Here is a 72,089-nt window from a genome sequence, read left to right on the forward strand (position 1 = left end):
GCGACCGAGGCTGATATGCGTAGTAGATTTCCAGCTCTTTACACAGTCAGGTACCTTTCCTTTGTTTCATTTCTTGTCCGTTCGAGGACAAACGGTTGTTTAATTGGAACTAATGTAATGACCCATTGCATTTTGACCATTTTACCCAGTCAACCCTATTCCCGAGGTCATCAGTGAGTTTTAGTAAGATTTGAGAGAATTGGAACCTTAAAGTGAAAAACATTTGACTAATGGTTGACTTTTGGGTAAATGGACCTTTTTCAAAATTTCGTCAATTCCTTAAGGTCCAAAGGGTCATTTATGACTTGGTGGGGTATTTGGTTTGGTTCCCGAGGCTTTCAAGGGTGTTTTGTACACTTGGTTGGAAACTTGATTTTAGTTGTTTAGGGGTTGACCTTGTCAAGGTGACCTCCGCTGGGAATTCTGAGGCCACGATTGAGTTCGCAGCATATTTTTACTTGTGTCTGCATATTTGATTTGTATACGGGAGGTCTCGGATGGGTGTCAAGATTTTGGGTTGAACTTGGTAAAATCTGGTTTTCTGATGTTCCGCTTCTGGGGAAGTGGGTTCGCATCTACGGGTCCGTCCATGCAAGACTTGGCCCCGCAGATGCGAGTGTTAATGTGGTTAAGTAGTTCCGCAAAGGCGGAGCATTCTTCGCGGTAGTGATTCCGTATCAGCAGACAGGGTGTCCACGGGTGCGAAAATCGCTAAACAGAAACTTCTCTTTTATTTCCCAACCTCGAATCATTCACTCCATTCTGAAATTCTAAACTTAAAGATTGTTTGTGTAGGCGATTTCTAGAGTTTTTCAGGGCAGAATCCTCCTTAGTAATTTCCTACTCCTTTCTTTGTGATTTTCTTATATTTAGGAATGGAATCCATGGTAGTTAATGAGTTATTTGGGGAAGATGGGTTTAAGAACCTTATGATGTTGACTATAAATCTCTCTTAATCTAATTGGGTTGTATTGATTTATATTTATTTACTAATTTTACTATCTAATCATTGGGTAATGAGCTTCTAGGATTGAATCTTCCTTTATTTCAAGAATCAAAGTTATGAAAATTAGGGTTCCTACCCAAATTTGGGGGTTTTCTTCTATTGATGAAATTAGGGAAATTGGGAATTAATTGGTGTTGATTATGAGTAATTGAACTTATTAAACTTCGAATTGACCTTTTCTAACCTATAATTTCCCATCTTATCTTTTGTAAAGTCGTAGTCACCTTTAGGGCTAATTTGGGGCTTTTTCTAAAATTATGGAAATATTTATATCTTTGGAATCGTAGTCTAATGTAAATCGTTGAAATGTTAGACTTTGAAAGTTCTGAGGTGCTTCAGAAAGGGAAGGCTCAGGTCTGGTTGTTTGTGGCACCCGTTCGGCAGTCAAGGTAGGTTATGGCTTACTTTAGTTAGACTTTGATTAGCGATTCATATATGTTACGTAGTATTGATGGGGAAAGCATGATAGGTCTTCGGACATGGTATGAATCCAATTACGTTGGTATGATTTCTGATTATGTGGGCTTGTCGCCATTATTTATGCATTGATTGACATGTGGTGTATTTGATTACATGATTTGGAGTTGTGGGATGTGATAGACTTATGTGTAGCTGTTGGGACTTAATATTCGATACGTTTCCATGACGATTGATGATTCTTGCAAGAATTGATTGGCTTACGGTGCTTTGTGATATCCATAGCATATTCATTGGCATTCATTGCATTGATTTCTCATTCTTGCATTCATACATACATTCATGATGGAAAATTCTTTGGCAAATAGTTTGATGAAGGAATTGTGGAATAGTTTGATGGAAAAAGGTTATGGAAACGTTTGAAAAGAAAGAAGAGAAACATGAAAGTATATTTTTATTGCTATCGATCTGAGGTATATGCGGACGTATAGTGGCTGGGTCACAGTTAGGCGGTACAGTGACGGCACATTGACACCGCAGGTCCCCCATGGGTCATGTCTATTGAGACGTGGATATTCCGTCCATAGCATGTGTGGACAGGTTTAAGTTATTTGCCATTGTATAGAATTCATCTCATTTGCATTGCATTCTTCATTATCCCATCTCACACTGACTTACTGGACTTGTTATTTGTATTCGTGTTGCGGTTACTTTGAGGAATTATTGAGGACTTGACAGACTTGTGGTGTAGGAGCTTAATCTTAGGCTATGACTCTCTTTGTGATATTCTATAACTTTGATGGTTATTAAATGCCTATCTATTGACTTGTTGATTCTGTGTTTCCATATGCGTGAACTAATCTTAGTCGGCTTATGATGCTTACCGGTATGTGTGAGTACTGATACTACTCTTACTGCACTTTCACTGAGTGCAGAGTTTATGCCAGGATCCTCATCGAGACCACAATTCTAGCCTTGAGACTACTCTATTGCTGAGATTCTAAGGGTGAGCTGCCTGCCTATCTGCAGCCCTGGAATCAATCTTATATTGTCTATTATTCATTCCACTAGACGGTGTTTTTATGTAATCAAACTTAAGCATTACTCTTAGACATCATTTTGGATAGTCGTTCTTGTATTGTGAATTCAGTTCTTGGGTGATGTATTATGACTTAGTATTTTCCGCACTTTGACTATTTATGATATGACTTAATCTTATTAATGATTGTTGATGTGCCGAGAAATTGTGGCACATTTGATACTCTTTTATGAGAAGTTTTACTTGTTTTTAGGCAAGTATGTGCTGTTTTAATGTGTTTTTGACATGTTTCAGGTAAATCGGGAAGTTCGGGTTCAAGGAGTAGAAGTTACAGAAAAGTTGCACTGAAGCTTGATTTTCACGGTCCGTAGAAAGTTGCACGGACCGTATTTCTGGTCGTACAAAAGGTGGCAAGGTAACATAATGTTACAGTGGATAGATACAGAACCACGGACACTTATACGGACAGTACAATATTGTCCGGGCCATATAACTAGATGCGACGATATTAGAATATGCTTCACGAGCAGGATTGTACGAGCTGTATAACATTACACGGACTGTGGAAGGCCAGTTCGTATTAGTCTCTGCAGACACTGGATGAAGGTCGTATAAGTCTTGTACAGTCCGTGGAAAGTTGTACGGACCGTATAAGTACCACCTGGGACTTAGGTGCAAATTCTGTAATTTTACGTTTTTGAAACCTATAAATAGTCCATTGTAGGGTTTTAATAGTTATCAGTTAATATATTTTGACTTTTGGCTTAAAACATTAAATACTCTCTAGTTTTTTAAGGTTCAAAGATCAATTCAAGTATTACCAATTCCTCTTTTCTTCCAAAGTAAGCAATTATGAATTCGTCAATTTCTTATTTCTTGTTCTTTGTCATGAGTAGCTAAATTCTCTTACTAGGGTTGTGAACCCAATGATGGGTGTTGTGTGATTGGGTTGTGATTGATATACACATAATGGATTAGACCTAAGCTTAGCATCCTACGATTTTAGTAACCTTTTCACACCATATACCCTGTGGGATTCGACGCCAACCTTGTTGGGTTACTATATTTGACAATGTCCGCGTTACACCATTAATAGGTGTAATTTGAGCGTATCACATTTTGGCGCTGTTGTCGGGGAATACGGTTTCGAAATTACTAAATAGTGTTTGCTATATTGAATTCTTTTGCTTATTCCATCACACCTTGTTTGCTACTCTGTGTAAACCAGGTGAACATGAATCAGAATCAGCAAAATCAACGTGCTGGTAACCAGGGGAATCGGTTGAACAATCAGGCGAATGAATCAGATGATGAGAATATATTCCCTGATCTTATTGCAGAGGAAGAATATGCATCTGCTATTGTTCAGCCTCGAGTTGCAGTTGCTAGCGTGAAAATTGACTCCTCTCTATACCACTTGTTGAAGCTTGAGGGATACTTTCGGAACTCTACCGAGAATAACCCTTAAAGTCATTTGCAGAATTTTGTGGATGTGTGTGCTAATCACATCCAGAACAACGTTCCACAAGATGTTATTTGGTTGAGGTTATTCAAATATTCCTTAACCGGGGAGGCAAGAACATGGTTTGAGAAGCTGCCCCAAAATTCGATTACTTCATGGGCAGAGATGGTGACTGCTTTCCTCACAAAATGGTACCCCCTAGCAAGAAGGCTGAAATTCGTGACAAGATATATGAATTCAAGCAGCGACCGGGGGAACAACTATATGAAGCCTGGGAGAGATTCAACGAGTATTTACAGAAGAGCCCGAATCATGGTTTTTTGGAACACATATTAATGGAGAAGTTCTACCGAGGGCTAGATCCAGTGACGCAGTCAGTTGCTAATAATGCAGCTGATGGTTGTTTCATGAACAAAACTTATCGACGAGTGACCAACATACTTAACAAGCTGACGACTCATAATCAGGCTTGGCACTCAAACAATGCTGATGTGGTACCGTATGGTAGTGCTATGATCCAAAATATAGTAAAGGAGAATCAAGACACCCAGCAAACATTGGCAGAACTTGCAACAAATATTTCCTTGCTAACGAAGAAGTTTGATGAATCCCAGATCAAGAAGGTAATGTTTGTGAGGATGATACAGTTTTGCCAAAAGGAATGTACCATACTCAAGATGGTCTGTTCCATAATGGCCACCTATGCAGGTTGAAGATGCTAATTATGTTAATAACCCTCAAGGGGGTTACCAAAGACAGAACTACCAAGGTGGTTATCAGAATCAGAATCAATGGAGACCTCAGCAAGGTCAAGGTGCTTGTAACAACTCTGGGAACTACAACAATAATTATGGTGGTGCGAACCAAGGGAGCTACAACAACAGTAACAATTTCGGGAACAAGAGTTCCAATCCTTATATACCACCGAAAGGGCAGTCAACAGAGCAAGGTAGTTCGAAGGTTGAATCAATGCTTGAGAAGATTCTGGCCAATCAATCTAAGTCTGAAAGGACTTTATCTGAGCTGACAGAAACAGTGGGTTCCCATACAGCGGCTATTCAGAAGCTTGAGTCACAGATGAGAGATATTTTTAGAGAGCAGCACCCTCTTAAAAAGGAAGGACTTTCGAGTGACACTATTCCAAATCAAAAGAATGGGGGAGGCGGTGTAGACCGTGTGTTTGCCATCACTACTAGGAGTGGTAAAATACTCCAGGGGGCTGATGAGAAGGTGATTGATCTTAAGCCGATAGATAAAGGGGATGAGGTGCAGTCTGAAGCACCCATTACTGCTGATGAGAATCCTACTGACAAGAAGGTTGCTGATATTCCAGAGATGGTGAAGGAAGCTGATAGCACAAGCAAGCAGGCTGTAAAAGGGACTCTTCGCCCTTTGACGCAGTTTTCAAATCTAAACCTCCATTTCCTCAGAGGTTGGTAAAGAAGAAGGAAGGTGCTAAGTTTGAGAAGTTTTATGATCAGTTGAAGCAGTTATCTCTAAATTTTCCCTTCTTGGAAGCTGTCAAGGAGATGCCCGGTTTTGCTAAATATTTGAAGGATCTGCTGACCAAGAAGAAGACGGTTCAACATGAAACCGTGAGTTTGACTCACACTGTGAGTTCCATCATTTCAACTACAACTGTTTAGAAAAAGGGAGATCCTGAGGCGTTCACCATTCCTTGTTCTGTTGGGCACCATGCTTTTGCTTGTGCTTTGTGTGATAATGGGGCGAGTATTAATTTGATGCCTCTTGCTATATACAAACAATCAGGTTTGGGGATGCCAAGGCCGACTACTATGAGGTTACAAATGGCTGATAGGTCTATAAAAAGACCTGTTGGGGTAGTTGATGATGTACTTGTGCGGGTTGGTGATTTTATGTTGCCCGCTAATTTTATGATTCTTGACTGTGCTATTGATCGGGACATTCCTATTATTCTGGGGAGACCTTTCCTTGCTACAAGGGAGCTCTGATGGATTCGGAGAAAAATGAAATCAAGTTCCGAGTAAATGATGAAAAAGTGACTTTTCAGGCTAGCAAAGGGATGAAGTTACCAAGTTCTTACGAGAGTATTTTGGTAATTGATTTGTTTGATGTTGTTGATGAAGCAGTGGAGTTCAAGATGGAAGAAGAAAGTTTGGGTGAAGCTCTAGCTGGTATTCTTATGAATTTCGATGCTGAAGACATGGAAGGCTATGTGGAGACAGTTAGTTCACTTTTTTGGGTTGGGCTCATATTTATACCACCCAAAGAAGCTAAATCTTGATCTGGAAAATAGAACAACTCCTCCAGCAAAGCCTTCGATCATTGAGCCACCTAAGTTGGAGCTTAAGCAGCTCTCATCACATCTGAAATATGAGTTCTTTGGTCCAGACAATACATTACCGGTGATTGTTTCAGCCCTACTGACTGAGGAGCAGATTCTACAGCTTTTGGATGTGTTGCGGGAGTATAGGCGTGCTATTGGTTGGACCATAACAGACATCCGAGGTATTCCATATGGGATCTGTGCGCACAAAATCCTTGGAGGAGGATAGCAAACCAAGTGTAGAGCATCAGAGGCGACTGAACGAGAATATGCAAGAGGTTGTCAAGAAAGAAATCATCAAATGGTTAGATGCAGGAGTAGTTTACCCAATTGCTGATAGTAAATGGGTGAGCCCGGTCCAATGTGTTCCTAAGAAGGGCGGCATCACTGTTGTGCCAAATGCAAAGAATGAGTTGATCCCAACCAGAACTGTCACCGGATGGAGAGTTTGCATGGACTATCGAAAGCTCAACACAGCCACTTGCAAGGACCATTTCCCTATGCCCTTCATTGATCACATGCTTGATAGGCTAGCGGGGCGTTCTTACTATTTCTTCCTTGATGGTTATTCGGGCTACAATCAGATCAACATTACTTTGGAAGATCAGGAGAAGATCACTTTTACTTGTCCTTATGGGACGTTTGCTTTAGCCGGATGCCTTTTGGTTTGTGTAATGCACCAGCCACTTTTCAGAGGTGCATGATGTCAATCTTCTCTGACATGGTAGAGGATTTCTTAGAAGTGTTCATGGATGACTTTTCTGTTGTGGGTGATTCGTTTGAAGATTGTCTTGGTCATCTGGGTCAAGTGCTATAAAGATGTGAAGAGACAAATCTCGTGCTAAATTGGGAGAAGTGCCATTTAATGGTGAAAAGAGGAATCGTCCTAGGTCACAAAATCTCTGAAAAGGGAATCGAGGTCGATTAAGCGAAGATTGATGTGATTGCAAAACTTCCACCACCTATCTCGGTAAAAGGTGTCCGAAGTTTCTTGGGACATGCTGGGTTCTACAGGTGCTTCATCAAAGATTTCTCCAAGATTGCCAACCCAATGCGCAAGCTTCTTGAAAAAGAGGCGAAGTTTGCGTTTGATGATAAGTGTCGAAAGGCGTTTGAGGAGTTAAAAGAGCGTCTCACTACTGCTCCTATTATTGTTGCTCCTGACTGGTCCTTGCCATTTGAACTGATGTGTGATGCAAGTGGTTTTGCAATAGGTGTTGTGCTTGGGCAGAGGCACAATAAAATTATGCACCCGATCTATTATGCAAGCAGAACACTGAATGCTGCCCAGATGAATTACACAGTGACGAAGCAAGAGCTGCTTGCCATTGTGTTTGCTTTTGAGAAATTTCGAGCCTACTTGTTGGGTCCAAAGTAGTGGTTTACACTGATCATGCAGCCTTGAGATACCTCATGGCAAAGAAGGAAGCAAAGCCGCGACTGATCAGATGGGTGCTATTGCTGCAAGAGTTTGATTTTGAGGTGAAGGACTGCAAGGGCACTAAAAACCAAGTTGCTGACCATCTCTCTCGGCTTGAAGAGGCTGGGAGACCTTCTGATGAGCTTGATATAGATGATGCTTTTCCGGATGAGAAGGTGTTGGCTGTGTCAATGGAGGTGGCACCGTGGTATGCTGACATTGCCAATTATCGCTCAAATTACACCTATTAATGGTATAATGCGGACGTTGTCAAATGTAGTAACCCAATAAGGTTGGGGTCGAATCCCACAGGGAATAAGGTGAGAAAAGGTTACTAAAATCGTAGGATGCTAAGCTTAGGTCTAATGTCTTAATCCGATGGTTTTGGTAATAGTTGGTTTTTCTAAGACTAATTGTTATCTACTTGCTTTGGTGGAAATTTATGGTAAAAGAAACTAAGGTTGTGTCCCCGTTAGATAGAGTGTATGATCATGGGTATTGATCTTGATATACTTCTAATGGATCATTATATGAATGCACTTAATCACTATATGAATCTCTACTATTTCCCAATAAATAAAGATTATCTCTTTCTATGATTTTTCTAAATATAAGAAAGTAACTATGAAGAACGATTAATCATGCCAAGTAAATTCTTCTTATACCTAAGTGAATTTATTAGACAAAGTTTAAAGCTTTGAGTCCTTGTTATTTATTCTTACCAACCCTAATTATTTTCCCAAATAAATCAAGGTTTATGGCTTTAATCAATGTTTGCAACCATTAATTATGAATGAAGAATGAAGAATAAATAAACCCTAATAATCCATTATGTGTATATCAATCACAACCCAATCACACAACACCCGTTATTAGGTTCACAACCCTAGTAAGGGAATTTAGCTACTCATGACAAAGAACAAGAAATAAGAAATTGACGAATTCATAATTGCTTACTTTGGAAGAAAAGAGGAATTGGTAATACTTGAATTGATCTTTGAACCTTCAAAAACTGGAGAGTATTTAATGTTCTAAGCCAAAAGTAAAAATATATTAACTGATAACTATTAAAACCCTACAATGGACTATTTATAGGTTTCAAAAACGTAAAATTACAGAAGTTGCACTTAAGTCCCAGGCGGTACTTATACGGTCCGTACAACTTTCCACAGACCGTACAAGACTTACACGACCTTCATTCAGTGTCTGCAGAGAATAATACGAACTGGCCTTCCACATTCCGTGTAATGTTATACAGCTCGTACAATCCTGCTCGGGAAGCATCTTCCAATCTCGTCACATCTAGTTATACGGCTCGTACAATATTGTACGGTCCATATAAGTGTCCGTGGTTCAGCATCTATCCACTGTGACATTCTGTTACGTTGCCACATTTTGTACGACCAGAAATACGGTCCGTGCAACTTTCTACGGACCGTGAAAATCAAGCTTCAGTGCAACTTTTCTGTAACTTCTCCTCCTTGAACCCGAACTTCCCGATTTACCTGAAACATGTCAAAAACACATCAAAACAGCACATACTTGCTGAAAAACAAGTAAAACTTCTCGTAAAAGAGTATCAAATGTGCCATAATTTCTCGGCACATCAACACCCCCAACTTAAAGTCTTTGCTTGTCCTCAAGCAAGTAGTGGACGCAACTAGGACTCAACTAACATCTAGATATCATAGAGTAGTAACGTCTACATTGGTTTTGACTCTAAACTACTGGCATGCATGTTTTTCTTCCAAGGAGCCCCCTCATTTTTTCGATTGTCAAATGATATACACACTCCAAGAACGCTATGACTAACAATGAAGCTTCAATGCATGACATCACCTTATCGAGCATATTATGATGCACACAAACGCTACTTTAAGCGGTCACTTCAATTCGCTCGAGTTTCATCCTTATGACCTCACATAGACCAAAGAATGTCCCAACACACATATATACAATAAGAATGGGACGAAGACAAACGAGAAAATAAAAACACTCACACTCACAAAGAATTTCATATCTACACATGCAAATACCATAGGCTTGCCCTTATTTTCTATGTTTTCACCCTAGGCTCGTTCGGTTGTGATCACATTAGAACTTGTTTTGGCTTGTAATGTAGGCTTAGGGACGGGTAGGATACTTTTTGGATATTAGTGACTTCCCCCTCATAATTAGCTAGCCAAGAAAAAGGTCAAAAGGCTCAAAAAGGGAAACTAGGGATATTTTCACTTTTTGGTGAGGCTTATTTAGGCAAAGTGACTAGTTATACAAAGAAAGCCTAAGATCATCTCACAACCAAACTAACTCTCGGATTTCAAACACGACCAACCGGGCAAGTTCTAGATTATACATGCATAAACAGAACCAAACTAACAACTCACACACACATTGGCATAAGGACAATTATCTTTACAATTTTGACCTCCTAAGTAGTCATTTATCCCACACAATATCCCAACAATCATAATGTCATATAAAGAATCAATCATGTCAACCACTAATTGTTCTAAGTATGCATTTTTCAAACTTTCGAGGGGTCCAACCTTTTCATCAAACAATCACAACATGCCATCAGTTACAGAACAATACCAACTAAGTTAAAACTACTCTACTTAACCTAAACAACATCCTAAACAAGCCAGTTTCAACAAAATAAAACCCCTCAAGAAAAGAACTCTGGCAAAGAAAAGTCGAGGGGGTTCCTACACAAATATGTACAACAAACAACCTGATCATGTACCCCCACCCCCTAACTGAAGATCATGCAATGTCCCCAATGCATCGACTCCAGGTGTAATATTAAAAATGGTGAGGGATACCTGGGCGCCCTAGGCGCTATGTTCCTCAACTCGGGACTGTGCTGCCTTAGACGCAGCAATATCAGGCGTTGCCTCTCGGGGCTGGCTGCCCGACGCGCCCATTGGATCTGGATAGTTGTCGCACAACGAATTCAAGGCAGCGGCTTGCACCATCTTCTCATACAATTTGTGCAACCTCTGGTTACTCTCATTCACATTCTCAACTACGGCATCTAGTGGTCGTTTTCCCCGCGCCTTATCTCCTTCCTCTCCTTCTTCTCCTTCTTCCTCAGAGTCGAGCAGGTTTTGGACCGGGATATCAGTATCCAAGTTAGTGTGCGGTGCCAAAACAAGGTCCTCTACTCGCTCGCGCGCCTTCAGCTCATCCAATTCAGCCTTAAGCTTCTCCAATTCCGTATGAAATGTAGTTGAACCGCCCCATGATTTTGACTGCTCCAAAGCAAACAACCTCGTCTCAAACCCATCCAATCGTGATTGGAAAACCTCGCGAGACTGAGCATATTCCTCCCGAATTTATCTCTTGGCAATGTTGATTTGCTTAGTTATTTGGGGCTTAAGTTGGAGCATGATTACCTCAATTTGTTTTTCAACCTTTAAAGTCTTGAAGGCTAACTCTCTGTAACTCGCCCTCGAAAATGTAAACAAATCAACCGCTGATTGTGCTGCAAGGGGTGGAGTAGATGAAGTGGTAGGACCCGCAGAAGTGGCGGGTGCAGGGTCGGGAGGTGGTGCCGGATCAGTGGTGGCAGTGGTACCAGCAGCCCCCTCAACCGCCTCAGAACTAGGATCAGTGGCATGGGCCTGAGCTGTAGCATCAGTGCCACCCGCCTCAGGCATCGCAGGATCAATAGCAATAGTATCTCCCATGGCCCCAGACTCTAACTCGGGTGGAGCCCGTATATTTGCCTCAGGTGGGACCACAAATATCTCCGGTGCATCCTCCTTTTACCCTTTCGCCAATCTCCAAATTTCTTGTTTTTGATGCATTGGCCCCGATCTGGAATGCCGACAACCTGAGCTCGTCTGCACAGCTCCGTGACAAGGCACGGGAATGCCAATGAGGTCATAGGCTAGGGTGCTCTCCGTCGAATTTCATTAGCTATCATACGCCCCATGTTCGCGGGATACTGACTCATTATCGCTGCAATGCCTATTTCCTGAGCAATTGTGAGTGTATTGTCATTCTGGGTCACTAACAGTCTGTACCTCATCAGGTGCCACCAGAATCGAGCTTCCATATTGAGTGAACCCTTGACAATCTTCGGGCTCTGTTGAGTCACCCAATCTACCTCCAGGTGGGCAATTACCGTAGCAAGCCATTTGATTACCGATCAATGATTTCGGCGATCCAACTTATCGAAGTACTCTTTCTCATCCTTCGGTGCCTGAAAGTCATCCCCAAAATAAAATCTGTTGATAGCCTCAGCTGAAATGTCAACCTTGACATTCTGCACCGTAATTTCATCAAGCAATGGGAGAGCAGTATTAGTCTGGCTGGGCTTTTCATTTTCAACAACTCAGCCCTGTAGGTGGCATAAAACTCCCGCACAATTTCTGGGCAAAACTCCCCAGCAGATTCAGCAAACACCTCTAACCTGTAGAATCGAAGTGTTTCGGTCGTGTTGGGAAGAGCTTCCAGACCCTCGAACACCAACTGCCTCTCCTCCCATATGCTTTGATTCGGCTCACCCCCACGCTTAATAGCGGATAGACCTTCCTCGTACAGCGCCTTTGACTCCGGAACTCCAAATCGTATATCATCCTCTGGTAGTGTTTTACTTCGCAGAACCAACTGGCGCTTGTCGTCTGCTGATTCTGGCGAAGCATCAGAGTTTGGAGCTCAGGTGTCTATTGGCTCAGATGAGTCACACTTGTTCGAATCCCCCTCATCATCTAAGGAGTCACCTGTCTCCGTGCCGGTATCCCCAGATTTTTCTTCTCCCTCCGAGGTGGAAAGAGTCATGGTTGGGGGTTGAGGATTGCTGGTCCCCCCTAACTTTTTTCACTGGTATGACCTCATCGTCCGACCCCTCATCCCGCAAATGGAAGTCTGTCTCTTGTTGGTCGCGTGCTCGACCTCGGCCCTTAGCAGCTCGGGGCCCCGTACCCCTTCTTACATTGCGTTTTTGGACCATACCTGCGAAAGAACCTATGTTAACGATGGGTCTCAAAATGCACAGCTAAATGAACATTTTGCTCTCTCTTTTTTTTTTCTTTTTTTTTTGTGGTCGTATAAGTCTTACACGGTCCGTATAATATTATACGGGCCATATAAGTCAGGGCATGGGAAACAGAACATTCAAAACCCTATTTGTGAACCACGAACAAGTTTTCACGGACCACATAATATTATACAGTCCGTAGAATAGCCTGACTCGGGGAATTCATAAACAGGGCTTCTGCCAACCCGTCAATCCTATACGACTTATTGATTACATCATATCATCACACACACATTTTTCCATGGTTTCAATTCTTACGGGGGTGGGGCTACTCAGACGTCACCCATTTTTTCTATTGTACAGTTCAGTAGCATTTTTAAGGCACTTTGTATTGGCGGGCATAACAACCTTCGAGCCCAAAAATTTAGAATCTTCAGTTGAAATGCCCTCCGCCTCAATAGAGTGTTGAATCACCCCATAAGTGTATAACAGCCTACTATGCTCCTCCCTTTTTTTTAGAAAATCATTAACCATGGAAAATTGTACCAACATCTGAAATATACTAGTATCCAACACAAGACTTTCACCAAAGAGCCAAATTTCGGATTTGAAACATTAACATACCTGTGCCTTGATGAATTGGAGAAAGGTCCTTGAAGAACACCTTGTGCACAACAATGGCAGATTTAAAAAAAAAACACACAAATTTAACCTTGAACAGAGGATTCTTTGATTGTGGGAATGGATTTTGGTTGGGTGTTGATGGTTTCTTGGACGAATTTATTGGTGTGGGAAAGTGGATTTCGAATGGGTGAAAGTGGATGAGAGTATGGGATCGTGGGGTGGTGATCGTGGGTTTAATGGAGGGAGTATGAATGATGGAAGAAAAACGGGCAGGTGGAAGGTTTAAAAAACCTCTGTTCGAAATTTATATATATATATATATATATTGGAAGTTATACGGGACGTATAGCATTATACGGTCCGTGTAACTTCAAGTTTTCTTCACTAACCTCATTTGAGCACATCCTAATTACACGATCATTTATATGGCCCGTATAATATTATACGGTCCGTTAAAATGATCGTATTTGGAGGAAGTCTTCAAACAGTGTTCTGCCAGATTTCCTTACCTTACATGACTAGATTATACGGGCCGTATAAAATTATACGGTCCGTATAAGTCCAGTTTTGTCCAGGCTTCAGTGGGGTTTTTTTTTTGTTTTTACCTGCACCAAAACAAACGTTACCCTATATTCAAACAGAAACAAGAATGAAAATAAACATCACACTTGGGTTGCCCCCCCCCCCAAGAAGCGCTTGATTTAACGTCGCGGCACGACGGTGGTAGTCATTCACTCTTGATCTGCGTACACCAAATCATTGTTCGTTCCGATGTGCTTCAATCGGCATCGGTCAACAATTCTATCTTCTGAAACCATCCCGTGGTAGTATTTCAATCTCTGCCCATTCACCTTAAATGTCCGAGTTCCATCTCCGGACATTAACTCAATCGCACCATGGGGTGAAACACCTACCACCTCAAACGGACCAGACCACCTCGATTTTAGCTTACCAGGTAGCAACTTCAACCGAGAGTTAAACAGCAATACAGGATCACCCTTGTAGAACTCTCGCTTCAGGATCTTCTTGTCATGGTATTGCTTCATCCTTTCTTTATATAGTGTTGCACTCTCATATGCCTGGTACCGAGCTTGGTTGCTTCCTCCGAATCCATATTCAGTTTCTTCAGCGCCCACATAGCCTTGTGCTCAAGCTCAACCGGCAAGTGACAAGCTTTTCCGAACACAAGCTTGAAGGGTGAAGTCCCAATCGGAGTCTTGAAAGCAGTCTGGTATGCCCATAGAGAATCATCGAGCTTGCAGGCCCAATCAGTTCTATTTGCATTCACTGTTTTTGCTAGAATACTCTTGATCTCCCTATTGGACACTTCAACCTGTCCACTTGTCTGAGGATGATAAGGTGTTTCCACCCTATGTTTTACATCATATTTCTCCATCAATCCGCGAAGGCTCTATTACAAAAGTGGGATCCACCATCGCTGATTATAGCCCTCGGAGTACCAAAACGACTAAATATATTCTTCTTGAGGAACCCCATAACGCTCTTGGCCTCGTTATTAGGTAAAGCCACCGCTTCTACCCATTTTGACACATAGTCCACAGCAACCAAGATGTATTTCATGCCACCCGAACTCACAAAAGGTCCCATAAAGTCAATCCCCCAGACATCGAACACTTCTACCTCCATAACAAAATTCATAGGCATCTCTTGCCTTCTGCCGATATTCCTTTGCCTTTGACATTGATGCCTATGAATTTTGTTATGGAGGTAGAAGTGTTCGATGTCTGGCGGATTGACTTTATGGGACCCTTTGTGAGTTCGGGTGGCATGAAATACATCTTGGTTGTTGTGGACTATGTGTCAAAATGGGTAAAAGCGATGGCTTTACCTAATAATGAGGCCAAGAGTGTTATGGGGTTCCTCAAGAAGAATATATTTACTCGTTTTGGTACTCCGAGGGCTATAATCAGTGATGGTGGATCCCACTTTTATAATAGAGCCTTCGCGGGATTGATGGAGAAATATGGTGTAAAACATAGGGTGGAAACACCTTATCACCCTCAGACAAGTGGACAGGTTGAAGTGTCCAATAGGGAGATCAAGAGTATTCTAGCAAAAACAGTGAATGCAAATAGAACTGATTGGGCCCGCAAGCTCGATGATGCTCTATGGGCATACCGGACTGCTTTCAAGACTCCGATTCGACTTCACCCTTCAAGCTTGTGTTCGGAAAATCTTGTCACTTGCCGGTTGAGCTTGAGCACAAGGCTATGTGGGCGCTGAAGAAACTGAATATGGATTGGGATGAATAAACCAAGCTCAGGTTGTTTCAACTAAATGAGATGGATGAGTTTCGGTACCAGGCATATGAGAGTGCAGCACTTTATAAAGAAAGGATGAAGCAATACCATGACAAAAAGATCCTGAAGCGAGAGTTCTACAAAGGTGACCCTGTATTGCATTTTAACTCTCGGTTGAAGTTGCTGCCTGGTAAGCTTAAATCAAGGTGGTCTGGTCCATTTGAGGTGGTAGGTGTTTCACCCCATGGAGCGATTGAGTTAAAGTCCGGAGATGGAACTCGGACATTTAAAGTGAATGGGCAGATATTGAAGCGCTATCACGGGATGGTTTCGGAGGATAGGATTGTTGACCGATACAGGTTGAAGCACCTCGGAACGAACAATGATCTGGTGTACGCAGATAAGGAGTGAATGGTTACCACCGTCATGCCACGACGTTAAATCAAGCGCTTCTTGGGAGGCAACCCAAGTGTAATGTTTATTTTCATTCTTGTTTCTGTTTGAATATAGGGTAACGTTTGTTTTGGTGCAAGTAAAAACAAAAAAAAAAACCACTGAAGCCTGGACAAAACTGGACTTATAGGGATCGTATAATTTTATACAGCCCGTATAATCCAGTCGTGGAAGGTAAGGAAATCTGGCAGAACATTGTTTTCAGACTTCCTCCAAATACGATCATTTTAACGGACCGTATAATATTATACGGACCGTATAATATTATACGGGCCGTATAAATGATCGTGTAATTAGGATGTGCTCAAACGAGCTTAGTGAAGAAAAATTGAAGTTACACGGACTGTATAATGCTATACGGCCCGTATAACTTCCAAAACATATATATAAATTTCGAACAGAGGGTTTTTAAACCTTCCACATGCCCGTTTTTCTTCCATCATTCATACGCCCTCCATTAAACCCACGACCACCACCCCACGATCCCATACTCTCATCCACTTTCACCCATTCGAATTCCACTTTCCCACACCCATAAATTCGTCCAAGAAACCATCTAACACCCAACCAAAATCCATTCCCGCAGTCAAAGAACCCTCTGTTCAAGATTAAAATTTGTGTTTTCTTTTTTTCTTTTTAAATATCTGCCATTGTTGTGCACAAGGTGTTCTTCAAGGAACCTTCTCCAATTCATGAAGGCACAGGTATGTTAATGTTTCAAATCCAAAATTTTGCTCATTGATAAAAGTCTTGTGTTGGATATTTGTATATTTCAGCTGTTGGCACAATTTTCAATGGTTAATGATTTTCTAAAATAGGGATGAGCATAGTTGGTTGTTATACATTTATGGGGTGATTCAACACTCTATTAAGACGGAGGGAATTTCAAATGAAGATTCTAAATTTTTTTGGACTCGAAGATTGTTATGCCCACCAATACAAAGTGCCTTAAAAATGCTAATGAATTGTACAATAGAAAAAAATGGGTGAAGTCTGAGTAACCCCACCCCCGTAAGAATTGAAACCATGGAATACTGTGTGCGTGAAGATATGATGTAATCAATAATTCGTATAGGATTGACGGGTTAGCAGAAGCCCTGTTTTTTAATTCCCCGAGTCAGGCTATTCCACGGACCGTATAACATTATACGGTCCGTGAAAACTTGTTCGTGGTTCACAAATGGGGTTTTGAATGTTATGTTTCCCATGCCCTGTCTTATATGGCCCGTATAATATTATACGGACCATGTAAGACTTATACGACCAAAAAAAACAAAAAAAGAGAGCAAAATGTTCAATCAGCTGTCCCTTCTGAGACCCATCACTAACATAGGTTCTTTTGTAGGTATGGTCCAAAAACGCAATGTCAGAAGGGGTACGGGACCCCGAGCTGCTAAGGGTCGAGATCGAGCCCGAGACCAACCAGAGACAGACCTCCGTTTGCGGGATGAGGGGTCGGATGATGAGGTCATACCAGTGAAAAACGTTAGGGGGACCAGCAATCCTCAACCCCCGACCATGACTCCTTCCACCTCGGAGGGAGAAGAAAAATCTGGAGATACTGGCACAGAGACAGGTGACTCCTCAGATGATGAGGGGGATTCGAACAAGTGTGGCTCATCTGAGCCGACTGAAACCCGAGCTCCAAACTCTAATGCTTCGCCAGAATCAGCACACGGCAAGCACCGGTTGGTTCTGCGAAGTAAAACACTACCAGAGGATACTTTACGGTTTGGAGTTCCGGGATGAAAGGTGCTGTACGAGGAAGGTCTGTCCACTATTAAGCATAGGGGTGAGCCGAATCGAAGCATATGGGAGGAGAGGCAGTTGGTGTTCGAGGGTCTGGAAGCTCTTCCCAACACGACCGAAACACTCCGATTCTACAGGTTAGAGGTGTTTGCTGAACCTGCTGGGGAGTTTTGCCCAGAAATTGTGCGGGCGTTTTATGCCACCTATGGGGCTGAGTTGTTGAAAATGAAAAAGCCAGTCACACTAATACTGCTCTCCCATTGCTTGATGAAATTACGGTGCGGAATGTCAAGGTTGACATTTCAGCTGAGGCTATCAACAGATTTTATTTTAGGGATGACTTTTAGGCACCGAAGGATGAGAAAGAGTACTTCGATAAGTTGGATCGCCGAAATCATCGATCGGTAATCAAATGGCTTGCTACGGTAATTGCCCACCCGGAGGTAGATTGGGTGACTCAACAGAGCTCGAAGATTGTCAAGGGTTCACTCAATAAGGAAGCTCGATTCTGGTGGCACCTGATGAGGTACAGACTGTTAGTGACCCAGAATGACAATACACTCACAGTTGCTCAGGCAATAGGCATTGCAGCGATAATGAGTCAGTATCCCGTGAACATAGGGCGTATGATAGCTGATGAAATTCGACGGAGAGCACCCCAGCCTATGACCTCATTGGCATTCCCTTGCCTTATCACGGAGCTGTGCAGACGAGCTCAGGTTGTCGGCATTCCAGATTGGGGCCAATGCATCAAAAACAAGAAATTTGGAGATTGGCGAAAGGGTAAAAAGGGGGATGCACCGGAGATATTTGTGGTCCCACCTAAGGCAAATATAGGGGCTCCACCCGAGTCAGAGTCTGGGGCCATGGGAGATACTATTGCTACTGATCCTGCGATGCCTGAGGCGGGTGGCACTGATGCTACAGCTCAGGCCCATGCCACTGATCCTAGTTCTGAGGCGGTTGAGGGGGCTGCTGGTACCACTGCCACCACTGATCCGCCACCACCTCCCGACCCTGCACCCGCCACTTCTGCGGGTCCTACCACTTCATCTACTCCACCCCCTGCAGCACAATCAACGGTTGATTTGTTTACATTTTCGAGGGCGAGTTACCGAGAGTTAGCCTTCAAGACTTTAAAGGCTGAAAAACAAATTGAGGTAATCATGCTCCAACTTAAGCCCCAAATAACTAAGCAAATCAACATTGCCAAGAGAGAAATTCGGGAGGAATATGCTCAGTCTCGCGAGGTTTTTCAATCACGATTGGATGGGTTTGAGAGGAGGTTGTTTGCTTTGGAGCAGTCAAAATCAGGGGGCGGTTCAGCTACATTTCATACGGAATTGGAGAAGCTTAAGGCTGAATTGGATGAGCTGAAGGCGCGCGAGCGAATAGAGGACCTTGTTTTGGCACCGCACACTAACTTAGATATTGATACCCCGGTCCAAAACCTGCTCGACTCTGAGGAAGAAGGAGAAGTAGGAGAGGAAGGAGATAAGGCGCGGGAAAAACGGCCACTAGATGCCGTAGTTGAGAATGTGAATGAGAGTAACAAGAGGCTGCACAAACTGGAGGAGAAGATGGTGCAAGCCGCTGCCTTGAATTCTCTGCGCGACAATTATCCAGATCCAATGGGCGTGTCGGGCAGCCAGCCCCGAGAGGCAACGCCTGATATTGCTGTGTCTAAGGCAGCACAGTCCCGAGTCGAGGAACATAGTGCCAAGGGCGCCCAGGTATCCCTCACCATTTTGCATATAGCACCTAGAGTCGATGCATTGGGGACATTGCATGATCTTCAGTTGGGGGTGGGGGTACATGATCAGGTTGTTTGTTGTACATATTTGTGTAGGAACCCCCTCGGCTTTTCTTTGCCAGAGTTCTTTTCCTGAGGGGTTTTATTTTATTGAAACTGGCATGTTTAGGATGTTGCTTAGGTTGAGTAGAGTAGTTTTGACTTATTTGGTATTGTTCTGTAACTGAAGGCATGTTGTGATCGTTTGATGAAAAGGTTGGACCCATCGAAAATTTGAAAAATGCATACTTAGAACAATTATTGGTTGACATGATTGATTCTTTATATGACATTATGATTGTTGGGGTGTTGTGTGCGATAAATGACTACTTAGGAGGTCACAATTGTAAAGATAATTGTCCTTATGCCAATGTGTGTGTGAGTTGTTAGTTTGGTTCTGTTTATGCATGTATAATCTAGAACTTTCCCGGTTGGTCGTGTTTGAAATCCGAGAGTTAGTTTGGTTGTGAGATGATCTTAGGCTTTCTTTGTATAACTAGTCACTTTGCCTAAATAAGCCTCACCAAAAAGTGAAAATATCCCTAGTTTCCCTTTTTGAGCCTTTTGACATTTTTCTTGGCTAGCTAATTATGAAACCTTACCCTGTGTACAATTAATCCATCTTCGCACCCGTTCCCTCCTTGATGCTACTAGATAGATGAGGCAAAATGCCTAAGATGGGGGTGAATTAAATGAGTAGATGTTAAAAACATAAGTTGGGGGTGGTGGAGTTTGCTAGTGGGAATTCGATGTGGTAGTTGCATATATATATATAAGAATAAAAAGGAAAAAATCAGAAAATTGTAACACAAAAAGATTTGCAAGTTAGATAGGAATAAAACCACATCGAGGTCGAAAACTTGAAAGAAAATAAAGGGGATGGAAAGAAAAGAGGTGAATTAAGGTGAAGAGATGTTGTAGTGTTCAAGAAGGGGGGAGTCACTAATATCCAAAAAGTATCCTACCCGTCCCTAAGCCTACATTACAAGCCAAAACAAGTCCTAATGTGATCACAACCGAACAAGCCTAAGGTGAAAACATAGAAAATAAGGGCAAGCCTATGGTATTTGCATGTGTAGATATGAAATTTTTTGTGAGTGTGAGTGTTTTTCTCTTCTCATTTGTCTTCGTCCCATTCTTATTGTATATATGTGTGTTGGGACATTCTTTGGTCTATGTGAGGGCATAAGGATGAAACTCGAGCAAATTGAAGTGACCGCCTAAAGTAGCGTTTGTGTGCATCATAATATGCTCGATAAGGTGATGTCATGCATTGAAGCTTCATTGTTAGTCATAGCGTTCTTGGGGTGTGTATATCGTTTGACAATCAAAAAAAGGGGGGAGGTGTCGGGGGGCTTCTTGGAAGAAAAACATGCATGCCAGTAGTTCAGAGTCAAAACCAATGTAGACGTTATTACTCTATGATATCTAGATGTTAGTTGATTCCTAGTTGCGTCCACTACTTGCTTGAGGACAAGAAAAGACTTTAAGTTGGGGGTGTTGATGTGTCAGGAGATTATGGCACATTTGATACTCTTTTACGAGAAGTTTTACTTGTTTTTAGGCAAGTATGTGTTGTTTTGATGTGTTTTTGACATGTTTCAGGTAAATCGGGAAGTTCGGGTTCAAGGAGTAGAAGTTACAGAAAAGTTGCACTGATGCTTGATTTTCACGGTCCGTAGAAAGTTGCACGGACCGTATTTCTGGTCGTACAAAAGGTGGCAAGGTAACAGAATGTCACAGTGGATATATGTTGAACCACGGACACTTATACGGACCGTACAATATTGTACGGGCCGTATAAGTAGATGCGACGATGTCAGAAGATGCTTCACGAGCAGGATTGTACGAGCCGTATAACATTATACAAACCGTGGAAGGCCAGTTCGTAGTATTCTCTGCAAATACTAGATGAAGGTCGTATAAGTCTTGTACGGTCCGTGGAAAGTTGTACGGACCGTATAAGTACCGCCTGGGACTTAAGTGCAAATTCTGTAATTTTACGTTTTTGAAACCTATAAATAGTCCATTGTAGGGTTTTTATTATTATCAGTTATTATATTTTGACTTTTGGCTTTGAACATTAAATACTCTCTAGTTTTTGGAGGTTCATACATCAATTCAAGGATTATCAATTCCTCTTTTCTTACAAAGTAAGCAATTATGAATTCTTCAATTTCTTATTTCTTGTTCTTTGTCATGAGTAGCTAAATTCCCTTACTAGGGTTGTGAACCCAATGATGGGTGTTGTGTGATTGGGTTGTGATTGATATACACATAATGGATTATTAGGGTTTATTTATTCTTCATTCTTCATTCATAATTAATGGTTGCAAACATTGATTAAAGCCATAAACCTTGATTTATTTAGGAAAATAATTAGGGTTTGATAAGAATAAATAACAAGGACTCAAAGCTTTACACTTTGTTTAATAAATTCACTTAGGAATAAGAAGAATTTACTTGGCATGATTAATCGTTCTTCATAGTTACTTTCTTATATTTGGGAAAATCATAGAAAGAGATAATCTTTATTTATTGGGAAATAGTAGAGATTCATATAGAGATTAAATGCATTCATATAATGATCCATTAGAAGTATATCAAGATCAATACCCATGATCATACACTCTATCTAACGGGGACACAACCTTAGTTTCTTTTACTATAAATTTCCACCAAAGCAAGTAGATAGCAATTAGTCATAGAAAAACCAATTATTACCAAAACCATCGGATTAAGACATTAGACCTAAGCTTAGCATCCTACGACTTTAGTAACCTTTTCACACCATATTCCCTGTGCGATTCGACCACAACCTTGTTGGGTTACTATATTTGACAACGTTCGCGTTATACCATTAACGTATCGGCAGAAGGCAAGAGATGAATTAACGTATCCGCGTTTGACAACCTTGTTGGGTTACTATATTCTTCTTATTATTTATGTTGATTCGTTAATCGGTTAAGCAAATGAATTAAGGTGATGGTTTGTCCACGGGGGGTTAGTGTGGGTGCCATCACGACTGTGATTTGGGTCGTGACACCGCATAACATTCATTGAAGGAGGAAACGCTCCCTAAATTTGCACGATTTCCCTTCAAAGGCGCTGGTCTTTAATTTTTGTCCCTCAAATTGCTGGTCTTTAATTTTTGGCCTTCACTTAAAAAGGTGGCCGAAATACGCTGAGGTTCTGGGTTCGAACCCCCTCAGTCAAAAAAAAAATCGCAACGCATAAGTTCATATGAAACTATGTCTATTCTCTATGTAGTTACATAGAAACTATGTCGGACACGGCAAGGGTTTCTATGAAACTACATAGAATTTATGCCTATAGGCATAGTTGCGAAATTAAAGCATAGGTTCTATGTACCTTCGCCCGAATGCGAAATTGTTATTATTTTTTACTCTGTTGGGGATCGAACCCAGAATCTGTGGTGCAAAAAGGGTACTTCAGCCCACAAATTTTCATTAATGAGTAGGGCCAAAAATTAAAGACCAGCGAATTGAGGGCAAAAATTAAAGACCAGTCCGTATGAAGGGCAATCCACGCAATATTTTGAAGATTTGTCGTATGATCAACCATTAGAGTTGGACCAACTTTTCCTGAACTGTTTTCTTTTTCCCCTGTGTTTATGATCTTCTGTTGCTGATGGGCTGATTCATTTGGTTTAAACTTTGGCTTTGTCCTATTCTGATTTCTGAAACTGAATTTGGATGCTTTAGCAAATTAAGACTTGTCTGTCTTGCATGATTTTGTAGAAGGGAATAGAGACTCAAGAGAATTTTGTCTTTTTCAGGTGTACAGCAAAAGTGTGGCATTGATGTGTAAACAAATGGTCATGTAACTTGAATTATAATAAGCCAATCAGGAACAATGATTGAATCTTTAGTTGTAGCTCCTTTTGCTTCATTATACTCCCTGCGTCCCATGTTAGTTGTATAAATATTCGTCCCAAAATACTTATTCAATTACAAAATCAAGATAGAATTAATTAAGTTTTTCCTAGTTTGGCCTTAAAACAATTGTTTTTTAAAGTAACCAATTTTTATGAGAGTGCAACTAATTGGAGAGAGATAAGGGTAATGTAGTAAAAATATATTTTTATTTATGAGTTCTTAAAAGGAGTGTAAAGGGGAAAGTGGACAAATAATTTGGGACGGAGGGAGTATTTAGCCACTTCTCCTTCTTAACTATCCAAGTGAAAAAGAACTATTCCTGGAGTAATAGTACAATTCTTTAAGCAGGTAGGGGGAAGACCAAACAGAAACATACAGCTTATATATCTTAAGTACATGAGTATATTTAGAGTTTTACCATGATATGATTGGTTCTCTCGCGTCCAATCCATGAGCCTCTTTGTGTCCCTTTGTAATCATACACGTTTTTAGAGTCAGATAATTCTTAAGTTTCTTTCAAGATCGTGTCATTGTTATAAGCCAAAACAATGTTAGAAGCCAAAACAATGTATGGAAGAATAGAGCTAGAGCAAAACCCCATGGTATTAAAAACTAAACGTTAATTAGACAAAACTTGTACTTTAGAAAGACCCATAACCACTTTACATTTGCTACTCTATATACATTTATCTCACTCTTCATCCTTTACATGAATAATAATAGGTCCTTCAACACAAACTTTTCCCTTCCCATTTCTGCTTGCCAATTCCAAGTCCATCCATGTAAGCTCAGTGCTTTCGGACACCAGATTGGGCTCTTTTCCGACTATCCACTCATCCATTGGGTCAAGAACATCACCTGCAACGTCATTTCTTCCTTCGGGATCAAAAGCTTGTAACTGCAAATTACAGTGGACAAATACCAAGTCCCGCATCCTCTGTTTCTCTATCTGATTCATCCCTTCTGTAAATAATGTCTCGATCAAGCTCCTTTTCAGCCTATAATGTGAAGCACCATTGCATGTCTGACTAAGGATTCGAACAGCAAGCCTTTGCAGTTCGGGACAGTCACCTCCATATTGAGACCACCAAAGTGCTGCAACCATAACTTACAGGTTAACATACAAATTAAAGGGCTTTTTTCATTTTATATGTATATTTATTCATACAAAATATACAAAACCTATTCACTGATTATGTATATTATATGTATATTTATACTTAATGTTCAAACCGATAAATTTGCTGTGTATTATTCTTTGAGTGGTCCAGAAATGTAACCATCCCCAAATCAAATTAAATAGCAAGGTAAAAATAGTAGAAAATGTTTAAAGCATACCACCTGGGGAAATATTTGATAATTTATCTTTAAAACTTCCATAATGAAACGTGCCCTTTCCCAAGCGGTACTCATCAATTTGCGACGTGATCAAATCCTGTATATGACGATCTTCTGCCATGCGAACAACACAAAAACAAAGACCACAAGAAACTTCCACATCAGTGTGGAAATCGCTTGAATAAAAAAGGGTTGGGTTCAAAAAGTAACCCGCAGCATGGAGATGACTATGGAGATATTCGTCCCATATTTTATCTATGGCTTCCCAGAATCTAGCATAACAGGATTTCTTGTCTTTGAATTCCTTTTTGATGGTCTCTTTAGCTTGATCTAATGTATCATATATAAAACCAACTTCTGGCTTATTAGTACCATTTAACAATTTTATAACTTCCACCAGAGGAATGGTTGCCTTCACAGCCATTAAAGCCCCAGTCCAAAAGGTTAGATCTTCAACCATTTTCGACATTCTTTTACCCTCACTCGTAGAAGCCAAGATTGAGGTATGCCAATTAGAAGACTGAAACATCATAACTAAGTGTTCTTTCTGTGATACAATGTTCTCCAGAGTCAAAAAGGGCACAATTGACTTTATCTTTGAAGGTTTCACTAGCTCATCCGGACAAGCATCTCTTAGAAGCTTTAGGACAGTAGCATGGCTGTAAATAAATTGGGTGAGAATCTTTGCCTTGTCCAAAACTTCTTGTATCAGGTCTATCTTCGTGAATTTCTGTAACATAAGTTCAATGCAATGAGAAGCATCGACTGTCCAAAACACTGTCTTACCTTTTTCCATTAATTTCTTGCCTGCTTCCATCATGCATGCAGATGTCGAGTATGCAACTATTTGGACCACATTTTCAACTCCCACTTCCTCTACAACTTCCTCAAAGAATAATAGCATAGCATCAACATTTCCATTGAAAGATGAAATATCTGATGTACGGAGATAAATAGTGCCCCTTGGGCAGTATACTAGGATATTAATCAGTTTTCGACCGTTTGAATCTACCCATCCATCTAGCAAGACGCTACACCCAGTGCTTGCCCATGAATTTTTCACCTCCGTTACACATTGTTGCATCTCTTTCACTGCATCCTGGAGGATCCATCCTTTCAATTCCCAACAACTAGGAAATTTTATTGTCTCCCGCGGCCTAAGGGTGGCTTTTACCATCCTTTGGAAGCTAGGTGATTTGATAGCATCAAAGTCAACTCCTGATTCATAAAAAAATCTCCCAATAGATTTTGAAATCTCTCGTGACGATGAATCTACAACACAACTACCAGCTACTTTTGAATCCACTCTATGATGCTTTTTATTTCCATTTGGTTCACCATCACTTTCTTGGGGGCACCAGTTCCGCTTCAAAGGAAGATTTGGGTGGTGAAGTTGCCCGACTTCCTTTTTAAAATTTCCGTTTTTCTTATCAAGTAGCTCAGCTTTCAGTGCTTCTTTTACAGGTGTCGGAGCCTCCAAGCAAGGAGTTACATCTCCACGAACGCCACCTAAGTGGTATTTCAGCCTGTTAAAACCAGAAACAACTTTACCACAATAGTTGCACTTGACTTTTGACTTCGTCTGATCAACTACCACACCATGTTGACGAACATCTATTTTATCTTGAGTCATTTCCCACGGTTATATTGAGTGTCTTCAACCGCAAAACTACGATCCATGAGTTGTTAGTTTAAAATTTTGAGAAACTGAATAGAACAAATATACAATCAAGATTCTAATGAAAAATGCAAGCGCCAATTTCACCTGAAGCATGGCATCTTTAAAAATTACAACAAAAAGAACTACATGGCAACAACAACAACAACAACCACCCAGTGAAATCCCACGACGTGGGGTCTGGGGAGGGTAGAGTGTACGCAAACCTTACTCCTACCAAGGTAGGACGGCTGTTTCCGAAAGACCCTCGGCTCAATAGAAAGCATAAAAACTAGGTATGTTGTTGTTGTTGTTGTTGTTGTAGTACTACTAAACACACCCTTAATTAGATCAGCAGAACTGAATTATGAGTCAAATGGATTTTTTCACACTTTTAGCTGTAATTCCCTCACACAAGGAGACGACACACAGTCAAATACAAAAACAAACATGAGGTAAGTATGCACAACTTTTAACATACTTGATGTGAGCTATATTGAATATGGGAAAAATATGGATTATATGCACCAAAGTTGTGGTCTAGCGGTCAAATGAAGAGCATGAAAACCATGGAAGACCAGGGTTCAAATCCTAGTAGAGACGTAAAAAAACACTAGGGGTACTTCTCATCTTGATATGGCCCTCTTTATTTGACCACCCCTTTCTACCAATACCAATTTCTTCCCGGTTCAACATAACACAGTTTTATTATCATTATTAATTTTTGGATAAGTAACACAACAATACATTTCTATAACATTTATATATTGAGACATTTCTTGATTTAGATGCTATTAAGAGAGACCACCCAATTCAAGGAGGAAATAATATTATTTTGGACATTATTATTTTCTTTTCGTTTTTCTTGGTTTCCCACCTGGTGTCTGGTACGCGCATTAGGGCCCGACTAAATCCATATTCGAGCCGGAAAGTTTCACATTGCGGGTAAAGCGCTCCCTAACAAAGACGACTCTGAACCCCAGAGACGGACATTAATATTTTCATTCATTTGTCCAAAAATATAGAACGCCAAAAAGGCGAAAAAAGGCCTTGGGGGGTGGGTGGATATATCCTGTTACTTGAGCACGTTCACTGTCGAACCAAATACACACCTGTCTTGTTCTTCTGCTTACTGCAACTAAGAACTCATTCTTAATTTATTTTTATTTTTATTTTATTTTTTATATATAAAAAGGATAGGAACAACAGAAACAGGCAAAAAAAAAGGGTTTTCGACATACAATAATACTAGAAGTTATGGAGAAAAAATTATCTCCTCATGAAAATATATAAACCGTAAAAGAAATAATAAAACTAAAAAGGACCCTTCTCCTTTTTTCTTTAAAAAAGACCCCATTTCTTTCTGAATATTCTACAGTCTCATGAAATGGTTGCAGAAATAAGAAGCACAGGCACAGTACTTCATGAACTTAGTCAACAGAATGAAGTAGAAACAGGGCAAAATCAAAAGCAAATGCATGCAAATACTCACACAAAAGCTAAAAAGATAACAACTTGGTAAATGCTAATCGGCAAAATTAAAAAAGATAAAGAAAAGGGGTACCTTTTAACAAGATCAAGAATGCAGAAATAGAGTTATTTTTGGTCAGTTGATTTCTTACTTCATGCGAGAAGGAAAACCAACAAGTATTAACAAGGAAGCTGAAGAAAGGACTATATGTGAAAAAGGATGTGGAGAAATCAAGAAAATGCAGTACTATGATGGTGCTACTGTCTGTCCACTGCCATGTGTCTCATATTGAGTACAATTTTGTCTCTCTATTTTTTGAAAATGGAATTGGCATTTTCTGATAGGTGGGTTTTCTCAATAATGGAAGAGGAAACGTTTAAAAACGAAAAGATAAAACAGATAGAGAGAGAGGGAAAAAAAAAAAAGCCTATGGTAGAGTTGTAAATGTTAATTCATATAAGGAAAGAGCTTTTCTTCTTTAGCCAAATACTATATAACCCTTTTTAAAATTGAAAAAAATCATTAAGTTTAGGGTGTTAGTTTGAAAGGTATTCTTAGGTCAAAAAAATATGTTGGGAGTATTTTTAGACCAATAATCGAATGAAGGGTATTTGTGAGCCATTTTTTATACGTTAGGGATATTTTTGGCTCTTTTTCATATTAAAAGTAAATGTCTACTTTACTTGTCTAGCTTGATAATCAAGACAGAATTCATCACTTTATTCCTAATTTACCCTTATTATTAATTGACATGGTATTCATTGACCTAGAAAAGACCTACGACAAAGTGCCAAGAGAGGTCCTATGAAGATGCTTGGAGGCTGGGTGTACCTGTGGTGTACATTAGAGTGATAAAGGACATGTATGATGGAGCTACGACCAGGGTAAAGACGGTAGGAGGAGACTCGGAGCACTTCCCTGTTCTGATGGGGTTGCATCAGGGATCAGCTCTTAGCCCGTTTCTATTCGCCTTGGCGATGGATGAATTGATGCGACAAATACAAGGTGAGGTGCCTTGGTGTATGTTGTTCGCGGATGACATAGTCCTGATTGACGAGACTCGTAACGGAGTTAACGATAAGCTGGAGGGCTGGAGACAGACGTTGGAGTCTAAAGGATTTAAATTGAGTAGGACCAGGACAGAATACTTGGAGTGCAGGTTCAGTGGCGTACCACGTGAGGCTGACGAGGAAGTGAGGCTTGGTTCTCAGGCCATTCAAAAGAAAGGAAGTTTCAAGTATCTTAGGTCTATTATACAGGGAGATGGGGATATCGACGACGATGTTTCACATCATATTGGTGCAGGGTGGATGAAATGAAAGCTTGCCTCCGGAGTGCTGTGTGACAAGAAAGTGCCACCAAAACTTAAAGGCAAGTTCTACAAAGTGGTGGTTAGACCGACTTTATTGTACGGGGCGGAGTGTTAGCCAGTCAAGAACTTTCACGTTTAGAAGATGAAAGTCGTGGAAATGCGAATGCTGCGGTGGATGTGTGGGCACACTAGGAGGAATAGAATTAGGAATGAAGATATTCGGGACAAGGTGGGAGTGGCATCGGTGGAGGACAAGATGCGGGAAGCGAGGCTGAGATGGTTTGGGCATGTGAAGAGGAGAGACACAGATGCTCCAATGCGGAGGTGTGAGAGGTTGGCTATGGACGGTTTCAGGAGAGGTAAAGGGAGGCCGAAGAAGTATTGGGGAGAGGTGATTAGACAGGATATGGCACAGTTTCAGCTCACCGAGGACATGACCTTAGATAGGAAGTTGTGGAGGACTCAGATTAGGATAGAAGGCTAGGTGGCTTATCCTTTCACCATAGTAGTTGTAGTTTTGCTCATTCGTTTATTGCCATTTGATTTCTGCATTTGATTGCTGATTATATTTGTTGGACCATTGTACTTTGATTAACTTATTTATCTATAGTAGTTAATGTTCCTTTCTTTCCGAACTGTTCTACCATGACTTTCTCGCTTTTGTTATTCCTTGTTCTCATATTGTTTTCGATATGCTTGACCCTATCTGACCTCTTGTCTTGTTTTCCTCTCTTGAGCCGAGAGTCTTTCGGAAACAGCCGTCCTACCTTTCAAGGTGGGGGTTAGGTCTGCGTACACTCTACCCTCCCCAGACCTCACATGGTGGGATTATACTGGGCTTGTTGTTGTTGTTGTTGTATTAACTACAATCATTTTCCAAAAACCACCAAACAACCCCTATTTTCAACCGGAGCACAAGCCAAGATATCAAAGTTGTCGGATTTCTTTGGTGTTACAGTGGTGGCTGATTGGTGGTTAGATAAAAAAAAAATGTCGTGTAAATGAAGAGAAAAAAAGAGAAATAGTGAAAAAAATATAAATTGATTATATTTCTAACATTTGTGATGATGTAGCACTGACGTGGCATGCGAGTGTGGAACATTTCCTCACCTATACTGGTGTTTTACCTCATTCGGCGATATTAGTTCCACTTTAAATAAAAATAGAGGGGTAATAAGTTGCCCGATTAGTTGGAGCGTAAACTTGACTTTTCGAGATAAATTCAGGTGTAATTGTCTTTTCCCTTGTTTCAACCAAAACATATTCTTGTTTTCTACACCTAATTCACAAATCACCTTCAAATCATTATGCGGGGTCGTATACTTTAGTACCTCAAACAACAAAAACATAATCTCAACTAAAAGGTATTATGAGTTAACAATTAAAGAGATTGGATCAAAACTCTCTTAAGCAATCAGGTCTTCATTAGTTTCATATTTAAACTCTCTTATTTACATTACCCTCCTAAATTATAACGTTCAAGTGCTAATCCCCCTCCACTAAACTATCATGCTTTATTAGCTGTACACTTAAACTACGCCTAGTGTACATTATCCCGCTGAACTATAATTTTCAAGTGATGAAACCCCCTAAATTGCACTACTAAAAAAACAAGTCAAAGCCGAGCAAGAAAACCAACCTTAGGTAAACCGATTGTGGTCGGTAAAATCTTGATCGATTTTGGAAACAAGGTCAGTACTTTTTACTCTTAAACTACACAAAAGGTTCAAATTTACCCTTCATTTAGAAAACCTAATCCTTAACCGTCAGTACATTTTACTCTTAAACTATGCGAAAGGTTCAAATTTACTCTTCATTTAGAAAAGTTAATCCTTAATTGCACGAAAAGTTAATCCTTAATCGCACGACACATGGCATCACCGAGTTCTAAGCTTTCACCATTTAATAAAATGAAAAGTTAATCCTTAATCGCGCGACACCTAGCATCACCAAGTGCTAAGCTTTCACCTTTAAAAATAAGGGTAAATGTTCCATTTCACATAGTTCAAGAGCAAATTTAACCCCAACTAATGACTGCATTAGCATATTTAACCCCAACTATTAACGGAAAGCAAAACTGTTCCATTTTGCATAGTTAAGCAAATTTGACCCTTTTTCCCCTAAAAAATCACTCAAATACATTTCTGAGGAATTATAAACGTTAACATATCCCGAGTGTATTTGAAATGCATTCGCAAATCATAATCCAACTCTGCCTCGTTCCCAAACAATCCCACCCGCTGTTCACCCAAAAGAGAAAGAAAAGAAAGTTGGGCGGAAGCACTATTTCTATTCAGCCAACATGTCAATATGATACAACAGAACCATGCAACATCCAGAATTCATCTTACGATGCATCTGAAGTTTGTTAACCTACGGCACTCATACATATACATAATTCCTTATTCAGATAGCGGAATTGCTTGTGTATTATCCAGATAGTAGATTGCTTTGCGGCTGTGATATATGCTCTAGCTCCAGTTGCTTCCTGAATTACCAGTCTTTATAAATTACTCTTATCCAATGTGCTTTCACGTCATCGAATAATAAGGTCTAGCATTCACCAAACCTTGTTCACCCCTCAGCTTCCGAATTCCAGATATCTCATGGTGGAAGCTTTTCTTGAGTCACTGGATGGCCAACCCTGCAGAAATAAATAAAATAATTGATTAATTTGATACCTTCAAGCTGTGATGATTTGGCGATAAGGACTTCCAATTGTTCCTTACCTCCAGATATTATGAGAATCAATACTCTTGGCCATGATATAATGCATTGGCGATGCAGATCATGGGTCAACAACTGAAGGAAATACAGCCCTGCCCAGATAAACCTGTTGCATCTCCTCCCTCCATATCTAGGAACAATGAAGTCTATAGGTCAAATACAGGATTTGACTCTTTAAAAACAAAAGATTCATCTCAATGGAAAGTATCATGTTAAAAACCAAATATCAAATAAATAGAAACAACCCAGTATGAAAATTTTGTTTCATAATTTTCAACCCAAAAAAAAAAAAAAAAAAAAAAACAAGAACGGAGATCACTACTCCTCCGTCAATACCACAAGATGCAACATTCAAGTCAAAGAGACGATCTTGAAAATGCTGTTATTTTGGAGCACAAATAATCCCACATGCAGAAAAATAATGGAAGTCTGAAAAGGGTCTTTACAGGCAGAATTCCAATGCAATTCTCCACTTCGAGGATCTAAATTGGGAGATCATTATATATTCTAGAAATAAGTACTTACCATATCACGGAACTCGAGCCTGATATGAGGCACATTTGTCCTATGAATGTCATTTCCATCCGGTCCTCTCCTGTAATACTCCTTTCCAATCCAGTGGGACTAAATATTGAAGTGGATTATGTCAGGAAAATACACACAACACAAACATCAAAATTCCCAACCAGGGATTAGCACAGCAGCCATATATAGGTAAGGTACGCAATAGAAGGTGAGCCAGAGAGCTGGATGTCATTGCTGATGCCACTGATCTGGAAAGCAATGCCTCGACAGTGAAATGGAACGCCCCACCCCCAAAACCCAAAAAGGAAACAAGCAAAATTATAACATGATCGCAATTAAACAATTACAAGTTATACCACTGAACCTCCATGTTCCATGTACTCATCCTTAGTGACAAACAGAAAATGGACACAGTTTTTTTTTTTTAATTTCTGTTCACCTAAAATGGACACAGTTACTGTCAAGAATAGAAGGGAACCCCTAATGAAACTCTACTACCAATATGGTCTTGATAAAACGTAGACATACGACATATAGATGTAATTGGATTTACACTTCAATCAGATGCATTGCACTTCAGGCATCCATGGGGATCTACAACCTTCAAACTTTGGATTTGAATTGGTAAATTTGCACTTGACTGGATCTTAGAATATCCCAATTTTCTATTTGTGTTACACAGAGAAGCAAATCAAGCAACTTCACATAAAGCAACTCAGGATTCAAAAGAGGATCAATGCATCTGCTGATCAATGAAAATTGGTGAGAGAGTAGATAGGTGGCAATTGGGAAAAAGCACAAGCTTGATGAATATTTAGAGCTGGAAGCAGATTACCATGCTATTAGCATTTAAATTTTTTAGGAGATACACAAACCTTTAGCGCATGGGAGAAACCAGACTGGTATACTGAATTACGGGCGATCTCACATAAATCACATGCACTCAACTTCCAAACCTGCATGGCGGAAAAATTTAAACCCATTGACAAAGTGACATCAAATATTTCATCCAAGACACAATGAATACTCACTGAAGCAGCTATACTGTATTCTTCAACCAAGGCTTCTTTTGTTAAGTGAATTTGCAAGGGATCATCCGTTGAAAGAGAAACATTCAGACCCCTCAAGAAGAACATGGGTAAAGGATTCCGATGGTAGTCCAAAAATAAAGAGTTGTTACTAAGAGGAGACATTGCCAAACCAATCTGACAAAAACAAGTCATGATTGATCATCAGAAAGCACACATGGCCAGAAAAAAAAAGAGAAAAAAAAAAAGGAATCACTCTAGTATCTGTATTTATTACCTGGGCCAAGTAGTACAAGTATTGAAGAACAGGAGACTTTCTCAAATTAATACCATGAGCAATATTATGGGCTGTTAAAAATGTTGCCGCAAGGTGGTCAATATCTCCAGCCTGTAGACAGTAAAACATCTAATCAGCAAACAAAAGTAAGTCATAAATTAAAGAATTTGGAAATATGCCTGAGTGACTACCTCCCCAGAATGTGGTCGGAATTTGATGGTCGTCATGCCTTTTGACTCACGCAGCTGAGATGTTATTTTGCAAGGGTCAGAACCAACATATCAAAAGTGTTTGAGAAGAAATGTCAACAAGATATTTGAATGGTAGAGAGATCATTTCTCTACAATATTGTGGTAGACAGCCCTACAGCTGTGATCCTGACCTTGCAACACATTCATAGCAAACTAGGACCAAAACTTATCATTTTAGTCTGAAAATGGATTTTACTGATGAGGTAAATATGCAACCACCCTAACTTTCCTTTGACAGCCAATAAAACAGAACTGCAATTATAACCATTGAGTTTTTTCCTGTCCCAACCCAATACACCAAAAAATCAAAGAAAGAACCCACAAAGAAATAGAATGTTATCTCAAAGTATAACATTTCTTTTTTCTTTAATGGTCTTCAAAAAGTTAGTTTTTCGCCATCTTTCTCGAGCAACCAGCAATAGTAGTTAACCACCTCACGATATGATGTACTGACTCTGACCACATTTTATGAGAAATTCTAACATGGTTTGGAATACATTAAGTGATGCCAGACACTGAAAGTGGTACTGTTTAGCCAAAATTGTGGTAGACGGAAGAAAAGGCACAAGGCTTGAAATGTTGATCCACTAGTCACTTGTGTGGGTTGTCTGGAGAGAAAGACATAGCAGAGATTTTAAAGGGATAGAGATGATTTTTTTATGGTTGACTAGCAGGTCATCCATATATTGAGAGTTACCTTCAAATATCACTTTTGTTTCTTTTGGGACTAGAATATCCTTCAACTGTCACTATTTTCCTCATAACATACTAAACACACAAAACCCTTCCTCTCCCAGTTGGCATGCCATGTCACATAAAATTCTAGTTTTTTTAATAATAAATTTATATAACTCATCAAATTCATTTAACTCAACTCAACCCAAACCCATTTAACCACACAATTAATATTTCTTCTTTTTAGTTTGATTCTGTTCGATCTATATATTGATATTTGTTTACTAGTTAGTAATATTATTTTAACATTATAAATATCTGAATTCTCGAATATTTTTTTATTTTAACACATAAAAACAGTGGATGCACCAAAAAAAGAAGATACAAGAACAGTGGACATATATTTATATGAGATATCTCTAATAATATTTTGTGCCAAAATTAAAATAATTTGTTTATTCCTTATAGAAAGAGAAATAGTAATGTTTAATTAGATTAAATAATTGATAAATTATTAAAGAACGAAAACAATGAAGTTACAATTTGCGGGTTACTGCAAGCAACTCCCCCCCCCCCCCCCCCCCCAAGAAATTTCTTTGGTTCTCTCATATTCTTACCATTAAATAGATAACTTAACTTTGATGTTTTCTAAAATATAAAATTTTATGATATTCTTAAAAATTCCTCTGAAAAATAATAAAGCCAAAGAATATCATAAAATTTTATTTTTAAAAAAAAAAAATCTATTAAATAGATAACTTAACTTTGATGTTTTCTTTATGTTTTCTAACCGGTTTAAATGGGTATAAGACATGAGTTGCTTGGTTAAATGAGTTTGGATTGGGTTGAGTTAAATGGATTTGATGAGTTGAATAAATTTATTAAAAGAACAGAATTTTATGTGACATGGCTTGCCAATTAAGAGAGAAGGAGAATTTTGTGTGTTTAGTATATTCTGAGGAAAATTGTGTTGGGTGATATTTTTTTTTTTTGATTAGCACCGGGTGTCCGAGTCTCTTTGAGCCCCGACTAATCCCGGGGGTGCACAGGCCCTCGGCAAGGAGTTTCCCGCAAGTGCACCACGGGTAATTCAGGGTTTCCCCAGTCCGATGGCCCTCAGAAATTGTTTGCACCCAGCGGGTTTCGAACTTGAGACCTTGAAAGGGAGCACCCCAAGGCTCAAGTCAATTGCCACCAGGCCAACCCCTGAGGGCGATATTCTAGTCCTAAAAGAAACAAAAGTGATATTTGAAGGCAATTCTCAATACACGGGTGACCTTCTAGGGAATTTACTCGAGTAACTATGATTATGAGGTCCCTGTAGGTAGAGAAGATAGGGTGTTCTTTTGTATAAAACCATACTTTTTTGTAGGTTTTCACAGTAAACATAGTAGACCAAGAGAGGCGAAGATATAAGACTCAGGAAAGCATAAAAGATAATACAGCCACCAGATAGCAGTGCCTTCTAGGATCATTTTAAAAAAAACAAGATATTGCTTCATACATTCTGGTCCATTCACATTATTTCTCCCACTTTCCCCAAAGTAACCACAAATGCAAGATCATTACGAAAAGGTTTTAGTCCTATCGTCTGTTTTGATCAGAGAAGGAAGTGATGATGACAGGAATAAAAGGGGAAAGAAGGGGAAAGGAAGAAATAGAAATGAAGTAACTTACGAACCTTATTCAAGGTGTAGAGATTTGCATAACAATAGTACACATAGTATGAGTATGCAGGATTGAATACATTAGTCCACTGAGCAGGTGTAGGCATGTGTTTGGTAGGCCTTCTTTCTGGTTTGCTTTCATCATCCACCAAATCCAATCCAACAACCTTTAAGATAACATAACAAGAAGCGAAAGTATGAACAAGAACATATTGTGATTAAAGGATAGAATGAAGTGGATGATTGTTGCAAATAATCCAAAGGCAGCAGATTGTAATTGAAGAAACATGATTCCACAGTTATGCACCATTCTCCTTTTCTCCTTCTCAATAACCTTTTAGGTTAGCTACTTTATTTACTATGTATATGGACTCAACCAAGATCTTTACATTCGCCAAATGTAGATGCATGCCCAAGGGAAAAGTAAATATGAAATACAACATAACTGGATTATATCCAACTAGATCCCAACACGTACTAGCATAGAGCATTCTTAGTACTTCCTAAAATTCCCATCACAAGTCTGGTTCAAACTTGACAACCAAATCTTTAGTCCTCAACCGAACTCGGGCAACGCATTTCACATTAGTAAATAAAAGGAAGATAATTGAAATGTTAGTAAATCATACCTGCTTCAAGAAGATATGCAGGTGGGGATGTGAATCTGGATCGACAGTAACCTCAAACAAAGGCAGAAAGATGTTGTCGAGGATATTTTGAAATGACGTCACAATCCCCATTTCTTTGTATATGTTATATAGTCTCGGAAGCTGGAGACAAAGAAAGCATAGAATAAGAACTAAAACATCAAAAGAAGTACAGAATCTTTCTCATCCCCTGCAGTACACAATTGAAAGCCAAATGGTCACCCATTAAAAGAACCAAAACAAAGCCAAATAAAAGGATTAAGACGATCTGGCATGAGTTAACTAAAGTTCTATTTTGAAGGTAATCTGTCTAATCCAAAGATTCCTAAGATTGAAACTTAGGACTATTTTGTAATGTTAATTTTCAATCTTAGGAATCTTAGTTTAGTCAGGGATTGAAAATTAAGATAATATTAGATGATTTTCATGGTCTTATTGATTTATAACTTATAAGACTATTTAGAGCTGGTTTTTCTTTGAACATCAAGTAACCTATGACCAAAAAACTACTTCAAAGACACTTTAGTCATAAGAGCAAAGTGCAAACTCTGCAAGATTTGATTCTATTCACATCTAGCATCAACATCTAGAGTTTTCGAAGTCAACCCCCAAATTTCAGCGTCTAGTCTATAGTGCCTACTGTAACAGTACCCTCATCAATAGCTTAAGGAAATCACCTCAAACACACACCTTGCTGTTACCTGTACATATGAAGTCCTAAACTAATTGGAAATTGACAAGGAACACACATTCTTTTTCCTTCTCCAAAGAAAGCAAGTCAAGAAGAGTAACGTAACCCACAAGAAATGTGTGCTCTGTTCAAAATCACAACCACTTAAGACAAAACAACCTAAAATGCTTACAATTGACCAGCAATTGCATATATTTCATCATACCTGAATCAACCAGACAACATTCTCACTGTACAGTTCATTGTTCACTATCCAGCTTGCAAGTTGGTCCCACTCGCTCATCTTTCGGCCATACATTGATATCCTGTATTCTGCCATCTACAACAAAATGGACAAAGATTAAGAGCAGCCAAATGCAAATGACAAACAGAACTAGTGTTATTAAAAGATGTAGCTTAGTTGCTTAAAATGATGCGACGCAAGGAGTTATCGCTTCACAAAAGTGTGCACTTCAAACAATAAGGCGCAAAGTCGGTTCTTTAATCTCAACTTTGAGGATTCCAATTAATACAGACCAACATTACTGTATATCAGATTCATATACATCTGATATTTTCTAATATCGCGATTTTTCATCCATTTACTTCAAAGAAGCATGTGCTTCATTTCTCGTTTTTCTCTTCAAACCCCATGGACCTTGTAGCTATTTTCCTCTTTTCACGTATAAGAACACTGGACAGAACAGGACTCGACCATGTGAAATATTTTTTATTTCTTTTCCTTAAACAAATGTACCTTTCTTGTGGGATTACACAAGGTATGTTGTTGTCGTCGTTTTTAAATGAATGTACCTTTAGAAACAACTTCATTCTAGTCATGTTTTAAATTTTAATAACAATAGAGAAGAACATCGTATTGCAAGTACTGTGAACTTATGCAATGCAATTTGGACCGAGGCATAACAATAGTCACCCCCAAGGCCACAGAGCTTTCAGATTGCATTTGGCAGTAATAAAGTTATCAGTGTCACCAGCTTTTTGTGACGATCAGGGGAGTGTATGAAACATGTTAAGACAAAATAGGAAAAGGGAAAAATAGAAGAGGATAACAGTTATTTGTACAAGAATTAACTTACTTGATATTTGCTTGCAGAAAGATCAGAAAATACTTGCTTAGTTAGCTCGGCAAGAAAACGGCCTGCAACAGAAATCATAAAATATGATTATTAAATAACTTCATAAAATTGAAGTCAGTTCAATTAATTTATTGGAATAACACAATTCAAGTTACCCAATATCAAAGAGACGCTTCATTTTCCTCAATTAGTTTATTGGAATAACACAATTCAAGTTACCTAATATCAAAGAGACGCTTCATTTTCCTTAACGTACAATGGGTATGCTATGCATATTTAATGCACATTTTTCAAGAAACACTTGAATTTGCTTAAGTTAAACATGCCCATACCAGAAACTTAGCCATACACACTCAGATACGTACCCGTATCCAAGTACATGTATGATCTGATATTTGCTTGATAACTTTGCAAACACATTACAACTTGTAACTGATTTTACATAAGATAAATACAAAGTGATGATGGAAGAACCAAATAGGAAGACCATTTGAAAGATAAGACAAGAATACCTTGTATAAGATTATCCTGCTTCAGGAAAATCTCCCTCAGCCTACTTTGACCGCAGGGATTGTACTTCAGATTAAATTTGTCAAAACGATGAAAGGTGCTCTTGTCAGCATGAACATCTAATAGGTCAACATTGAGATCATACCTTTTCAAAGAGAGTAAAACGATGAGATCAGATATAATGTTAATGTTAATAGCTAGGTAAAATCACATGCTCTTTCAAACACCAAATATTAGAAACTATTTTCTTACCCAGTCAAATCTAAGCTCTCAAATACTTCCTTTAAGGTCATATATGTTCCGTCACGAAATATCACAACCTGAAGAAGATTAGGGCTTTAGATGTCAAGAGAATCGGAGAACCGGAGCACACATCAGCAAGGAAATGCAAACAAAAAGTTACCTCATCTGGCTCCTTCCTCAACTTTGACTTGATAAATCTCAACAAATGTTTCTGATTCATACATGCTGAGTGATGAACATGTGTATCAACCTTCCTCACATTGTAGAAGTCACGATGAGGTGCACTTTTCTGAGCAAGGAACTCTCGATCCGCATTAAGCATCAAATGTAGATTAAATTTCTGGACAAAACTTAAGCGTCATAAACCAAATTAACATGTCATATAATCAGAAAGAAATGAGAACAGGGAGGTCTATACTTGTTCCAGCAGCAGTAGGCGATGGTGACATAAAGTTCGGATGTTCCCAGCTGCTATTACTTTAAGGATGTGATGGAAGTCAGTGAAAAAGGTTGTAGCATCAGCAACAGGAAAAAGTTTCTCCTTAGCTGGTCCAAATGCAAGGGGTGTGAGGGGTTAGACATTAAGAATAAATAGACGAGGAATCAGATGGGCCTTGTGAACTCAAAAAGGTAAAATGATGAAGTATAAGAGCTTCCTAGCTTACAATCTTTATTTGCATATACATGAACAACTCCATCTTCCATCTGAAAGAAATGCTGTAGCAGTAATCAAGAAGTTAATTAGCAGAAATCATGAGAAATAGAACACTATATCTATTCCAGAAAATAAAATAGCAGTAGTAACATGTACCATAACCATAAATCTAGCATTAATGATAGTGATGGTTGTGTTTCTTGCACGTGTATACTTACATCAGATTTTCCTTCAGGAGTGAATTCAAATGGATTTGGATTTGGCTTTGGGGTGCTTGGATCAGAAATTACTTCTTTTACCCAAGGAGCAACAGCCTCCTTGAATACGTAACTCTGCCTCATTTCAAGACAAACTTGCAAGTTTCGGTAGTCCTCCGCTTCATCGGCAGATGGAGTCTCTAGAAATTGCATTAAAAACTGTTAAAGGATGCTGGAACCTTAAGAAACAGCTATAATACAGAAAGTATATGTCCTCTTCATAGGAAGTTCCTTTTTCTTTTGTGTGTGTGTGGTTGGGTTTTGCGGCGGGGGGGTTGTGTGTGTGTGTGTGTGTGGGGGGGGGGGGGGGGGGGGGGGGTTGGGTGGGTTTACGTACTTGATAACCAGATTCAAAATTTGGAAAATGATACAATGTATTTTCATCAAGACCATAGCCATATAGTACTCCTCATACCAACATAAACACTCCAAATCGGCTAAACCAGTAGATTAAGCTTCAGGTAGCACATTGTACACTAATTCAATGCTCATACCCAATTGGCAACAAATTTATCCAATAAAAAGAACGAAAAAAGAATGACAATGTAGATGAACATTGTGATTTCCCAGTTTCTTCAGATTATTCAAGCACATACAATTTGAACTCGAAGAAAGGAAAATAAACAGCCAATACAAATCAACTATTATATACAGAGGAGACAAGATATTATACAAAGAATCTCCATCTTGCCCTTTGATATTTTGTACTATGATGATGCTTGACAAGGAAGCTTGCTATGTTTTTATAGGGAGGTGGGTCTCATGGGCAACAAGAGTTAGTTCCCCCTCTTTCTGTTTTTCCCACATTCACTTATGATCACTGGTTCACCTGGTACATGCGGATTTGGGCCACAAGTTTCTACAGATCTCATTTCTTTACCTCTCTGATTTATTTATACTCTTATTTCAGGTAACAAAGAGGAAGACAAATAAAACTTCCTTTGAACAACACTTCAAGTAACTATGACATACTTTAGGGTACAGGTGAACAAGTTGAAAATGATGCACATTTAGGTATTAACTCAGTGTTATTTTGCTTTCTCTGAATACGAACTACCTGAGTCTCCGAGATAACGAGATTCAAAAAGCATAGTGTCTTAGGAACATTCAATAGCATGACAAGGACTGGAATACGAAAAGGACAATTACCACCAGGAGTTATCTTCAGTCGTACAAATGTTTCTTGCTCTGGCTCTTTCCGTAGAATATCTGCAGCTATTGGATCAGGTTGAACACCGTGCAAGTCACCAGATATACTGTGTGAACGTATCATACTTGTTGCAGCCACAGCTATTTGTTCCCCAGTGGCATCTGGGCCCTGTTTAACAATTTAGCAAATAGTTAGAAGTTACCAAAATAATGATATGTTCATGAAGAACATGCATGAAACTGTCCTTGCAGTCATTATGAACCCTTAAAATGTATTTTTCTATGATAAGTGCTATACTTGATTCAAAAAGCACAATGTATGTAACCCCCCCCCCCCCCCCCCCCCCCAAAAAAAAAACAAAAAGCCCAGTGGAGTGAAAGGAAAAATGGAGGAATAGGAGGCCGAATATTCTAGTACCGCTTCCCCGTTAGTGTGTAGATATGCCGTGTCAAGTTTGATAGAGTCAGCAATATCGTCTTCCTCATCTGATCCTTCTATACTTTCAAATGCACTTGCACTTGCAACTGGAGACTTGGGAGAAGTAGGTCTCAGAGAATGTGCAGATCTCGATTTCCCTTCAAAAATAAGAAAGAGAACACGAAACTTAGTGGAAAGCTTTATCTTCACGTATAGAGATCAGTTCTCATCAAAGAAGAGAAACAAATAAGCGACAAATCTTGTAAATTTCTGAATCAAAATGTATGAATAGAAACAAAAAAAAATCCACTTTTATAGAACGAGATCTTTCGTGCCTCTTCCGCCTGTCATAGGATAACTATAAAGAATAACAGAGCATCTAAGGAGAAATGTGAAACCAAAACCTGCCAAGGCAAACATGTTTGCAACAGCACTCTATGAAGTTCAATGATGCACACAATTTGATGATAACCAGGGCACAGCACAGTGAGGGCAATTTTCTCCCTTCCTCAGATTCCATCTGACAACTGTTTCTAGTACTGTCAAACTTCAGGTCATGACTGTATGGGAGTTAGGGCAGACTTATAAGGCAGAATAAATTACTTAAAAATTACTTGATCGAATCCAAATCAGGGATTATGAATGGCCTCATTTGTTTTATCACAACTTCCTATTCATGAACCTAGGAAGTAACATAATAGAGTACGCACATGGCAAGACATGATTAGCACTACTGTAGTCACGGTGTTCAAGTACTGGGACATGGAAAAAGTACAGACTACACGATGTACCTGAGTTGGCAACTAACTTTTCACTTGACCATAAGATGTTTGTGCTACTGATCTTCTGTAGTCACAAAGGATAATTGCCTCGTCAGTTGTCATTGCACACTCAATAGATATTGTCACTAGCAACCCGTATGGCTTTACAATCTCTTATTTACCAATGGTTCATGAAAACTCAGCTCGGAAAGGTTGCATTATAACTTTGAAAGTTCATAGCATGCTCTTCTCAAAAATAAGTTGATAGCATGTCAAAAGCCAAATAGCTGCTTAATTCAACCGCATCTCCAAGAAAGATGTTTGAAGAAAATTCCTTTTTTGGGAGAAAAAGTAGAAAGGTGTTTGAAAATCAAGTACTATTCGATAAGCATAATGCCTTCTGGCTATAGAGGGATCATAAAAGGATTATTCAGCTAAATCAAAAGGCAAGTACATTGTTTTAATTTTTTGTCCCTTTTTTGGATTTTGGATAAGGGCCCGTGCATTGATTTTACATTACTTTATAACGATGATGTCTCGGTCAGTTTTTGAGCACCTGGACTAACCCATTTAATACATGTTATCTCTCATAAGCACATGTATGGAGTAACTGAGTCCACCAACACATAGATTGATGGGAAGAAATCACTTAACTCTTTTTGGCTTTGCTAGAGTTTGAACATTGATTTCTCATGGTCCATTTCACCTTTGCTAAAAGCTAAGCCACACCCTTGGATGTCAATGCATCATCTTCACATGACACTTTTTCGATATGTTAGATGTCATTAACCGATCTTAACAACAGGATCATTCCATACCAGTCCCTCTCGAACACCTAGTGTACTTGAGACTTTGCACAATACCCAGGGAACGATTACATGTATACCTCCTATTTTGTCACTTGAACCTTAGGAAGGAAATTGAAAAAAAAAAATTGCAAATCTTTCTATTTAGAAAACTAGAACAAAAGAAATGGGTGTCGGCGCGAGCTGATAGTTTGAGATGGTCAAGAGTCAACAGAGGGCTTTGCATAATGAAGTCAAGATACATAACTCGGGTCCAATAACAACAGGAAGGTTGGCCGTGACAAATGCTATAAAAACCAAGGAGAGTTGAATGCTTTTGGTGAATTACTTCATACGAAGCCTGCTTACACAAGATAGTTTGTAGACAGGCGGATTCATGATCTAGAGTTAATGCTTTAAGCGAAAAAAAAAATGTTGTAAAAAGAACTATTTATCTATGCATTGTCTTGTAGCAACAACCTATGCTTGAAACACTTGAAAATCAAGCAGGTGATAGTGTGATACCTAAGCCCTAATTGTTTGCACTTGATAGAGGTTTGAATCTGAATCATTTAGATGTGGATATTAAGTGCATTTGTTTATTTCTTTCACAACCACTTGTTAGCTCTTAATACTTGATTAAAAATTACTATAACAGTAACATTTGTCGCTACTCTATTAATTACCACCACTAAACAATTACCACCGTTATCAAGACGTTTGATTAATAATTACTATAAAAGTAACATATCTCACTACTCTATTACTTATCACCACTAAACAATCACCACCTCCACCATTAGCCACTTTTACAACTTGCTACCATCAACCACTACTAACCATCTCCACCATAAACCACTACTATCACCAGCTACAACCATCAACAGCCTCCAGTGCCAAAAACCATCACCACCAACCACCTTCACCACTATTCTCTACCACCAACCGCTTCTACTGCCAGCCTCTAACGCACAAGTACCACCACTAGTCACTACTGCCTACTTCTACCACACAACCCACACCTCACCACTAGCCACCATGTTAACCAGCACTATACGTCCATCAACTCTGGCCACCATTACTGTTCAACCACCTCAATACGATCCCCGGCACCACCCCATTACTACTATATCATCGACTACTATCACCGTCCCAACCGCCACTAGTATTTATAATATGAATCATCAAAGATACAAACCGTCCTAATCATACAATGGCCAGATCTTGATATCTTAATATTTAAATGTATACTCAAATTTAAACGTATTAATTACAATAAAATAACTGAAGCCCTAATGCCTTCAGTTTGCAACAGGAAGGGAAGCAGAATTCATATAGCAGGAAAATTTAAAATATTATTGCTTTGTGCATTAAATTGGTCTTCTGTACAGAAAAGAACAATTGCTACTTTGAAGGATGTAATACTTCCGCTATATGGCATAGTTTGACTGATATAGAGTTTTAAAAAAAATAAAAAAAAGGAAGACTTCTGAAACTTGTGATCTTAAAATATGTCATAATATTTGTGTGGTTATTAACATTTTTGAAACTTGTGGTCTTAAACATGTCATAACATTTGTGTGGTTATTAAAGCTTTGTCATTAAGGGTATGGGAAATTCAAGTTAAATTATTTCAAATTTAGGAAAGTGTCATTCTCTTTTTAGGAGATTACTTAGAAAATTGTGTCATTCTCTTGGGAACAGAGGAAGCATGAGATCTTTGCATAGTCTAAAATATGTTTGTATTGATTCTTCACTTTTTGGTTTAAGGCCAAATACATAGACAACCACCTAAAGTTGGCACCACACTCCATTTAGACATCTCAACTGAACCTTTTACCTACTGAACATTTAATGTAGATCCCAAATGTACCTATTAAACACCTCAAAATGGCTCTCTAAATCGTGAAGCTTACACACAACTGATATGATGAAACGCCCCGTTAAAAGACGACACGTGTCCATTCCTTTTAATTTTGTCTCAATTCTTTTTTTCCCATTTTTCTCTTTTCTTCTCCACTGAAACTCTCTTGATTTCACCATTGACAAACCTTCAAATTTCCAGAAACTTAACACAAACTAGCACTTAGTAGAGAACTAAATGGGATCATTCCCCGCCATTATATTCACTGGGCCATGGTTCCTGAAGCTCAGCATTATTTCATTAGAAACTCTTTGGTAGTAAATAAAGAATGGAGTTGTAAAATGGTGTAAATGTCATGGATCTTTTATACAGAGAGTGTATTTGTTAGTGGAGAAGAAAAATGAAGGGAAATACCTAGATCATAGATTTTAGAAAGGAAGAATGCAACCACTAACGGGAAGATTGGAAAACAGAGAAGCAAAGCAGATTTTTTTCCTGATGGTGTAAGGGAAAGAAATTTAAATGAAATGAAAATGATAAGAATGAAGGGACAAAGAAAAGCTCCATTGGTGGTTGCAGATGACGGAAAAGAGAAAAAGGGGAAGGAAGAAAATTAGATGTGAACAGTTGCTTATTTTCCTTTTTTCTTTTCTTTAAATGACACGTGTATTTTTTGGCCAATTCTACATTGTAAAAGTTGTAAGAGTCAAAATTTAAATTATTCACGCACAGAAAAGAAGTGAAATACACGCATTATTACATGTCAGCATAACGTGTTCAATAGGTACATTTCGAATATACATTAAGTGTTCCATAGGCAAAGGGTTCAGTTGAGGTGTTTAAATGGAATTTGGTGCCAACTTTAGGTGGCTGTCCATGTATTTGGCCTTGGTATAAAGTATAAACTAAATGTTGTCCATGACATGGATAATTTCCTTGATTTTGTTTGCTCCTCCACAACTTTTTTAATGATACGGTAACCTAGATCTGCTCCACCCAAATCCTCACATGAGTTAATTGTGTGCTCCATTTTGCCCCCTTGGTGACTCAAACCCGCAACTACATGGTTAGAGGTGGAGGGAGCTCTCCACTTGAGCTACACTCTCTTATCAATGGGGAAGGGATTTTTGTACAGCTCTATACGTAATCAGCACACTCTTGGTGTTAAATGTGACTAAGAGGAAATTTACTATCAGTCAACCAATCACGCTTTACCTTCATGCCAAATCAGTACACGCCAGCTACATCTCTACATCCTTACATCCTATTATATATTATTAAAACAAAATTAAGAAAAAAAAGATTCTTCGCTTTATCCCTGACAGAATTAATGCACCATCATTCTATGCAAATGAAAATAAAGGGTCCAGATTTAATTGAAAATGAAGTATATCAGCAATTCGATAGGAAACAAAAAGAGGCATTATCCTTTTTAAGGAACCAAGTATCATGATATCCAGCACCAAACATCAGGACCCAATAAAAGACACCAACTTGTTAATTCTACCTATTATTTAAAACTCATTAACTTTATAATAGGCTAGTTGGCACTTATTATAACTGCAATAACAAGTCTATCTCAAGCATATACGTCTTTAAATCATGCCTGAGCCTTTTATCAGTATCATTTTTACAGGTAACTAATTCTTCCTCATTTGACTAAATTTTCCTCCATCTGTATCATAATCCAAAATGATTAATTTCCAAAAAAAACACAAGTTACTATACTGGCCTTGAATTACCATAGGAAACATATGCTCCCTATGTTTCAACTTGTTGTCTTACTTTCCAGAAGAATGTCTATTTCCTTTTTTGGCAACTCTTTAATTCCAACTCTCCACATGACATATTTAAGACCACAAGATTAAACGGCATTTTGGTACATTCTACATATCTTTAGTTTAAGACCACGGGATTCAAAAGTCTCCTACTTTCTTAAACTCCCTACCAAACAAACAAATTGAAACGGAGGGAGTATCCTGTACATCAAATAAGTACCCCTCCGTCCCAATTTAAGTGTCTTTCTTTCCTTTTTGGCCTATCCCAAAAAGAGTGTTTCTTTCTATGTTTTTTTAAAAGTAGTGCTTCTTCTATATTTAATAAGTTAGACAATTCAAATGTATGGCAATTCCAAAACCCCAAAAATCAAAAAACATTATAGCACATTATACACATCTTTACTTTAGAACCACAAGATTCAAAAATCTCTTTTTATTCCTTAAACTTGACACTTTTTCTACTTCGATTATCGTATTATTTATCTGTGGCTACTGTTTCCTTTCTTCCAGGATGCTATATAATGCTTTTCCATAGTATTGGTCGTGGCTTCATTACTTTTGTATTTTCTTTTCTAAAATTGTTTTGAATTAATATTCTTGAGCCGATGGTCTATCGCAAACAGCCTCCCTACCTTGTGTGGTAAGGTCTTCGTTCACTCTACCCTCCCCAGACCCCGCTTTGCGCGATTATACTGCGTTTGTTGTTGTTGTTACTACACTGGCCTAGAAACAACATACCAAAAACACATATCCAGCATACATTAAACAAGTAAATAATCTTTAACCACGTACCTTCAGCAAGGGAGCGAAGCCTAGGCAAACCAACAGGAATAGAATCCACAGGTATTCCACCACCACCATTCCTCTTATCATCAACAATCTCACCGGAATTCGCTGACGTCACATCCGGTAACGAACCGGAAGAACGCCGCCGGTAATAACCGTTCCTCCTTCCTCCTTTACTCCGGCTACGGTAGTAACCGCCGCCGCCGACGTCATCTGCCACGTCATGAGGGTTGTCCTTATCTATGGTTTTAGCAAACTCTAATAACTGATTTAGGGTTTTACGGTGCATATAATAAGCTGATACTGCTACTACTGATGCTCCTACTAGTGCCGCCATCGCTAGATGCACCGTATATGCATCCATTTTTTAATTTGTTTTGGTGATTTTTGTGAGCAAAACAACTGGTATGTAAAACTACTGAGAAACCCTACTACTGAACAGTAGAGAGTAGAGACTCAATAAATTTTCAAGAGAGAAAAATGTGATTTTTTGGAAGATTTGAGTGAAGCTTACGGGGATTATTTATAGGGAGAAAGTGAGTTAAGTGGAATGAGATTGAGGGGCGGGGTGGGGTTGGGGAGTTGGAGTGGGTGCGACTGCGGGAGTGGGGACAGCACATTATGAGAGAATTCCTTACCATGTTTTTTTTTTTTTTTTTTGGCTTTCCCTTTCGTGTTTGGTGTATTGATGGGAGTTTCGATTATATCCGAATTCGCGCATGTATTATCTAATTGAGGAAAGCGTTTTCTATTAAGAATTTTTTTATATTCAGGATTCAAACCCGACCTTATGCCATAGCTTAATTGTTTTCTACTCCCTTTGTCCTAATTTAAGCATCTTAGCAGGGGCGAAACTAGGTGGTCGCTCCTTTTGACGAAAAATTATTATGTATATACAAAATTAAAATTATATTTTTTATATATATAGTAAATGTTGAACCGTTTAACTTCTTCGTTTATTTACTCGTGTATATTGTTGACCCCATTTTGTGAAAATCCTAGCTCTGTCATTGCATCTTAGTTTTGACTGGACACAAAGTTTAAAGAATAAAAAAAAGACTTTTAAATTTTATGATTCCAGATTACACGTGTATAATATACTAAAATGTTCTTTGAAACTTGTAGATTTAAACTTGTCATATTAGAATGTTAGAATTGTCAACTTACTAAGGTGCCGTTTGGCCATAAAAATTATTCACTTTTTTCGGGAATTTTTTTCCACTTTTTTCACTTTTGGTCGTTTGGCCATAAAGTTGTTTTTAAAAAAAAAATCACTATTTTCACTTTTTTATAATTACATTTCACCAAAAACTACAATTTCAAAAACTATGATCAAACACAACTCCAACTTCAAAAAATCCAAAAAAAGTGAATTTGTTTTTTGGTATCTATGGCCAAACGCCTACTAAATGTAGAAAAAGACACTTTTATTAGAACATACTAAAAAAAAAAAAAAGTGAGACACTTAAATTAGAGCATAGGGATTATTAAACTACTGAAATGGGAAGGGAAAGTATAGAAAATAAAGTCGAGGAGTTAAAAGTTGAGATTTTTATGAAATGCTGATCATCATAGCAGCATTTGGACAACATTAGGAAAGAGTTCTCTGAACATATATTTCTAGGAAAACAAATTTGTGAAAAATTGAAAATGTGTTTATGATATTAAGATCTTTTGTATACTATTTTTTAGGTAGTATTGTGGTATTTCTAATATACGGTATTATGAGTAATGAGATGTGTATATGTTGTCATTAAGATATGAGATGTATATCATGTTGAGACAAAAGGCACTATAACTTTGAAATTCTGTTGTCTAAATATGTGATTTATGTATATAAAATTTTACTTATTATTATTGAACGTGCATTTGGCGAAACAAATCTGAACTGTAAAATAAATATTGCAGTGTCGTCTGAGATATTGTGATGAGTGTGTCAAATTGTATGTTTCATAAAAAGTAATATATAAAAGATTATATTAAAAAGAGGAAAATGGATTAAATTTCAATTAAAACATTTTTTATCTCGGAGTTAAATGTATTAAATATCTTCCTAATCAAAAAAATATAGTATTAAATACTTCTTTTAAAAGATGAACACTATTTCTAAATTGACCAAAAAAAGTGTTATGGGACATTATCATTTCGGAATGGATGAGTGACGTTAGTGTTAGTTTATATATTTAAAACTTTTCCTTCTAACGAGTGACTATCTTACAATTTAAAAATAATCAATTTAATATTTGAAAAATAATAATTTGAGGAGTGTTTTAACTGAAATAATGATATTCACTTGTAAAATTTGAACTTTTTTCTTCTAATTTATTCAAACACATCTACTTTGAAATAAAAAATTAATTTAACTTTAAATAATTTTTAAATTTTCAATTAAATATTATTCAAATGCCTAACTTTGAGAGCTTGTTGCTGAAATTTTATTTTCAAGGATATGGTTCCCCTTTCAGTAATATTCTTAGCTTTGATTATACTATCACTACCACTGATCTTTCCCTATCACCAGTTCACTATTATTGCTGGCTGCTGCGACGCCTAGTGTTGTGACCGCTGTTTTCCGTGTCACAATTTAATTAAATAACCAATAAAATTGTGGTGCAGTGATAATTATTTCTTCATTTTCAATTAGAGAATTTGGGTTCGAGTTATGTGTACGGAGTCCTTTTTTATAGGAAACTAACTCTTTATTCCTTAATATGGATATTTCGGTGCAAATCCAAATTTAATTAGGTCTCAATATAAATTACATAAAATAAAAAATGTAAAAACAATTAATTAAAATAATCAATATTTTTCCTTTCCTTTGTTATCCAAAATGGTTTTATTTATTTTGAATAAAATAATGTATGTTGTCCTTTTCAAAACAGAGTTTGTCTTGAAATGGAACCACGTGTTTTGGTTAGCTACGCATAACGTTAAAACCTAGGAATCATTCGCATCAATTGTTCACAAAGGAAATTTTGGCGTTTAACAAAGTGATTATTAAGTAGGCGTTTGGCCACATAAACCAAATATTTTTTACTTTTTAAAAAAAAAAAAATTAAAGTTGGAGCTGAAGATTGAATTGTGTTTGATTATAGTTTTTGCAAATAATATTTGGTTGTTTGAATGTACTGAAAGTGAAAACGGGATTTTAGGTGTTTTCCACATTTCAAATACAATTCAAGTAGTATTTAGAATTTTCATGACCAAACGTTGATTTTCAAATAAAGTGAAAAAGTTTCAGAAAGAACTAAGAAGTGAGTAATTCTCATGGCCAAACGGGTCCTTAAATAAAATTCACTTCTTACTTATTGTATGTTTCTTAGGATTGATCATTCAAATTGACAACATTATTTGGTTGGTGTTTTGTAGATTATTATTTTTCAGTTTCTGTGATCTTTTTGTTTCGTAATTATTGGATGGGAAAAAATTTAAACTTATTTGTCTACCGTATAAAGTATCTTAAATTTGTTCTCCATTATACTTTGAGACAGTCATATTCTTGTCATTAGTAAATCGCCTAAATTCAACTTCTAAAACCCGCAAGGTTCGCTACTCAAACGCCAACAATTTTTAGATAAGCAACTAACAAATTAAAAAAAAATATGTCAATTATTATATCAGCAGAAGTCTTGATAAAGGTATAACTTAGTCAAAACAGCAAAGTCGAAGCTTTAACAATAATCCTTCAACTACCCACGGAATGAATGTAAACTATGGAGCTTCTAAGAATAAAGAATGACCGTCTAATCATCGGGACGCAGGCCGGAAAACTAATATAAATAAATGGAATGAATAAATAGAGGATGACCTACGAATGAGCATGTGGGCTCCCCAAATCAACAGCAACAACAAGTTCTCGTAGCGCTTTAGTCTCCACGAACCTGCCCTTCTTTGTTACCTAACATACCATAAAAACAACAATGGTATGCCTGAGTACTTCGTACTCAATGAGTGCCTCGAGGACAATATGACATATAAAAATCAGATACAATAATAAGTAAAGAAATCAGTTCTGGAAACCATGTGAAATCATTGTTAAACAGTTATTCAACTTGGTTCACTATGCTTGTCAACCGAATGAGAACCCCTTTTTATCAAGTTTACAACTTTCGGTTATGTCCTTTCAATTCACCAGATTATCATTAGTAATAGCTATCGTACATGCCAATACAAGCCCAAGAATGAATCACATCGAAAGGATGACCTTTGAGGTTCCCTAAACATAACTGCGCACCACACCGAAATATTAGACTCTCGATGGCTATCCTTCCTCCCGAATAGCTAGGCATAAACCGTACCCGGGTAGCAAACCCGCAAGGCCACTCTTCCTCCCGAATGGCTAGGTATTATCACAGTAGGATCCATAGTGACTACCCTTCCTGTCGAGTAGCTAGGCCAAACACAACAACAAAGTTCATAGCATAGAAGCCGAATCACAATTCATCTTAAGGTAGTCACATCATCAATTAGCATTTAAGTTCATCATGTCATTACAAAGATACATCTTTTCATTGATAATCTTGAAAACGTTTCCACTTCCTTAAATAAGGTTCAATTGTCATAGTTCATCATAAAACACCATTACTAACCCTTAGTAATTATTGATGATCATCTCTTATAGATAAAAAAAACAATTAGAATTACGTATACATGTATAGAGTATAATACAATCAAGGTTTATTATGGGCTTGTCCCCTCACGCACACTTAACTACAATCAAAGCATGAAATAGGGTTTGGAAGTATGAAAAATTCACCTTTTTATTCAATAAAGAACTTTTGAAAAGGAGACATACATCCAAAATAAGGTTTTCAAAAGAGACATACCTCAAATCCCGCTAAAAGCTAGCAAAAAGGAATTCCCAGGGTTCAACAATCAATCTATAATGGATTTAGATGAGAAAGATTAAAGCTTTATTTGTTTCTACGAACTCTCTTTATGTTTCAAAAAACTAGGGCTTTTCTAAGCCTATAAACATGTTCTTGAACACTTCCATGAATCACCAACCGATTCTAACCTTGTAGAACTTTCTACTCTAACCCAAACTTAACAATAAACTCAGGAAACTTAGAAGTCTTACCTTTTAGACGAATTCTACACGGCTCTCTTCTTTCTCTTCTTGAATTTTCGAGAACCTACGGTTTGGAGTGATGATTTATGATAAAAAAGAGATGAAGTTTGGTGTATGATGGATGGAGATTGAGTATAGACTCACCTTAGGGTTAGAGAGACTTCTTCGGTGTTCTTTTCCTCAGAAAAATTGGTTTAAAACGAAGTGAGAATAAATATAACGAAGTTAGGGCTTTAAAACGTCATTTTCGATACGCGGCCGTGCAGCTGATCGCGCAGCGAAGGTAGTAACGCTGCCTCTGGTGCACGATCGCGCACCTAAAGGGCACTTCGTGCAGGCTACGCAATGTCCAGTAAAATGAGCATAGTTTCTACCACAAAGCTCCGTTTGAGCTCCATAATATATGGTTGGAAAGGTATTCCAAAGAACTACAACTTTCAAGTTTTGAGTTTTCTCAAATTCCTAACGCAAATACCCAAAAATTGGCCATAAGTACAAACTGCCTTAGATGAATTTAGAAGGCCTTAAGAACTTCACCTTTTGGTTTGACTTTAAAATGATCGTTTATCACCCAAATTCATCCCGAATGGAATTATATGGCTAAAATATTGACTTAATACTAGTTTTCCATACATTCGCACCTAACTCGGATTTACAGGCTGTTACACTTAGTCTACAGCACAACGATACAAGAGCATGTGGATCATCTCATCGAGGTATTGGATATTCTAAAAAATCAGCAACCGTATGCAAAAAGATCAAAGTGTGTTTTTGGTTAAGACAAGGTGGATTACTTAGGTCATATTATTACTGGCGAAGGGGTCTCTACAGACCCTTCTAAGGTAGAAGCTATGGTGTATTGGACTACTTCTAAGTCCATTAAGGCCTTAAGAGGATTGTTGGGCCTTACTGGCTACTATATAAGGTTCATAAGAAGCTATAGATGGATAAGCAAACCTTTGACAAATTTGTTGAAGAAGAATTCATTTACATGGGGAACTGAAGCAGACACAGCTTTTGAAGAACTCAAGAAAGCTATGTCTTCTGCACCTGTCCTAGCTTTGGCTAATTTCATTAAGCCATTCATAATAGAAACTGATGCATGTGACAAGGGTATTGGGGCAATGCTAATGTAGGAGGGGCAACCTATAGCATTTTTCAGTACAACACTTGCCCCTAGACACTGGGTCTTTCCACCTATGAAAAGGAGTATCTAGCAGTGTTGTCGGCTATGGAAAGGTGGAGACACTATCTTATGGTTGGTCATTTTTCATTAGGTCTAACCATCACAGCTTGAGATATTTATTGGAACAGAAAGTAAGCACAACACTTCAGTAAAGAGGGTTGACTAAGTTACTTGGGCTAGACAACGAGGTGCAGTATAAAATGGGGGCTAAAAATAGGGTAGTTGATGCTCTATCTAGAAGGTACGAAGGGGAATCTACCTTAGCTGCTATCACTAAATCTGATCCAACTTGAATGCAGGAAGTTATATTGAGTTATGAGCATGACTCTGATGCATTACAACTACTTACAGAGTTGATTGCATCCCTTCCTAATCAAGGCAAGCACACCTTACATCAAGGTGTCATCAGGAGGTATCAGAAGTTATACATTAGCAAGGGTACTGATATGAGGAGAAGAGCATGGGAAGCAGTACACCAATCACCACTGGGCGGTCATAGTGGTCGACAAGCTACTTATAGAAGGATTAAAATGGTGTTTTATCGGCCTAACATGAAGAAGGATGCATTTCAGTGGGTGGCTGAATGTGATGTATGCCAAAGAATCAAGACTGAGAACATCCATTCTCCTTGGGCTTCTACATTTCCTACCAATTCTTGAAACACCTTGGCAGGACATTGGCATGAATTTTATAGAAGGATTGCCTTCTTCTTTTCACCAAAATTTAGTCTTTGTGGTGGTGGATAGGTTGACCAAATATGGTCGTTTCATTGCACTTAAGCGTTCTTATTCAGCTCAAAATGTAGCTACGCTATTCTTAAAAGAGATTTAAAAGTTGCATGGGATTCCTAGGTCTATTGTGACTGACACTGATTCCATATTCACTGGCCATGTTTTTCAATAGTAGTTCAAATCATTGGGTACCATACTTAAAATGACCACTGCCTATCACCCGTAATCTGATGGTCATACAAAGAGACTCAATGGATGCCTATCAACCACAAGCTATGGTGTTCACTAATCCTAAGCAATGGGTAAAATGGTTGCATTTGACAGAGTGGTGGTACAACACCACCCACCAAAGTGCCCTAAATAAAGCACCTTTTGAAGCTTTTTATGGGTTTCCACCCCCTCAAGTTCATATGGGGTTACTAGGTAATTCTATGCACACCCAGTTGGTGCTTGCATTGCTTATAGACAACAGTTTCTACATACCTTAAAGGAAAATTTACAGATTGCATAGGAAAGAATGAAGTTTTATGTAGATAAACAATGATCAGAAAGATCTTTATAGGTGGGTGACTTCAATTATTTGAAATTACAACTCTATCGACAATCATCAGTTGAGGTGCACGAAAATCTTAAGCTTAGTGCTAAGTTCTATGGGCCTTATGAAGTATTAGAGAAAGTAGGGTCGGATGCTTATCGCTTGAGGTTACCAGCACGGTCACAAATCCACCTGTATTCTACGTGTCACAGCTGAAACTTTGCATTGGCCCTGCGATTACATCTCAGCAATAGCCACCGGCTTGGGACGTCAACGGTCACATTTTAGTCGAACCACTAGCGATTCTACAATAGTGCATTGTAAAAGTAAATAACGCCGCCACCGTGAAGGTGCTCATACAATGGGCTAACATCGGCCCTGATGAGTTGACTTGGGAGGATTGGAGTTATATACGCAGTTGATTCCCTCAATTTGTTGCTCAACATCGACCTTGAGGTCAAGGTCCGTTTGAAGGGGAAAAGATTGTTATGTCCATAAATGTGTAGAAAATTAGGTGAACTGGGGATTTAAGGTTACAACTAGAACAGACACATGTGCGCATGTGGTGTAAGTGGATTCGCATCAACAAGTGGGATTAAATAAAAATCAAGGGTTGAGATTCATTCCAGCTAAATAAATAGCTCAGCCAGCTGGATGCCAACTGGATTCTAATAAATACTTCAGCCAACTAAATACGGATTCAGTTATCATTTTGTACCGGTATTATCTTCTCATTTCCTCTCTTCACTCTCTCTCTTCTCGATCTCTCTCCTTTCTCTTCTTCTTCCAAAATCCTTCTCTAATTCTCAATTCTTTCCATTTCAGGAAATCTATAATTGGAAGCTTCAATCATAGTTTGGAGAATAGTTTAGTTGCTCAATTCAATATTGCAATTCCATTGTAATTGTGGCGTACGAATTTGAGTACTAAAATTCCTATTTTTGCCCTAAATTCTACTTTTACTTGCAAAGTATATTACATATACTGGGTATGTTGTTATTGTTAAAGCTAGTTAATGATTGAAGCTAGCCAAGTTGGTGTGAATGAGAAATGGAGGGAAAAAGACAATGGAAGGAAAATGAAGTTTAAAGCAAAGTTCCTTTGAAAAGGAGTTTTGTACCACATTGGTGGTAGAAAGTGAAAGTTATGTGCTTATATTAGAAAACACTTCTTTTAGCTCTTAAAGGATTGAGAAGAGGGACTCCCCTAGCTTCATCGTCGTCGCTCGGCTCGGCTTCGAATTTGGATTTGGTCAAATGATCTGATTGATTGATAATCTTAATTAAATTTCGTGGAATAAAAATAAAAAAACTCCTAGCGTTCTTATTTTTTTGGGAAAAGGCAAGGCCTTTCCGAACAGTCACCAACCTGTTCTGAATAGGTATTTTTACGGCTATATAAACTAAGGCAACGTCTCATTTTTAAGCACTGAATTTTTTTTCATTTTGCATTGCTTTCTCAAATAAAAACTATCGAGTCTATGTGTGATTTGTTGCCTTATTTTGAGTTCGACGAAGTCGTAGAAGTTTGAAGTACCGCTACATTTGTCACAAGTATATCCATTTTATCCTGGGAGGAAGTAATCCATAACCTCGGGTACAGTGAGGGGATTAAATTCCTTAAGGACACACAGTCAATTCTGTGGTCTCGGATATTTCTTTGTTTATGCATTTTTTTTCGAGTTTACACAGTTTTTGGTTTTTCTGTTTTCTAGTTTTCAGTTTCTGGTTTCTGTTTCTAACTTTCTGAACACAATGCACTAACAAACTTAAGGAATTTAAATTATTTTTGTGTTCATCTTTTTCTGTTCAGTGATTACAGAAGGTTAAAGAAAGAAGGGAAAAAAGTGTTTTCTAATAAATAAAATGCTTTCCAGAAATTAAAAAAAAAGGAACTTGTATGTTGTTTGGAGACTAAAATCTTCGGATTTTCTACTCCGGTTGAGATTAAAGTTTCATAACTTTCTACTCATTTGGTTACTTGATTTGAACATATAAACACTTCATTAAGTATACAATATACATTCGGTTTGAAGTGTTTTAGTTCTGTTTGTGTAAACTTTATTCGGTTTGAAGAAATAAAATCTTCATCGTTCTGTATTAAATCTGCTTCTGCCAAAACTGATTCGGTTCGAAAATTTAAATACTTCACCGTTTGTTAATTTTTGTTGTTGTTTCGTTTGCGACAGAAACGGGGGACTTAACTCCAAATCTGAATGCTACTGCTACTGCTAATGCCACACCAACCCCCGCGGTTGGCTCTACAAGCAATGTTGCTTCCTCCAGTCGTGCTGCACAAGCACCGGCTCCTGCAGAGAAGCCCAAAAAATTCACCGAGATTGATTTCAAACGATGGAAACAAAAGTGTTCTTCTATTTAAATACTTTGAGCCTTCAAAAGTTTATTAAGGAGGACGTTCCGGTTCTGCCAGAATCAACACCTTAGAATGAACGTTTTGTTGTAACTGAGGCTTGGAAGCACTCAGATTTTTTGTGCAATAATTATATTCTTAGCGGACTGGAGGATGATCTTTACAACGTCTATAGTAATGTGGGAACTTCAAAAGAACTATGGGATGCGTTAGAAAAGAAATATAAAACCAAGGATGCTGGATTGAAGAAGTTTATCACTGCCAAGTTGCTGGACTATAAAATGGTAGATAGCAAGTCTGTTGTTACTTAAGTTCAAGAGTTGCAGGTTATCATCCAGGGTCTCATCGCTGAAGGTATAAGTCTAATTAATACTTTTGTGGAAAGTATTAAGTGTGCCATTACTTACATATTGTTTGTTGTAGGTTTGGTGATAAGTGGCTCGTTTCAAGTTGCGGCAGTAATAGAGAAGTTGTCTCCTTTATGGAAGGACTTTAAAAATTACTTGAAACACAAACGAAAGGAGATGACGCTGGAATATCTTATCGTCCGGTTGAGAATCGAGAAAGATAACAAGGCAGCAGAGAAGAAGGCTAATGGGAGATCAACCATAGGGGGAGCACATATTGTTGAGACTGCTCTAACGAATCTAAAAAGGAGGAAAAAGGTGTCGGGACCAAGGAACTATCCCAACAAGAAGAAATTCAAGGGTAACTGCCACAATTGTGGGAAAATCGGACATAAAGCTGCAGATTGTCGTGCTCCGAAAAAGGAAAAGAAGAAGGATCAGTCTAATATGGTTGAAACAAACGAGGAAGTTGATGACTTGTGCGCTATGTTGTCTGAGTGCAACCTAGTGGGAAATCTGAAAGAGTGGTAGATCGACTCTGGCACCACTAGCAACATTTGTGCTATTAGAGAAGTCTTTGCTTCACATGCTCCAGCCAGGCCTGATTATGGAAAGATACTGCTGAAGATGACCTCTGGCAAAGTGGTGACTCTCAACAAAGTTTGTCATGTTCCTGAAGTTAGAAAAAATTTAGTGTCTACTGGACTTATAGTAAAGAACGGTTTTAAGTGTGTTTATGTTTCAGACAAGGTTGTAATAACTAAGAATGAGATGTACATAGGAAAAGGTTACCTTACAGAGGGCCTTTTCAAACTAAATGTAATGGTCGTTGAAAATAAAAAAGTTTCTACTTCGTCTTACTTTCTTGAGTCAAATGATTTATGGCATTCACATTTAGGACATGTCAAATATAGGACCTTGAGTCAAATGATTTATGGCATTCACATTTAGGACATGTCAAATATAGGACCTTGCGTAAAATGATTAGTTTGGAAGTATTGCCTAAGTTTGAATACAATCAATCAAAATGGAAAATCTGTGTTGAATCTAAGTATGTTAAACATCCTTATAAGTCAGTTGAAAGGAATTCAAGTCCTTTAGACTTAATCCATACAGATATTTGTGACATGAAGTCAATCCCATCTCGCGGTGAAAAGAAATATTACATAAGTTTTATTGACGATAGTATGCGATATTGTTACGTTTATTTACTTAATAGTAAAGATGAAGCAATTGAAGCATTCAGGTAATACAAAAGTGAAGTTGAGACTTAACTTAGCAAAAAGATTAAAATGATAAGGAGTGATAGAGGCGGTGAATATGAATCTCCTCTTGAACAAATATGTTTGGAATATGGCATTATTCATCAAACAACTGCCCCTTACTCGCCACAATCCAACGGAATTGCGGAAAGGAAAAATAGAACACTAAGAGAGATGATGAATGGCCTGTTAATAAGTTTTGGTTTATCTCAGAACTTGTGGGGGGAAGCTATCCTAACAGCTAGCCGAATACTCAATCGGGTGCCCCACAGCAAAACACAATCTATTCCACACGAAAAGTGGAAAAGAAGGAAGCCCAATTTGGAATACTTCAAACTGTGGGGGGTGTTTGGCCAAGGTGCAAGTTCCTAAACCCAAAAGGGTAAAAGTAGGACCTAAAACGTTGATTGTGTTTTCATAGGATATGCCACAAATAGTAAGGCATATCGATTTCTGGTTCACAAATCAGAAAATCCCGACATTCAGGTGAATACGGTAATTGAATCAGATAATGCCGACTTCTTTGAAAACATATATTCGTATAAAAGGGAATGTGAGTCGTCTAGCAAAGGATCTAAACGACCTCGGGAAGAAATAAAGGAAAATGTTCCTGATGAGGAAAATCCAAGACGTAGAAAACGCCAAAGGACGTCTACTTCATTTGGACTAGATTTTCTAACATTTTTGTTGGAAAATGAGCCTTGAACTTTCAACGAAGCTATGTCTTCATTAGAAGCTCAATTTTGAAAAGAGGCAATCAATAGTGAGATAGAATCCATATTGAACAATCATACTTGGGAATCGGTTGATCTTCCTCCAGGGAACAAACCTTTAGGTTGCAAATGGATTTTCAAATGGAAAATGAGAGCTAATGGCACTATTGATAAATATAAGGCAAGACTAGTTGTTAAAGGGTTTAGACAACGAGAAGGTCTTGATTACTTTGATACACACTCGCCAGTAACGAGGATTACATCTATTCGGGTGTTAGTAGCATTAGCCGCCGTGTACGGTCTTGAAATCCATCAAATGGATGTGAAACAGCCTTTTTAAATGGAGATTTGAAGGAAGAAATTTACATGGAACAACCGAAGGGTTTGTAGTTCCCTGGAAAGAGAAGAAGGTTTGTCGACTTGTTAAGTCTCTTTGCGGACTAAAACAAACACCCAAATAGTGGCATGCAAAATTTGACCATACGATGCTGTCAAATGGATTCAAGATAAATGAGTGTGATAAATGTGTTTACATTAAGAACACTCCAAACCACGTTGTCATTTTTTGTTTGTACGTGGATGACATGTTGATAATGAGTAACGACATTGCTAATATAAATGGACACATGTTTGCTAGTAAGTTTGATATGAAAGACTTGGAGTTGCCGATCTAATTTTGGGAATTAAAATCCATAAGACTCCTCAAGGTCTAGCATTGTCTCAATCTCATTCTATTGAAAAGGTACTTGAAAAGTTCAAGTATTTGGACTTTAAAGTTGCAAAGACACCAATTGATGTGAACCTTGCTCTTGCTAAGAATAAAGGTGAAAGTCATTCTCAATTGGATTATGCCAGAGTGTTGGGAAGTTTGATGTATATCATGAACTGTACGCGACCTGATATTGCATGTGCTATAAGTAAACTAAGTCGCTACACTTGTAATCCTGACCAAAATCACTGGCTAGCAATGAAACGAGTTTTGGGGTATTTGAAACATACTCAAAACTTTGCTTTGCATTATAACAGGTATCCTGCAGTTATTGAAGGATACAGTGATACAAATTGGATCACTGGATCAATTGAAACAAAATCCACAAGTGGATACGTGTTTACCATTGGTGGAGGAGCAGTGTCTTGGAAGTCATCCAAACAGACATGTATCGCCCGCTCTACAATGGAGTCTGAGTTCATAGCTTTAGACAAAGCCGGTGAAGAAGCTGAATTTCTTAGAAGACATTCCGTTTTGGCCCAAACCGTTGGCTCCTATATGCGTACATTGCGATAGCTAAGCAGCAATTGGAAAGGCCGGAAACGTTATGTATAATGGAAAGTCTCATCACATACGACGAAGACACAATATCGTTAGATAACTACTCTCTAGTGGAATTATCACAATTGACTACGTAAAGTCAAGAGATAATGTGTCAGATCCACTAACTAAAAGCCTAACTAGAGAGGTGGTTGAAAGATCATCAAGGGGAATGGGACTATGGCCGAGGAGAAGTCATCGTGGCGGTAACTCTACCTAGAAGACTGGAGATCCCAAGAACTAGGTTCAAAGAGATCAAACAAAGTCATTGATGACGGTTCAACATTGTCAAAATAACTTTTTTGGTCCATTCTCGTTATGAGACAATGTTCAATACCAGGATAAAGCATTAAGGCTTTTTAATGGTTTCTAAGTTTGATACGGCGTATATCAAATCGTGTATCTATGGGATAACACATTTAGGAATCACCAATGTAAGTGTGAAGTGTAAGCCGCTTCAAGGGGAATTCTATAAGGCCAATTCTCTATGCATTTATGAACCAGGCAGTGTTCATGGCTGAAACGGACAAAACAATGGGAACCAAAGACGGTTAAAAAGTTAATTGTGTGACATGTGGTTGTCTAGGTATACACCAAAGCTCGACGGTTCAAAGATATCAAATCTACCGATTAATCGAGTATATCAGACATATGTTCACTACGGAAAGTTCAAAGAGAAATCTACTTATCCAGATGCGATTAATCCTTGCTTGCGAATCACACAGTTTTTGTCATGCATGTTTTTCATCATATAACCATTCCCTATTCATGCGGGGGATTGTTAAAGCTAGATAATGATTGAAGCTAGCTAAGTTGGTGTGAATGAGAAATGGAGGGAAAAAGACAATGGAAGGAAAATGAAGTTTAAAGCAAAGTTCCTTTGAAAAAGAGCTTTGTACCACATTGGTGGTAGAAAGGGAACGTTATGTGCTTATATTAGAAAACACTTCTTCTAGTTCTTAAAGCATTGAGAAAAGGGACTCCCCTCGCGCCGTCATCGCGCCATCATCGTCGCTCCGCTCGGCTTCGAATTTGGATTTGGATTTGGTCAAATGATCTGATTGATTGATAATTTTTTTAAACCAAATTTGTTTAAAATCAATTTTCATTTTCTGATATTATTTTTTATTCCCGCTAAAAATATTAATTAAATTTCGCGGAATAAAAATAAAAAAATTCCCAACGTTCTTATTTTTTTGGGAAAAGTCAAGGCCTTTCCGAACAGACACCAACCTATTCAGAACATGTATTTTCACGGCTATATAAACTGAGGCAACGCCTCATTTTTAAGCACTGAAATTTTTTGCATTCTGCATTCCTTTCTAAAATAAAAACTATTGAGTCTGTGTGTGATTTGTTGCTTGATTTTGAGTTCGACGAAGTCGTAGAAGTTTGAGGTACCGCTATATCTGCGACAGGTATATCCGTTTTATCCTGGAAGGAAGTAATAGTAAGGAGATTAAATTTCTTAAGAACACACAGTGAATTCTGTGATCTCGAATATTTCTTTGTTTCTGCATTTTTTTTCCGAGTTTACACAGTTTCTAGTTTTCTATTTTCTGGGTTTCAGTTTTTGATTTCTGTTTCTATCTTTCTGAACACAGTGCACTAACGAAATATCTCAGATCTAAGCTGTTGTTTAATTCACTGATTTTATTCTTTGTACCAACAGGTTGGACAAGAAAAACGAAATAGGAAAAGGTCCTATACAGTTTGATGAAAGTTTAATGGTGGGGGAGAGGTTTGGGCTATTACGGGTGTGGAGTGTGAAGTCCCTTTCGTTATCCATTTGACGAGGCGCGTGTTCAAAATGTTGATATTTGTCTATTCCTCATTTCAGGCTATTTTCTCATTTGTCCAAATCAACTAAAATACTCTCTCTCTCTCTCTCTCTCTCTCTCTCTCTCTTTTTTTTTTTTTCTTTAATGAAGTTGTTTGCCAAGACATGAATGGAAAGAAAAAAAGATATCTAGAACTTGCAGTTTTAAAATGACTCTAGCATTCGTGCGTTCATAAGAGGATGTCGCTAAGTGTAAAATCAAAAATTTAAAGTTTAAAATTTTTCCAAATACAAAATGGTATCATTATTTTTTAGATCGAAGAGAAAAATATCACACATAGGAAGTACTATTTTTGCAATAAAATGATACAATTAATCTAATTGTACTTACAATTTGTTTTAGTGTGAGGCACAATGAAATTCAACATTAGGAAATTTACGATTAAACTAAATTATTCCAATTGGAGAATTTTCCTAATTAGATAATCAGGGGGAAGCCAACCTTTCGGATGTGGGTTCGGCCGAACTCAGTAGCTTTTGTCCGAATCATATATTTGTATTAAATATTTTGTCAAATATGTATAAATTATTAATTGAGAACCCAGTAACTTTAAAGAATTAGAATCTCGAACCCACGAGCTTCGAATTCTGACTCCGCCTCTGAATAATCATTCCATATATTAACCAAGGGGAACATAGTTACGCATTACCGTAAGGTAACACAAATATTAAATACCCTATCCTTCTCTAATAAGGTTATCAGATGAATAGGATTTTGATAAGCTTGACACCTAATCTTACCGCTTTTAACAAATCCTTGTTGACATGTTAAATCGATAGGCTGTGGGGGTCGTCTGATTGGTTGTAGCGGACCAATTATGTTCAATATAAATCCTTATTTTCTCCGTTCCAAAATATGTGTCGTTTTAGGAAAAAAATTATTTCAAAATAAGTGTCACTTTAGGAATTCAAAACAAAACATAGTAATCGTTTCCAATTATATCCTTATATTAAATAACTATTTTTTTTAATAGTGCTCAATTCTTTATAAACATCTAATAAATAGAGTTAACTTGATAAACTGTACCTTTTTTTTAATGAACGTGAAATGAATTAAAACGATACTTATTTTGGGACGGAGGGGTACAGTGTTATGATTGATCGTACGTCAAAAAATAATCACTGTATAACTGTTGTAGCATTGACTTGCATTTAATGCCCATTCCACCCTTAACTCACTATTGAATATCGAGAACTTGCACAAATGATGCAAGAGATAGAGAAAGAAATCCAAAAGAAAAAAAAAATGGAAAGTCATTTGGGAAGAAGATCGAAGAATTGTAAACTTTTGCTAATCTTCCCCATTAAGCTTTCTCCTTAACTGTAATTGCTCCCAAGAATATACTCTTGAAAGAGCAAAACATAAATGCAGAGTTATCCTTATCATTCTTGTTCATTCAAAAGTTCCGAAGCTTATCTCATAAAATGAATAGTCTATGGGACATTTTTGTCATGGTATTTACTACATGTATTATTAATACTTAGGAGTCGTTTGGTAGAATGTATTAGAAAAAATAATGCATGTATAGCTTCGTGTATTATTAAACCCTTGTTTGGTACATTTTGTCAATCTATCTTGTATTAATTATACACCTTATTTGGTATTATTCTACGTATAAGTAATACATAACAAACCATGGTATTAGCAATACCAAGTTTATTAATTAATACATGCATAAGCTTGGTTAAAGATAAAATTTCCCTTGAAGTCCTTCAAAGCTAAAGAATGTTGACAGGGCAGATTTAGAGGGTGTTCACCCGAACATACTCAACAAATAATTACAGTGTATATATAGGGTAGATTTTCTGTATTTATGTACGTATATGTAATAATGCATGCTATTTTTAATACACCACATCAAATAATTGATAAAAAATAATCTCAGGATTTCTAATCTCAGCATAATCTATCTCTGCATTACTAATCCTTACACTACTAGTACACCTTATTCAGTACTATAACTATAAACCCTATCAAACGACCCCTTACATTCTTATTTCACATTTTATTATGCATAAAATAACGCATCAATTCATGTATAACTAATAACTTATTCATGTGTTATTTATTTCAAAAAGATATAGAACTAAATAAGGTATTATTAATGCTGACTGATCTTTATACAGGGATTGATTTATCTTATGCGTCGTACGAAACGGTCCTAAGGTGATCAACGTTCATAATAGATTATCAAATATATTTCATTGTAATGGATTGAGAAAAAACTTTGATTTTCTTCCACAATTCCTTAAAGTTAATGGCAAAGTTTAAATGTTGAAAGATGGCATATATGTAATAGATACTTTTGAATCAACTGTCCGATTCAACTCCGGAAAAGATGAAGAAGCTAAGTCCAAAGATTAATGTTCTAAAATGTATATAAATTTCTACGGAGTACAATAAATTTACTCTAATTGGTCTAATTGACTCTGTTGAAATAATAAATCACAGTTCAATCGTAAAAGATAATATAGTATTTTGTTGGCCACATAAAAATAGAATAATCACCCCACCACCAATACAATATGTCGTTGGCAAAACTAAACAATATCCGTATTAAATTATGCCAGATTTAATTTATTACTTTGTGCGGAAAAAGATGTGGAATGATAATATACTAGTATGCGTTATCAATATGTGAATTAATTATTTAAACAACAGTATCCTTTTAAACCACCAAAACTACCTTTAAATTGAGCAAAAATCTGTATAATTCATATATAACAATTTTTTTACATTTTAACTCTTTCAATTCATTTTTTTGTTTTAATTTATTTTCAACTAGTAAATGACCAAATTTACTGAATGTTGATGTGATAGAATCCCAGTTAACCAATAATACCATATATTAAACGGAAAAGGGTCAAATATACCCCTGTACTATCAGAAAATGGTTAAATATACCCCTTCGTTATATTTTTGGTCCAAATATACTCTCTCGTTATACTTTGGGTTCAAATATACCATCTGTTAGACTTTGGATCCAAATATACTCCTCCGTTAAAATTGTACATGGTGGACATGAGATATGATATGACACGGACAACTCGGTGAGGTGGACACCACATGACATGCCACCTCACCACCTCAACCCATTTACCCCTCTCCCCTTCTTCTTCCACCACTACCATCTCCTCGCCTCCACAACCTTTGCCACAATTTTACCAAAAATAACTCCTTATTTTAGTTTCAACTTTGGGGACCTTGTTTTTTAAGTGTTTAATGCAAGTTTTAACTACTATACTTACAAATCTTTTATAACCTTTTTCCAAGGGGAGATTAATAATGATCCAGTAGAATTCTAGACCACAATTTTATGATACCCCATTGATAATGCATATGTTATTTGGGCAAATAGCATTGGAATTCTTCTTTATACTTCTCTTGTTTCTTTTATTTTTATTTTACTGGCAAGTGAATTTGAAGTTTTGGACTGATCCTTTTTTATTTCTTTTCTTATCTTTTGTAAAGCTCTCTGTCACCAAAGCAAAATACAAAAAGATTGTGAACGGAATTGGCATCTGCAGTTCAAGTGATATGATAAAGTTTGCCTCACAAACCCAATGGTGCTAATGGTGGAAAACATGTAGAGGGGAGGAGATGTAGTGGAAGAAGAAGGGGGAAGAGAGGGGTAAATGGGTAGGGGTGGTGAGGTGGCATGCCATGTGGTGTCCACCTCACCGAGTTGTCTGTATACGGTAAAAAACGGATGCGAGGCAAACCGGTGGAGCGAGGGGGCCGACTGATCTGCCTTCTTTGTCATTGGAACGACCAAGCCCGGTGACCCGAGCATTCGTGACCGTTGGTCCGAATTGATCGTGGTCGTTGGTCCGTTTGACCGGGGCCGTTGGTCCGAATTGGTCGTGGCCGCTGGTCCATTTGATCATAGCCGTTGGTCCGGGTGGCCGTTGCACGCGGGTCACGCGCCAGTAACGTCCTGTCTTGGTCAACTACCCACTATGCGTGTGTCAGACGACGCCGTCAGTCTAATCCCACCAAATCCGTGCAGAGCTGTCCTTGTTGCTATTATTTTATTAGTTCACATCATATGAGACCCATGGAGGTCACACTATAAATAGGGCACATCCCCCTCCTTTGGGAGGGTTGGCTTCTTCATCCTCCAAGAACACTTGTAATAGAAAAATATATATGCAATCTCTCTCTCAATATTCGATCCGGCCAAGGCCGTTTATTTCCATTTACGTTGTGTTTCTTCCATTAAGTATTCAACATGGCTTCTAAACGTTCATGTCCGTAGCAAATTAAGCAAATCACCGTTACTAGCCGTTTTATCGCCAAATACTCACACGCTTGTTTTCCGCTATCAAATATACATCAAGATCCAAGCACATATCCTATACCCGCGTACAAATTCAATTGGTTTCCCAATTTCGGGGTAAACAGTTTGGCGCCCACCGTGGGGCTAAGATAATAGTGGTCTTTGATCTTGATCTCTATCTTACCCATCAAAATCAGAAACATCTGCTGTCCGTCTCTGAAAAAACGGACCAAATGGCTAACAGTGGGCAATCTGGTCACGTCAACAACAACGAGATCGTGGCCGAAAATGAAGGCAGCGGGCCACGAGGATTGCCAAACCCCACTGACCCTTTAAATACTAACAATTCAATTACTTTGTCTGAGACATAAGTCCGGAAAGAACCGGATACCCCGAATGATAATATTGACTGTTTCTTGTACGTGAAACAGTCAATATTAAACCGGATGCCACGTCATATCTCATGTCCATCATGGAAATTTTAATGGAGGAGGCGTAAATTTGGACCCGAAATATAACAAAGGGGTATATTTGAACTCAAAATATAACGAGAAGGGTATATTTGAACTCAAAATATAACGAGAGACATATTTAACCCTTTTCTGATAGTACAGCAATATATTTGACCCTTTTCCGTATATTAAAAGTTGAATCGTTGTTTGTTATCGTCAAGGCATCAAGGCCAAAATGAAACTTATCCTTAACGTACGTAAGAAGGTTCCCATAAGCAATTACGGATGACTCATTTTAAGAAGTAAATAGAGAATAACCATTTACCAAAAATTGTCTATCACACAATCCTACTGTCCAATGGAACTAAAATTTGCTGGTAAAACTCTTTTTCTGCTAGGCTGTTATCCATTTACATAGTGGAAGACAGCTTTTTTCTCGGACAAGGACCTTTTGTGTTGTTTATTATCGTAAAGACACGCAGATTATGTCAAGCAAACGTGTTATCTTGTATGAAATGTTTATTCCTATCTAAATATTTATATTTATTTATATCCAAATAATAGATGTGTGATGTGGTTTGAACTTAGACTCGATTATTTAATCATGATTTCTCTGCAAGTTAATTTGTTATAGCCTGAGAATTATTACATAGATCAAGCGTTCGAACGTTTCACTACTTCTTCCTCTCATTGCTCTTCCTAGAATTGACAGTTGAATCAGACGGTTGTGTTTATATTTAGGAGATGAGAGAAGATCTAATCATGTATTTATAGGCATCAAGCTTTGACTTAACATGTATCTCCATAACAGACTTATTAGATTTTCAACGGCGTTACACTACCGCCAGCGCATACCTATACATGATTCGGGCCCAATAATGAATCCAACATATAATTGGTCCAAGTCATGTCCATCAACTATATCTGTTTAGCCCATTCGGTAAACCATGCACAATAATCAAATTAATGTTAGTTCACATATAGTAAATGCTCAACAATATGTGTGGCCTGAAGCCAAATTCACATAAGAGGCTTAAATTTTATTTTATCTTTAAAAAATTATGAGTATATATTTTTGTTTGGAGTCTATCTATTAGCTTTCCCATATGGAAATGTTGATAATTTGCTGGCAAAACAGCTTCTCGTGTTCCCCCCCCCCCCCCCCCCCCCCCTCTTGCTTCAAATGCTGCAATACTTAAAGTTAATATAAAAATTGCATTTTGCTTTATTTGTTTTTTCAGTTCATGATTCATGTTTTTGACAAAGGGAGTGAAAAAATCAAGTGGCTCTTGTCTATATTGTTTTTGACTGTAAATGAGTAAAAATGTGTGATACATGTTTTACTGTGATAAGCAAATTAAGTAAAAACGTGGGTAACTTGTCAAAATACCACAAATAAAAATTCACTTTCACAAAAGACCTCCAAAAACTGTTTCTTGTACCTGAAAGAAATGTTTTTTTCTTTTTCCATTTTATAAAAATATTATACTTTTCCATTTAAAATGCTCAATTATTTCTCAAAAAATTTGTTCATTGCTCCTCAAAAGGGGGAAAATGGGGCCTTGGGGCCTAAGGCAAAGGCCTTAGTTGCCTAAGGCTGGAGCCCGCACTGTCCAACACTCTCACCTAGGGTTGTTCATGGTTAGGTTTGGATCGATTATTGATTAAAATCATAACCAAATCAATTTAGTCAGTTTTTAAATGTCTAAAACCATAACCAAACCAAATAAAATAATAACCACTGGTTTGGTTATTGTCGGTTTGTTCGGTTTGGTTCGATTTTTCGGTTTATGACTAACAGCCATGAGACTCATCAGTAAAACATTAAAAAGTTGAAAAAGACATGTCTTTTTTTGGTTCAAACGATAACTTTTATTTATAGTTTAAGGTGGAATATACATCACAAAAACATTTTCACTATTAGTGATAGTGTAGTACTCAAGTTACCCAAAGTTGCTAAACTATTCCATATAGAGCTAAAAATTAACTTAGTAGTGGCTGCACCATTTTTATCATCTTAATACACATAACTGGAAATAAAGTAGAGCATAGGAGCTTTTAGTTGTTGCTACAAACATACATATTAATTAAACATAAAGACTACCTAAAATTAAAGTAAAATATATGAAATAAAAAAACTTTGTGTAATGATCCCAAACTTTAGGGCAGTACTTGCATTTTGCCCTTAGTTCTCTTATTTTATTAAAAAAAAATTGTGTAATGATCCCAAACTTCAGATGTTTTTCTATCGTTATCCCCAAGGCTAGGGTCTCGACTACAAGGAGTTGTTCTTTTCTGTTTTTAGGAGGATTACCCACGGAAGAAGTATTAGGGCATTACCATGTGCTTGAGTTGCAGCAAATGCTGATGTTACTGAAGTATATTCTATAGGAACCTCCAAATCTACAACCTCTGTCCTTTTCATATGAAAAATATTAGAAGTTTAGGACTCATTCAGACAAGAAAAAAGAAAGGCATAAATTCGAAAAAAAAAGAAACAACCTAAAATCAAATGGCTGACAAAGAAAGACTAAAAATTTAAGTTAAAGACATTAGACTCTAACGTGAGCTTCTGTTAATAGGTTTACACTTAAAGAGTTAAAAGACTTAAAGAAATGGGCTTGGACATATTCTTAAAAACATGGGCCTTAAACAATCATGTGTAATAAGTAAACCAAAAATTAAATTAATGATTAAAAGGTATAAAATATTTATAATTATTTATGAAAAACTAATATTATACATATAAATAATTATAAAATTTATCGGTTTGGTTCGGTTATTTATTCAGTTATTTTTTAATAGAATCATAACCAAACCAGATATTATCGGTTTTTAAAATTTAAAACCAAATCAAACCAAACCAAACCAAATGTCGGTTTTTTTATTTGGTTTGGTCAAATTTTCGGTTTGGTTTTGGTTTTAACCAAAACCGTGAACAGCCCTACTCTCACCATGTTAAAATGTTAAATTACTTAACTAAAAAGATCATTTAAATATAATAAATTTTATGATATAATGTAAATACTAAACGAAGATAAGTAAAGGACAATTCGGTACACTAAGCTCCTGGTATAAGTATTTAAGATAAACTTATATAAAAGTTTAAAAGAACGAATTTTTTGTATTTAATTAATGCCATATCACATGCTATTCTGGCTTTCCTCATGAGCAAGTATACCTGTTAATTTCTTGTAATGAGTAATTATGTGATTCTAACTCGGACATTACTTTTTTGCTTTCGATAACATATTGATTGTATGAATAATCTCGTTTAAAATTTGAATTATTAGAAGGAAACACTTTTATATATTTAATACTAATATACTATATGTCTTAATAATAACATTTTAAAGGTTTTATAATCATCTTTGTTTTTATATTGGGTGACGTACCGACCAGGAACTTTAATACCTACTAGGGAATATTTTTTTCTCTTAAGCACATAGGATTAACAATAAGTGCCTTTTACTATATTACTCACTAATCAACCCATTTATGGTTTCTAGTACAATAAAAAAAGTCTTTGGTTCACTTTTCATCTTTCTATAAATTTATTAATGATGAAGATCTACTTTTAACTTTCTGCCAACGATTCGCCGATGAAGCTTTTGAGGAAAAGATAATGTATATGATAATTATTATTATGTTAAAGAATCAGAAGCATAATCCAAAGTCCAAACTGGAGTTTGACATTATTCTGAAACATTAGCTTTTACAATGTAAGGTAATGGCTACCAATATATGCTAAGCTAGCAGTATTATTTGATAGTTTACCTAAGGGAAATGAAAGGCCCAAGTTTACCTTTTTATTGTATGAAATATCTTAACATTAGCCTATGCATCGTTATACCGCTGTCATTAATAAATTGTCTCGTATTTGTTAAACTTTAGGTTGGAGTTTTAGGATCGAGGACAAAGATAAAACGCTTTGATAACAATAAAGATATGAATCTTGCAAAAATACTTAAATGACCAAAAATATTGAAAATGATAAAAACTAAGCGTCCACCAAAACATATAAGGTATCA

At 37.8% G+C, this 72,089-nt stretch overlaps 2 protein-coding genes and 1 non-coding gene across 4 annotated transcripts; all 3 read right to left on the reverse strand.

Moving 5' to 3' along the window:
- Positions 1 to 4,137: 4,137 nt before the first annotated feature.
- On the reverse strand, positions 4,138 to 4,243 carry LOC132634499 (small nucleolar RNA R71). Its single transcript, XR_009580218.1, has one exon. It is a non-coding gene; the product is annotated as a small nucleolar RNA R71 (small nucleolar RNA).
- Positions 4,244 to 23,999: 19,756 nt separating this feature from the next.
- LOC132630825 (uncharacterized) lies at positions 24,000 to 28,287 on the reverse strand. Of its 2 annotated transcripts, none has more exons than XM_060346424.1 (3): positions 27,974 to 28,287; positions 24,753 to 26,421; positions 24,000 to 24,509 (listed from the first exon to the last, which is right to left on the reverse strand). In XM_060346424.1, the coding sequence occupies exons 2-3, from the start codon at positions 26,383 to 26,385 to the stop codon at positions 24,106 to 24,108; spliced, it is 2,037 nt and encodes a 678-aa protein (XP_060202407.1). In that variant the 5' UTR covers positions 26,386 to 26,421; positions 27,974 to 28,287; the 3' UTR covers positions 24,000 to 24,105. The 2 variants fall into 2 exon arrangements, with proteins under 2 accessions (XP_060202407.1, XP_060202408.1); XM_060346425.1 differs by having other exon boundaries at positions 24,756 to 26,421; positions 27,974 to 28,285.
- Positions 28,288 to 31,462: 3,175 nt separating this feature from the next.
- Positions 31,463 to 48,485, reverse strand: LOC132630826 (AMP deaminase). The gene is made up of 20 exons (XM_060346427.1): positions 47,969 to 48,485; positions 41,989 to 42,146; positions 41,571 to 41,739; positions 40,383 to 40,561; positions 40,175 to 40,226; positions 39,928 to 40,055; positions 39,670 to 39,849; positions 39,519 to 39,586; positions 39,269 to 39,411; positions 38,757 to 38,818; positions 37,886 to 37,999; positions 36,972 to 37,112; positions 36,357 to 36,509; positions 33,941 to 33,994; positions 33,750 to 33,860; positions 33,476 to 33,649; positions 33,320 to 33,400; positions 32,445 to 32,543; positions 31,922 to 32,049; positions 31,463 to 31,836 (listed from the first exon to the last, which is right to left on the reverse strand). The coding sequence occupies exons 1-19, from the start codon at positions 48,324 to 48,326 to the stop codon at positions 31,981 to 31,983; spliced, it is 2,493 nt and encodes an 830-aa protein (XP_060202410.1). The 5' UTR covers positions 48,327 to 48,485; the 3' UTR covers positions 31,463 to 31,836; positions 31,922 to 31,980.
- Between the last annotated feature and the right edge of the window lie 23,604 nt (positions 48,486 to 72,089).

This window comes from Lycium barbarum, chromosome 3, assembly GCF_019175385.1.
Source record: "Lycium barbarum isolate Lr01 chromosome 3, ASM1917538v2, whole genome shotgun sequence".
Taxonomy (NCBI): domain Eukaryota; kingdom Viridiplantae; phylum Streptophyta; class Magnoliopsida; order Solanales; family Solanaceae; genus Lycium; species Lycium barbarum.

Coding starts and splice junctions, on each gene's coding strand:
- LOC132630825 (XM_060346424.1), bottom strand. CDS start 26,385: ATGACTCAAGATAAAATAGATGTTCGTCAACATGGTGTGGTAGTTGAT. Junction 24,510..24,752: donor ATCAAATATTTCCCCAGGTG/GTATGCTTTAAA, acceptor TTATGGTTGCAG/CACTTTGGTGGTCTCAATAT.
- LOC132630826 (XM_060346427.1), bottom strand. CDS start 48,326: ATGGATGCATATACGGTGCATCTAGCGATGGCGGCACTAGTAGGAGCA. Junction 42,147..47,968: donor GCTTCGCTCCCTTGCTGAAG/GTACGTGGTTAA, acceptor TTATTTTTGAAG/GGAAATCGAGATCTGCACAT. Junction 39,587..39,669: donor TGAGGAAGGAGCCAGATGAG/GTAACTTTTTGT, acceptor AATCTTCTTCAG/GTTGTGATATTTCGTGACGG.